We start from the raw sequence: 72089 nt of genomic DNA, 5'->3' as shown, positions 1-72089 counted from the left end.
TAACAAATTGCTCAGGTTTTCCTAATTTTTAAGAATTTTTGGAGTTATAGAAGTATTCTAGAGTTATAGATTACTACAAACTGTTCTGTTTTTGACAGATTCTGTTTTCGATGCATAGTTTGTTTGTTTTCTAGTTTCTATGGCTTGTATTGCTTAATATAAATTGTAGAAATGGTATGGTATAGTAGGCATCATGTGAGAAAAGTTATGAACCTTGTCTTGACAGTACCTAAGTGGTGATTTGCTTTCTTATACTAACGGAGCTTACGAGTTTTCTGTTAAGTTTTCTGTTGTGAAGTTTTCAAGTTTTGGGTAAAGATTTGATGGACTATGGAATAAGGAGTGGCAAGAACCTAAGCTTGGGGATGCCCAACGCACCCCAAGGTAATATTCAAGGACAAACAAGAGCCTAAGCTTGGGGATGCCCTGGAAGGCATCCCCTCTTTCGTCTTCGTTTATCGGTAACCTTACTTGGAGCTATTTTTTTATTCACCACATGATATGTGTTTTGCTTGGAGCATCATTTTATTTTATTAGGATTTGCTTGCTGTTATTTAGAGTAATATTTTGCATCTTTTACTTCAATAAAAAGGTCAAGTATAGCCTTTACCATGCTTATTTTGCAAGTCCCTATGTTGCTGTTTTAAAAACAGAAAGTTTGTTGTTATGTTTTGAATATTTGTGAATAGTCAGAATATGATAAAATCTTGAAATTTTTACACAATGAGTAACAACAAATTATCTAAAGTGTGGTAATTCTTCAGAATTTTTGGAGTTAAAGAAGTATGATTCCTCTTGCATTCTTTACAGACTGTCCTGTTTAGACAGATTGATGTTATGTTTGCATATGTTTGCCTGTTTAATGATTCTATTTGAGGATAGGAGTGTTAAATATGCAGAGGCAATTAGTAGGCAATGTTAAATAATAAATTTTAGTGATTTGCTACAGTAGAGAATGATAAGGTTTAGCATGGATTTATACTAACTTATCTCACGAGTTCTTGTTGAGTTTTGTGTGGATGAAGTTTTTAAGATTTAGAGAAACCGTGGTATGAAAGGAATTAAGGAGACACAAAAGATCAAGATTGGGGATGCCCAAGGCATCCCTAATTAATATTTCAAGAAATCTCAAGCATGTAAGCTTGAGGATGCCCTGGTAGGCATCCCACCTTTCTTCTTCAACAATTATTGGTCAGTTTTGGTTGAGCCTAAGTTTTTGCTTCTTCACATGATATGTGCTATCCTTGCAATGTCATTTTATTTTGTTTTTCTTGCTGTTTGAATAAAGTACTTAAGATCTGAAATTTTATTTATGAGAAGGAGTCTTCACATGGTTACATAATTATTCAACTACTCATTATGCTTCGCTTACATCTTTTGGAGTAGTTTGTCGTTTGCTCTAGTGCTTCACTTATATCTTTTTAGAGCACGACGGTGGTTTTATTTTGAAGAAATAGATGAACTCTAATGATTCACTTATATTATTTTAAGAGTCTTTTAGAACAGCATGGTAATTTGCTTTGGTTATGAATTTAGTCCTAATATGATAGGCATCCTCCAAGAGGGATATAATAAAAACTTTCATATAAAGTGCGTTGAATACTATGAGAAGTTTGATGCTTGATGATTGTTTTGAAACACGAGGATGGTGATATTAGAGTCATGCTAGTAAATTAATTGTGAATTTGAGAAATACTTGTGTTGAGGTTTGCAAGTCTCATAGAATGCACGTATGGTAACCGTTGTGTAACAAATTTGAAGCATGAGGTATTTCTTTGATTGTCTACCTTATGAGTGGCGGTCGGGGACGAGCGATGGTATTTTCCTACCAATCTATCCCCCTAGGAGCATGCGCCTAGTGCTTGGTTTTTGATGACTTGCAGATATTTGCAATAAGTATGTGAGTTCTTTATGACTAATGTTGAGTCCATGGATTATACGCACTCTCACTCTTCCACCATTGCTAGCCTCTCTAGTACCGCGCAACTTCGCCGGTACCATAAACCCACCATTTACCTTCCTCAAAACAGCCACCATACCTACCTATCATGGCATTTCCATAGCCATTCCGAGATATATTGCCATGCAACCTTCCACCGTTCCGTTTATTATGACACGCTCCATCATTGTCATGTTGCTTTGCATGATCATGCAGTTGACATCGTATTTGTGGCAAAGCCACCATTCATAATTCTTTCATACATGTCACTCTTGATTCATTGCACATCCCGGTACACCGCCAGAGGCACGCATATAGAGTCATATTTTTGTTCTAAGTATTGAGTTGTAATATTTGAGTTGTAAATAAATAGAAGTGTGGTGATCATCATTATTAGAGCATTGTCCCATGTGAGGAAACAAAAAAAGAGAGAAAAGGAGGTCAAAGAAGCAAACAAAATAGAGAGAGAGAGAGATAAAGAGAGAAGGACAATGCTACTATCCTTTTACCACACTTGTGCTTCAAAGTAGCACCATGATCTTCATGATAGAGAGTCTCCTATGTTCTCACTTTCATATACTAGTGGGAAATTTTTATTATACAACTTGGCTTGTATATTCCAACGATGGGCTTCCTCAAATGCCCTAGGTCTTTCTGAGCAAGCAAGTTGGATGCACACCCACTTAGTTTCTTTTGTTGGGCTTTCATACATTTATAGCTCTAGTGCATCCGTTGCATGGCAATCCCTACTCACTCACATTGATATCTATTGATGGGCATCTCCATAGCGCACCGATACGCCTAGTTGATGTGAGACCATCTTCCTCCTTTTTGTCTTCTTCACAACCACCGCTCTATTACACCTATAGTGCTATGTCCATGGCTCACGCTCATGTATTGCGTGAAAGTTGAAAAAGTTTGAGAATGCTAAAATATGAAACAATTGTTTGGCTTGTCATCGGGGTTGTGCATGATTTGAATACTTTGTGTGACGAAGATGGAGCATAACCAAACTATATGATTTTGTAGGGATGAACCTTCTTTGGCCATATTATTTTGGGAAGACATGATTACTTTATTAGTACGCTTGAAGTATTTATTTTTATGTCAATATTAAACTTTTGTCTTGAATCTTGCGGATCTGAACATTCATGCGACAATAAACAAAATTACATTGATAATTATGTTAGGTAGCATTCCACATCAAAAATTCTTTTTTTATCATTTATCTACTCGAGGACGAGCAGGAATTAAGCTTGGGGATGCTTGATACGTCTCCAACGTATCTATAATTTTTTATTGTTCCATGCTACTATATTATCAATCTTTGATGTTTTATATGATATTTTAAATGATTTTTGGGACTAACCGATTAACCTAGAGCCCAGTGCTAGTTTCTATTTTTTTTCCTTGTTTTTGAGTTTTACAGAAAAGGAATACCAAACGGAGTCCAATTGAATTGCCAATTTTTGATGATTTTTTATGGACCAAAAGATGCCCCCGGAGTAAAAGAGTTGGGCCAGAAGAGTCCCGAGCCATCCACGAGGGTGGGGGGCGCGCCCTACCCCCTGGGCGCGTCCCCCTATCTCGTGGATGACTCGGAGACCCCCCTGATGTGAGACCTACGACAAAAATTCCTATAAATACAGAAACCCCCGAAAAGAAACCAAAATCGGGAGTTCCGCCACCGCAAGCCTCTGTAGCCACCAAAAACTAATCGGGACCCTATTCCGTCACCCTGCCAGAGGGAGGATCCATCATCGATGGCCATCTTCATCATCCCGGTGCTCTCCATGACGAGGAGGGAGTAATTCACCCTTGGGGCTGAGGGTATGTACCAGTAGCTATGTGTTTGATCTCTCTCTCTCTTGTTCTTGATATGGCACGATCTTGATGTACCGCGAGCTTTGCTATTATAGTTGGATCTTATGATGTTTCTCCCCCTCTATCTCCTTGTGATGAATTGAGTTTTCCCTCTAAAGTTATCTTATCAAATTGAGTCTTTAAGGATTTGAGAACACTTGATGTACGTCTTGCATGTGCTTATCTGTGGTGACAATGGTTCACGTGATCCACTTGATGTATGTTTTGGTGATCAACTTGCGAGTCTGTGACCTTGTGAACTTATGCATAGGGGTTGGCACACGTTTTCGTCTTGACTCTCCGGTAGAAACTTTGGGGCACTCTTTGAAGTTCTTTGTGTTGGTTGAATAGATGAATCTGAGATTGTGTTATGCATATCGTATAATCATACCCACAGATACTTGAGGTGACATTGGAGTATCTAGGTGACATTAGGGTTTTGGTTGATTTGTGTCTTAAGGTGTTATTCTAGTACGAACTCTAGGATAGATCGAATGGAAAGAATAGCTTCGTGTTATTTTACTACGGACTCTCGAATAGATCGATCAGAACGGATAACTTTGAGGTGGTTTCGTACCCTACAATAATCTCTTCGTTTGTTCTCCGCTATTAGTGACTTTGGAGTGACTCTTTGTTGCATGTTAAGGGATAGTTATATGATCCAATTATGTTATTATTGTTGAGAGAACTTGCACTAGTGAAAGTATGAACCCTAGGCCTTGTTTCAACGCATTGCAATACCATTTTCGCTCACTTTTATCACTAGTTACCTTGCTGTTTTTATATTTTCAGATTACAAAAACCTATATCTATCATCCATATTGCACTTGTATCACCATCTCCTCGCCGAACTAGTGCACCTATACAATTTACCGTTGTACTGGGTGTGTTGGGGACACAAGAGACTCTTTGTTATTTGGTTGCGGGGTTGCTTGAGAGAGACCATCTTCATCCTACGCCTCCCACGGATTGATAAACCTTAGGTCATCCGCTTGAGGGAAATTTGCTACTGTCCTACAAACCTCTGCACTTGGAGGCCCAACAACGGCCACAAGAAGAAGGTTGTGTAGTAGACATCATGGGGCAGGTCGAGGTCCCAGCTGGAGACATGTTCCAGACGGGCCCCTTCATCGACTCCGGTGAGCACACCACGCCCCGCGTGTTCCTCGAGCTCGGCACATCGATGGCCGACGACATCTACTCGCTCATCGCCCTCTTTGGCGCGTTGCGCATCTCCGACGCGCCCACGGCCGATGAGTACCCCAGCGGGGTGCTCGACGTCTCCGATTGGCCTGTCCCCCTCGGCGATGACATCTCCGCCGAGGTGGCGGATCTCTGTGTCCGGGTCGAGGTGTTCGCCATCGGCTCCGGCTCCACTTCATGTAGCGCTTCGAAGAAGGCTGCTGCCGCCAGGGCCGCAGCGGAGTGCGCCAGCACGCCCGACCAGTTGCGCGCCACGATGCAGGAACTCAGCGTTCCCATCACCATCGACATCAATGCCACCAACGCCGCAGAGGCCCTGGCCCAGCTCGAGGAGGGTCGTAAGCGCCTGCTGGACAAGGCCGCGACGCTCGTTGCTATGCAGCGCCGGTTGGAGTCCGCCCAGCGGGAGCGCGACGCTGCGTACAGCTTCACGCCGGTCACGGCCGAGCCCATCCGGGTGACCGAGGTACGGAACCGCGGCGCCGCCATCGGCCGCACCCTAGGCTCGGTCTCAGCCATCTACGACACCCCCGTCAAGAACATGCGTGCTGCGCAGGCGACAATTGTCGGCCTGAAACAGCTGCTGTGCGAGGAGCTGCAGGAGCGTCTACAGCGCATGAACGAGCTCCTCGGTGCCATGAACATGCAGCAGGACCGCCTTGACCGTCCCACAGAATCTGACTCATGCCCCACCAAGGACCCCGAACGGCCGAACACGGCGTCCTCCCCGCCGCCCATGGAAGCTCATTCCGGCCGTACCCGAACCCAGTGCAATCGTGCCCTAACAACTAGAGATGGTTGGGCGACGAGTTGGCTCCTGAAGACCAGCGCCAACCAGACCCTCCAGCGCGATCCAGCCGACGTGCCCGTCCGGCTTCATCTGACCCGGCTCCTTGCAGCACGGTCGCAAGCTGGCTGGGCCACGCGCCATCGACAACACCGACGCTCGCCACCGCATCGAGCAGCTCTCCATCTCCCTCGAGCTCGAGGAGGACAACACCGTCGGACCGGCTTGTTTCGGCACGCACATCCATGGTGAGCCCTTCCACAAAGGGTTCACGTTGCCCGGTGATACCCCCAAGTACAACGGCACCGTCAAGCCGGAGGACTGGCTCATCGACTACACCACCGCCATCGGCATCGCGGGCAGTAATCGCCATCTTGCTGTGTGCTACGCCCGCTCATGCTCCAAGGGTCGGCCCGCATGTGGTTGAATAGTCTGCCGGCCGGCAGCATCAACGCATGGGTCGACTTCGAGCAAGCCTTCATCCTCAACTTCACCGGCACCTACAAGCATCCCGGTCGTCCCAGCCAGCTCGCCATGTGCATGCAGGGACCGAACGAGACCGGTCACGAGTACCTTGCGCCCTGGACCGAGATCCGGAACAACCGCGGGGGTGTCCATGAAGTCCAGGCCATCCAGTACTTTGTGACCGGCTGCCGGGATGGCACCCTCCTCAAGCACAAGCTTCTACGCTCCGAGCCGACCACCATGTCCACGCTCATGGTCACGGCGGACAAATACGCCATAGCTGATGCCGCCATGAAGATCCAAGTAGTGCTAAATGAAGCCGGCATGGCGTTGCCGGCTCCACCCGCAGGGCCGACCAGCAGGCCCACCGCTACAATAACCGCCTCATCACGGCTGCCGAGCAGGCGCCCGCAATCGAGCCGGCCGGCAAGCCGGAAAGACGCCATGGCAACCCGCCATGAGCATCGAGGAGATGCTCGACGCTTCCTACAAGCACCACATCGGTGCAAGGCTGTCCACGCACACGCTCTGGCAGTGCGCCATCACCAAGTGCATCATGGAGCGGCGACATCCCGCCGCCTCCGGCTCCAACTCCGGGTGCGGGGCAGCCGACTCCGCCTCCTCCACCCCCGCCCCCAGCGAATCGCGTGATGCATGATGAAGTCTACCCCAACCAGAATGCAAGCTACGTCGTCTTCACTAGCCTTGGCGACAAGAGCAACGAGTGCCTGCTCCGGCAGGAGGTAAACATCGTCGTCCTGGCCAAGCCGAAGTACATGCACTGGTCGAAACACCCGGTCAACTGGACCTGGGATGACCACCCGGCCGTCATGCCGAACCCGGGTGGCTACGCCCTCGTCCTTGATCCCACCATAGTCGCCACCAGGCGCACCTGCAAGTTCTCATGAATCCTCATTGACGGCGGCGGCAGCATCAACATCCTCTACCGCAACACCATGACCAAGCTCGGCCTCGAGGCCAAGGACCTGGAGCCATCCCAAACAGTGTTCCACGGCATCGTGTCGGGTCTCTCCTGCTCCCCCATCGGTCGGATTCAGCTCAACGTCCTCTTCGGCACAAGCAACCATTTCCGACGCGAGTGGATCTTGTTTGAGGTGGTGGACTTGTCCAGCACGTACCACACACTGCTGGGCCGGCCTGCGCTCGCCAAGTTCATGGAGGTCCCCCACTACGCCTACCTGAAGATGAAGATGTCGGGTCCCAAGGGCCTCATCACTGTCATTGGCGACTACAGGAAATATCTAGAGTGCTCTCAAGCCATTGCCAGGTTGGCCGAGTCGCTGGTCATAGCCGAGGAGCGGCGCCAGCTCGATCGGATCATCGCACTAGCCAATGAGACGCCGGCTGTGCCGTTTTCAGCCAAGGAGTCAGCCGGCGAGGCCTTGTTCCAACCATCCATGAAGACCAAGAGGGTCAAGCTGAACCTGGAAGACCCGAGTTGCAGCAAGTACGTCATCATGGGCACCCGCCTCGACGACAAATAGGAAGGCGAGAATCAGGATATCTTTGCATGGTCCTCAAAGGACATGCCGGGAATTTCGAGGGAGTACTCCGAGCACAAACTCCACGTCTGCAAGGACGCCAAGCCTGTCCGTCAACCATTATGTCGCTTTTTAGAAGAGAAGAGAAGAACTATCGGTGAAGAGGTCGCGAAGCTACTCGCGGCCGGTTTCATCATGGAAGTCTTTCAGCCCGAGTGGCTGGCCAACCCAGTCCTTGTCCTGAAGAAGAATAACACCTGTCGCATGTGCATAGACTACACCAGCCTGAACAAGGCCTGCCCCAAGGATCCTTTCGCCCTCCCACGGATAGATCAAGTCATCGACTCCACCGCCGGATGCGAGTTCCTATCCTTCCTGGATTCTTACTCCGGCTATCATCAGATCAAGTTGAACTCGGCCGACGCCCTGAAGACGTCCTTCATCACACCCTTTAGTGTGTACTACTACATCATCATGTCGTTCGGCTTGAAGAATGTTGGCGCCACCTTCCAACGCTGCATGTAGAAATGCCTGCTGACGCAACTCGGCCACAATATCCATGTCTATGTGGACGACATCATGGTGAAGACCAAGCAGCACCTCACGCTCCTTAACGACCTGAAGGAGACCTTTGCCAATCTGCGCGAGTACCAGATCAAGCTCAACCCGGAGAAGTGTGTTTTTGGCGTGCCGGCCGGGAAGCTGCTCGGTTTCCTCATCTTAGAGCGTGGCATTGAGGCGAACCCGGAGAAGATCAGGGCCATCGAGCGCATGCGCAAGCCAACCCGTCTGCAGGATGTCTAGAAGTTCACCAGTTGCTTGGCCTCGGTTAGCCGGTTTCTCAGCCGGCTGGGCGAGAAGGCCTTGCCCCTGTATCAGCTGATGAAGAAGATGTCGCCATTCGAATGGAATGACCAGGCGGATGAAGCGTTCCGGGATCTTAAGTGCATGCTCTCCACCGCACCTGTCCTGGCCGTGCCGGCTGACAAGGAGCCGTTGTTGTTATACATCGTCGCCACCTCACGGTTGGTCAGCATGTGCTGGTGGTCAAGCGGCCAGAGAAGGCAAGATTTAGTCTGTCCAGCGCCCGGTCTACTACTTGAGCGATGTGCTTTCCGCCTCCAAACAGAACTACCCGCACTACCAGAAGATGTGTTACGGTGTGTACTTTACCGCCAACAAGCTGAAGCAGTACTTTCAAGAGCATGTCATCACCGTGGTCAGCACGGCTCCCATCGGTGAGATCATGGGCTGCCGGGATGCCTCTGGTCGGGTTGCCAAGTGGGCCATCGAGCTAAATGGCCACATCATCCTCTACGAGCCCCGCACCACAATCAGGTCCCAGGCCCTGGACGACTTCCTCGTCGACTGGACGGAGACCCAGTACCTACCACCTCCACCGGATTCAATGCATTGGCACATGCACTTTGATGGCTCCAAGATGCGCTTCGGCTTGGGAGCCGGCATCATGTTGTCTTCCTCGAAGGGCGACCGGCTACGGTACGCGCTCCAGATCCACTTCGACGGCTCCAACAACGGCGCCGAGTACGGAGCCATTGTGCACGGACTCTAGCTTGCCAAAGAACTCGGCGTCCCACGCATTCTGTGCTATGGCAACTCGGATCTGGTGGTCAATAGTGTTCCGGCGAGTGGGATGCCCGGGATGCCAACATGGCCAGCTACCGTTTCCGAGTCCAGCAACTCTCCGGCACCTTCGACGGCCGTGACTTCCTCCACATCCCGCGCGTAGAAAATGAAGCCGCAGACACGCTAGCCAAGATTGGCTCATCCCGGCAGGCCGTACCATCTGGCGTCTCCCTCGAGTACTTGCGCAAGCCATCTGTCAAGCCGTCTCCGAATTACGAGTCCATCTTCATCCCGGACGACCCCGCGGCGCCCCTCCCCAACCCGGACCCAGGGGCTGCCGTCGCCAACCTGGTCCCGGGGGCTGCGGAACCCGGCCCGGGGACTGCTGATTCTAGCCCGGGGGCTGCTGAACCCGACCCAGAGGGCCGCCGTGCTCAACCCGGCCGCCATTGTCCTTAACCCGAGGGCTGCCGCCTTCGGCTCGGGGGCTGCCGCCCCTGAACCCGTCTTGGTGGCCGTATTCACCATGGTGATGGCTCCGTCATGGGCCCAACCAACCCTAGCCTTCCTGGAGAGTGGTGCGCTCCCCATGGACGAGACCGAGGCACGACAAATGCAACGTCGGGCGTCTACCTACAGCATCATCAACAACGAGCTCGTCAAGCGCAGCGTGACGGGCGTGTTCCAATGATGCAGCGAGCAAGACAAGGGCGTGGAGATCCTCCTCGACATACATTAGGGCGAGTACGGGCACGACGCCGCCTCTAGGCCCCTGGTGGCCAAGGCTTTTCGCCATGGTTTCTACTGGCCCACGGCCCTCAAAGATGTTGAGTCATTCATCCTCAAGTGCGAGGGTTGCCAACGCTTCAGCAAGCGCATCCACCAGCCGACTTCAGCCCTGCAAACCATCCCGATCACCTGGCCCCTCGCGGTTTGGGGGCTCAACATGGTGGGACCCTTCAAGACCGCTTGGGGCGGCATGACGCACTTGGTGGTGGCAGTCGACAAGTTCACCAAGTGGATCGAGGCGTGGCCGATCAAGAAGCTGGACGGGCCAATGGCCGCTCGGTTCATCAAAGACATCGCGGTGCGCTACGGCGTCCCGCACAACATCATCACGGACAATGGCACCAACTTTACCAAGGGCGCTCTGGCGCAATATTGCTCCATCTCCAGCATCCAGCTTGACCTGGCCTCCGTAGCCCATCCTCAGTCCAACGGCCAGGTCCAGCGGTCCAACGATGTCATCCTATCCAGCATCAAACCACGGCTCGTCGAGCCCCTCATTTGTTCACCTGGTAGCTGGCTTGACGAACTGTCGGCCGTCCTCTGGAGTCTCCAAACAATGTCAAACTGGTCGAACAGGTTCACCCTGTTCTTCCTCATCTACGGAGCAGAAGCCGTCATCCTGACCAACATCGAATTCGACTCACCATGAGTCGCATTGTATACAGAAGCCCAAGCCAATGAAGCCCGCGAAGATGGCGTCGACCTACACGAAGAAGCATGCCTTTTGGCCCTCAGCCGATCCGCCATCTATCAGCAAGGCATGAGGCATTACCACAGCAAAAGATCAAGCCCCTCGCATTCCACGAAGGAGACCTCGTCCTCCGGCTTGTCCAGCAGCAAGCCGGCCAACACAAGTTGGCCTCCCCATGGGAGGGCCCCTTCATCGTCAGCAAGGCCTTTTGTGACCGCAACACCCACTACCTCATCGACGCTTGCAAGCCAAACAAGCGCAAGAGAGATACCGCCGGAGAAGAGACAAGTTAGCCCTGGAACGCAGAGCTCCTCCACCCGTTTTACAGTTAGCTATATGCACGCATGTATCGCTGCCTTTTGTAATTTTATGAAAGACAATGGGACCCCCGAACGGCACTCGGGGGCTACCTTTTCCTACCAAGCTATTGTGTTTTACACTTCCTTGTGAAATTTTCTTAAGAATTTCCGCCGCCGGGTTGGCCCGTCCAACCTGGGGGCTCCGGGCTGGACGGCTTGACCGCCACCCGCTGTCCTCCTTGGCACATCCCGGCATGCTTAAGTTGCCAAGGCCTTCCACATCTCCCTACGCCACAGTTCGGCTTCGGCTGTCTATCGGCAGGAACTATGGGCCAAAGCACCTGCACGCCGGGAAATACTAAGTTGGATTCGCCGGATCGGCCAACCCGGCCTCACCGCACTAAGTTGCTACACGACCGGCTGCTCGCCAGCCGGCCCAGTGGGTGTTCCGCTCGCGCTCAACGTTTGAAGGGCCTAAGTACTACAAGGACCAAACTCCTTGTCACAGACCGGAACCCGGCTATTCGACTCGCGGGGGGGGGGGGGAGGCCCAAAGAAGGGGCAAGCAAGAAAAAAGGTTTAGAGAACAAAGAGCAAAGGCGTAAACACTCGCAAGAATATTTACATTACTGAAATATGGGCCCAAGGCGAGAGTTCATTACATTCACTGGTACACCCCAGTGGGTGGGTGGACCTGCTACTTAACAAAATTATGAAAAAAGATAAGCAGGACGGCTTCAGATGGCTCTCGCGTCGGGTCGCGCAACCGTCGGCTCCTCCTCAGTAGCCTCCGGGTTCATCGAGGTGCCGGTATCGGCCAACTCGGCGTCCTCGTCCGCAAATGGGACTGACTCTTCGGAGCTGCCCAACGGGTCGTCAAGCAGCAAGTCGAAGTTGTCAGGCGGCACCACACCGCCGTCTTTAGTCTGCTCTACCTGGAACTCATCATGCAACGTAAATGAGGCCAGGTAGCTGGCCCGTGTGGCGATCCGGCCCGCCTCCGCTTGCAGCTGGGCTCCGCGCCGACTCATTGGGCTGCCATCTGATCCAGCGCCAGATCGGGATACCAGGACATGACAAACCTTAGTGCCAGGTCGGCACCGGCACGGGCGGCAGAAACACGCCATGCGTGAAGCCGCGTCGCCCCGGCTTCCAACCACCGCGCCAGCCGTGTGAAGCTGTTGGGCGCAACGGCACCAGGGCTTCGGCACCAGGGCCGCCGTCATCCCCATGTCGGCTTCGGATACCTGCGCCATCTGCTCGGCCAGGACCTGCAACCGGGCCTCGGCGTCATGCATGATCTCCAAGAAACTCCGGGCAAGGTTCGGGTCAAGCCCAGCACCCGCGTTCGCCTGGGGCAACCGGTGAACACGCATGGCCTCCTCCGCCGTCTCCTGCGTCTTCGGGAAGTGCTTTGTCAAGAAGAGAAACAAGACAGCTAGCAACAAAAATAAACCAGCTGGCTCTCAACCCCGCGAAATCAGCAAAGGAACACTTACTGGCGAAGGCCTCATCCAAGTGATGCGCTTTTTCTCGAGCAACGTACCATGCCGCTCCAAGTCCCCGACACGGTTGCGCGCTTCGAGTGCCTTCTCCAGCTCGGCGCGCTTGTCGACAGCCGCCTTCAGCTCGTCGTCCTTAGCGGCGGCCGCCTTCTCATTCTCCACCTTGAGGTGGAGGAGCTCCGCCTGGTGGGCCTCCACCGCCTTGGTGGCCTCTGCCTTCAAGCGCTCCACCTCCGCCTGGAGCTGGCTCTTGTCATCGGCAATAGTGGCCCACCTACTCCGCTGATCAGGGCCAGCATGGCTATAGTGCATCCCTTGTCCTGCTGACACAAGCCGACGGCGACCAGGTGACGCGCCACTGTAGCCGAGCCAGCCCAACCACTCCATGACGCACGACAAGATGGGGAATAGTGCCCCTGGCGCACGGGGCCTGCGCCCGAAGAACCCAGCGTACCCTGGTACCCGGCGGGCCCTAGCGCCGGCTTCCCAGACGCTGACATCTCAGCCCCATGGCCATGCAGCTCTACCATTGTAACCCTGGGGGGTTGACCTATAAATCCCCCCAGGAGCCCTCCATGTACATGGGCGAACACGGGAGAGAGAAAGATCCAGTAGAACACACACACAAGGAGAAGGAGCGGCCTATGCTTTGGCCCGTCTTCCTTCCTCCACGAAACAGCTCTAGAAGCAAGCTTATAACATCCGCATATAAACCATACTCGGCAGGACTAGGGATATTATCTCCCCGGAGAGCCTCGAACCTGGGTATGTCTTGCGTCCCCCGCTCGCTCATGCGGACCTTGCCTTGAAGCCCACCGGTGCCCTCAAGCCTGTCCCTCTTTTTAGCCATCCTTTGGCATCTGCCGTGCGCCCACCACAACAGTTGTGGTAAATATTTATATTATTTTCTGTAAACTTGATCAAAGTTTATGAAGTTCGACTTCAGTCAACTCTAATATGCAGAATAAATAAAAATGGAGGGAGTAATTTGGATTTTATTTGGTGAGAGTAGAGAGAGGATACACAAAGTTTGGAGCCTAGTCAAGGCCGGTTGCAGACAAAGAGGAAGCGGCGAGACACGATGTCCAGTACCACGTCAAACCACACTATGCTGCTCTGTTTTCATGCGGCCGGCCGTCGGTGCGATGCGGCCGCGCGGGCACGGTAAAGAAAAATCGCTTTCTGCTGCTGTGCTCGTTCTAGAAGGCCATATTTGAACGCCTTAGTGATGCTAGAACCGGCTCTTGTTTTCCGTGTTTAGTCTTTTGAGACGAATAGACCAAAGCAGCTTTGCCTTTGCGTTTGCGTTGCGCCGTGGTGATGAGTGCGGTCGCATGGCAGTGAGTGAGTGGCGCACCCACTCTAGCGGCAGGCAAATGGCACCACCCAACGAAACCGCGCTTTTGGCCGTCGCTTGGCACACGCATCAGGTCTCTCCGTCGCTTCCAGAATTCCGTCGACTCCTTTTGGGGCACGCACGCGCGTCGCACCCCAAATGGAACGCACGCTTGCTTCTTTCCAGCCCAGCCCAGGCCCATGTTCCACAGGCCACAAATACAAGCCGTTGCATGTACAACCATGCCGCAGATGACCTGTGTAAGAGGCATCTCGGGTGCCTTTTTTTCTACTACCTATGTACGAAAATAAAATAAATTTTGGCAGTTTAGGGGCTGTTCGGTAATCCTCCCACTGTGAAATCTCAGGATCTGCCAAGCACCTCCTTCCCCATTCCGCGAATTTGAACTGCCGCTCCTCCAGCTCCGGAGCGGAGTTGTGGAGAGGAGGGAATCCAAATGGGGCCTTTAATTTAAGCTGAAAAAACGTCCTACATTTTTTTGCAAAGGGATTATATTTCTAGAGAGAGAATTAAGGCATAACCTATTTGAAGTACTCCTAGATTTTGCATTTTTATAAACCCGCTTTGAGAATTCATAGAATAATGAGAGGGAAACGACTAGTTGGGGGTTATACCCCTTGTGGGATGTCCCAACAGACAGTTTTCTGAGCACAGGACGCTCTGATGGTATCCCGACGACTAGGGGGTCTCTCACCACGTCGATGGTGGGTCAGAATATAAAGATGTGCCTAAACAATTGCTACAGTCAAATATGCAATCATATATGATGAACGCAAAGCAAGTGACCAAAGTAAACCGCAAATAGGAGTAGGGTTAGTGATAACTGAAGACGTCGATGTATTCCAATGTACAAGCTAATCACCATTTGCAGGACAGGTGTCATCACAAGTTGATTCGTAAGACCTCCTGCCGCGTCTCGAACCTCCAAGAGACTGTTCTTAGAGATGCTCTTACTAACTTTCACAAGATACAAGGAACGCGAGTGGCTCCAACCAGAAACAAAACCATCGACAGTACCACCAAACATAATAATACTCCAATTGCACAGGGGAAGCACTAGATGAAAGACTGACCTTTTTCTTCTCATGAGCTAAAAATCAAGAGTTCAAAGCTGCTACTTAAAAAGTGCATGCTGCATGTACAACTACTTTGCTATACAAATGTGCATCTCAAAAAGAGAAACCACAAGATCAGGAATCAAGATCAGCCAAAACTTCTCATAGAAATATTGACTAAAGTAGGCACTAGCATTTCTGAGTTTTGCATCCCTCATGGTAGAATTATCCATCACTGGTGATGGAGGCAATGGAACTGCAAAATTTACAGCACACATCACGCATGCATGCACTCCCCTGTGCAAATGCATCAACACCCAAAAACATGTACACACGGGCATGCACATATGGCACACACGCTGATGCGAGGAAGGACTGTACGCCTTGGCCTTTTCTTTGGGGGGGGGGGGGGGGGGGGGGGGGGGGGGGGGGGGGGGTCTTGTTCTGAACTTGATCTCTGCATTAACCCGCTTGGCCCAGAGAAGAATTCTGCTCATTGGTGCAAAACCCCTTTTTTTGTACTAATTTAAATTCTCCCTCGGCAGAGTCAGAACACTTTCAGTTACATGTACTGGGCCAGCCATTGCTTGCACATATCAAGAACCGGCAATGCATTTGCATGTAATGCCTGTGAAAGGAGAATATGTTAGTCAGAAAAGAGAACAAAACAAATTGCAGATAAGGGGGGCACAGGGCACCGGTTTCACTTCCCTTGATGCATTTATGCATCAGTTATATGTGTGAGATGTCTTCAAAATCAGTCCCTCAAATTTGAGGTAACACCTGCTAAGTGTCATAACTTTCCAAGTATACTATTCGACTTGAAGACAGGTCCAAATCAATACTTCTAAACAGCAGCCAACCGATAGGCCTCGCCTCACTTGCCAATGACTGAGATTTAACAAATCGATGCACTTTTGGAAGTGACTAATGGTACCATTATTAATGTTAATGGACCAAATAACTACATAAGTACTCCCTCCGTTCCAAAATAAGTGTTGTGGTTTTAGTTCAAATTTGATGTACTTATTTTGGAACGGAGGGAGTAACACTGAAAAGTTCAGGGACCAAAACATATCTGACCCAAACATAACATAAAGGAACCAAATCAGTACATTTTTGTTTATTTACTAGAACTAATTTTGGTGCGCATTACATGGCCCCTTGTTGTAATGGATGCAGGTAAAAAGGAAAACACATAAATTCATTTGATCATTAAGTGCCAACCATATGTAGATCTGTGGAAGATGGCTGACCTGATGGGCAACATATTGAACATCAGCTACACTTCCACTTCGTGAGGCTATCTGGAATGCACTTTTTAGACGGCCGCAAACAACGCAAGCAAGTACTTTCCTGTAGAAATTAGGAAAAATTCAGAAAGGTGAGAAAGAGGGTGCGGCAAAATGACTCCCTGAAGCATGTGCTCCTGGGACAAACAGTAAATTCTCACCAAATACTTAGAAGTTCATGCATGTACATGTTAAAGTTTCTATCTGATGGTGGTTTTCATGGGGAAAAAGAGCAACATTTTGGCCAATGAGCAAATTATCTTAATTCAGTGCTCTAATAAAGCAAAAATTTCAAGCACTAAAACTTCATTTTTAATACATGACACAAAGCTGATCTTTTTCCATGAAAATGTATGGACACATGTAAATTTTTCCAAACTTTTTGACATTTGCTAAATCTATTTTTCACCCAGGAAGGCGTGCTCTCAGGTGCCTGCCTTCGTATTATCTGGAAACAACTTCCAAGTATAAAGTTAACAAACACATGATGCATAATCATGTGCTTCCATGTCTGAGGTAACACTTAAAGGTGCCCACTGTGCTGCTTGGTGGCAGTGTCTAACAATTCTGGGAATGCAGGTTCAGTGTACAAACTAGCTACAATGACTTTTGGGGATGATTACAGTGGAATAAGTATAATGTGAAGGCATGATATAAAAGTGATCGCACCTATGAACTTCGATCGCTCCTTTTTTCTTTGCATATAAACATATCACTTCTGTAACTATAGAAGTTTCAGTTTGCTGACATGATCCTAAGTTTACAGTGCAAGAAATCCAAACTAAAGAATGTTGTTTGAACCTCCCTTACTGTATCAATTAACTGCCCTACTTGAGGAGCAAATTACATGATAATGCCCAAGAAAGCAAGAAAAGGTAACCAATCACTGATAAGCAATGCATTCACAGTTTAACACTTAAATATAATTTAAAAAAAACACCACGTCACAGGTACCATAAAGAAATTTATAGCACTTTAGCAAGAAAGGCTGAAGTAAAGAGTTATCTTCCACATGAAATGCAGTGGCACAATTGAGTAGTTCTTTTGCTATGAATAAGCGATACCTGTGATTGCTGATTAGCATGTCAATAAGTCGATCTGGCCTTTCTTTATGCTTGTTAGCATAAACATTTATAGCAGCACCCAGAACCTATTAAAAAAAGTGAACAAAAAGATCAGCAGAGCGTTTCACCAAGATCATTCCCATACAGTAATCAACCAAACAAGGATCTTATGTTGAGGCTGCCTTTGGTTTACAGGAATTTCATAGGAATCTTGTAGGATAGGATTGTTGTAAGAAAAAAATCCTTTGAAGGCCTTTGGTTTACAGGAATTGAATTCTATTCCCGTATGGGATTTGTTCCTTTCCTTCAGATTTCACAGGATCAGAAACATTAGGTCCGAGCTGATGGAAAATTTCCTATGGCGAACGACATGCGCGCGGATAACTGTTCCCTGCTTTTTTCGCTCACTCGCGTACAGACAAGGATGGGAAAAGAAATAAAAAAGTTGAATCAAATCTGTGTCCAGTCCTCCCTCGCACAGAACGGCACAGCTCGCCGGGAGCGACGCCGGCGGGCGAGGGACGCGGCCACATCCAGTAGACGGGCAACGACCACCGGCAAGCTGGAAAGCATCTACCGTCGACCGGCAAGCCTACAGTCTCCAGCAGCGCCCTCCGTCTGCTGCAAATTTCTTCAGGTTTGACTCCATCTTGCCTTCTCTCCCTCGATCCATCATAGTATGCTATTGTGTATTTAGACTCCATGCACTAGCAGCCAATTTGTATTTTAATTGCCTGCACTAGCCCGTGTGATGAGTTGATGATTGCCTGCACTAGTTGCTCAGTTCATACTCCAGTTACATGACAATATACTATGCTGGCAGGGTCTATATTTGCACTTTGTATATACTCCCTCCGTAAAGAAATATAAGAGCGTTTCACATTATTAACCATAAAGCAAATGACATTATTTCTTTATGTTTCCTATGTGTGTTCCTTGGGCTTTGCTCCTGGAGGAAGTCGCCTCTAGGGACATTGTGTTGTGTGTTATTTGTGGCTTTCCTTGAGCTATTGTACGTCGGGTGTGCCCTTCTTGGGGCTTGTAATGACTCTTCTATGCAATGAAAAGCAAAGCTTTTGTGTTTTCTCAAAAAAAAAAGATACAGCATATCCATTTTTCTACTGCAAAAGAAAATATGGAGCATCATCTACACATTTTGTACTGTGATACTTGAATTTCCTGAATGCCCGATGAAACATGCGGGAACATAGAAATATAACTGGATATACAATGACATTTATAGAGTACTAGCAATAACTCAGACATGACAAAAAATCAGTTTGGTTTCATGCCTGGGAGGTCGACCATGGAAGCCATTTTCTTGGTACGACAACTTATGGAGAGATACAGGGAGCAAAACAAGGACTTGCATATGGTGTTCATTGACTTGGAGAAGGCCTATGATAAGATACCGCTGAATGTCATGTGATGGGCCTTGGAGAAACACAAAGTCCCAGCAAAGTACATCACCCTCATCAAGGACATGTACGATAATGTTGTGACAAGTGTTCGAACAAGTGATGTCGACACTGACGACTTCCCGATTAAGGTAGGACTGCATCAAGGGTCAGCTTTGGGCCCTTATCTTTTTGCCTTGGTGATGGATGAGGTCACAAGGGATATACAAGGAGATATCCCATCGTGTATTCTCTTTGCGGATGATGTGGTGCTAGTTGACGATAGTCGGACAGGGGTAAATAGGAAGTTAGAGTTATGAAGACAAACCTTGGAATCGAAAGGGTTTAGGCTTAGTAGAACTAAAACCGAGTACATGATGTGCGGTTTCAGTACTAGTAGGTGTGAGGAGGAGGAGGTTAGCCTTGATGGGCAGGTCGTGCCTCAGAAGGACACCTTTTGATATTTGGGGTCAATGCTGCAGGGGGATGGGGGTATTGATGAAGATGTGAACCATCGAATCAAAGCCGGATGGATGAAGTGGCGCCAAGCTTCTGGCATTCTCTGTGATAAGAGAGTGCCACAAAAGCTAAAAGGCAAGTTCTACAGGACGGCAGTTCAACCCGCAATGTTGTATGGCGCTGAGTGTTGGCCGACTAAAAGGCGACATGTTCAACAGTTAGGTGTGGCGGAGATGCGTATGTTGAGATGGATGTGTGGCCACACGAGGAAGGATCGAGTCCGGAATGATGATATACGAGATGGAGCTGGGGTAGCACCAATTGAAGAGAAGCTTGTCCAACATCGTCTGAGATGGTTTGGGCATATTCAGCGCAGGCCTCCAGAAGCTCCAGTGCATAGCGGACGGGTAAAACGTGCGGAGAATGTCAAGAAAGGTCGGGGTAGACCGAATTTGACATGGGAGGAGTCCGTTAAGAGAGACCTGAAGGATTGGAGTATCACCAAAGAACTAGCTATGGACAGGGGTGCGTGGAAGCTTGCTATCCATGTGCAAGAGCCATGAGTTGGTAGCGAGATCTTATGGGTTTCACCTCTAGCCTACCCAACTTGTTTGGGACTAAAGGCTTTGTTGTTGTTGTTGTTGTTGTAGCAATAATTCGGATATGTGACTCTTTGGAAGTTGTGAACTCCAGACACAAATAATGTCATATGACATCGTGTATATCTACATAGGCTACACATTAGTTCCGCATCTGATGAGGTAATTAACAACAAAGCAGAACTCAAACTTCCAAAAGATCCTCCCATGAACAATACAATCTACTACAAGAATATATTATTATTTCTGAGATTGATACCCTATAACTATAAGCAGAGCTGAAGGCTGCACACAAAAAAACAGTACACATCACCTGATCCCATTCATCATCTTCTATGGTTCCTCTAATGTTTTTCAAGAACTCCGTTAACTGGCCACCTTTTTTCCTCTCTGCGAGGGATGCTGCTACACCGGCATAAACATCCACAACTGAAAAGAATTGGTCTGTCAGTAACTCTGAGTATATAGATGCCTACTTCCAAACATTGTTCCCAAATAAGCATCAATTTTAACATTAATTCTGCAAAATTAAGAGTATAAACTAGATGATACCCCGTGTGTTGCGGTGAGAATTTGTTGCAATATATTTCATTAAGATTTGGTTATATCAAACATTTGGATTAATAATATATGAAAAAAACTAAAGATACATATTATATATTGGATTGGATTATTGTATAGTTGAAAAAAAATATTGAATATAGGTAGTACTCCCTCCGTTCCGAATTACTTGTCTTGGATTTGTCTAGATACGGATGTATCTAGACTCATTTTAGTGCTACATACCTCCGTATCTAGACAAATCTAAGACAAGTAATTCGGAACGGAGGGAGTATAACATAATGGAATTTTTTTCCCATGCATACTGGGTGGGCCTTTGAAGAGGTGATATGTGTGCATGTTGAAATAAAAATAATTAGTGGGGGTCAACTAATAATGAAAAATAGTTCTCATGCATGTTGTGGTGGGCCTTTGATGAGGTGGCATGTGTTGCATGTTGAGATAATAGAGATAGTGGGGATGAGCTATTTAGGTATATAGGTTGTGGAATATAAGTAACCTGGAAGATCAAACTCATGAAGCATTCTAAAAGCTAAATCAAAATGTTTTTCAGCCAGAGTTTCAACAACCATGCACCTTCGCCTGCAAATAATATGAGCTTATGTTAAACAAATAAGCACACCAGGCAATAAAAGATGGACTAGTCAAAGTACTGGTGCATAAGGAAAAGCGAAGATCGGTAATGATACCGATCATAAAGATAATAAATTTAAGAGTTATCCCTGCAAGTGTCAGCAAAACTTTCATCTGAATACAACAAGATGGTTATTTATAGTAGATAATTCTTCATTGGCACTTAAAACAGCTTACTTACTTACTTACTTACGAAGCCTTTTATCCCAAACAAGTTGGGGTAGGCTAGATATGAAACCCTTTCACGAGGACTTCCCAGGAGGTCACCCATCCTAGTACTACTCTCGCCCAAATGGGTTACATACCCAAAAGACTGGCTAGTTTTTACGTTGGCTCGCCAAGCCTATCACAACCCTTAGATATGAAACCCTTTCACGAGGACTTCCTAGGAGGTCACCCATCCTAGTACTATTCTCGCTCAAATGGGTTTCATACCTATGGGACTGGCTAGTTTTTACGTTGGCTCGCCAAGCCTATCACAACCCTCCTCCTTTACCCGGGCTTGGGACCGGCTATGCCTAGAAGACATAGGCGGAGTTTGGCACTTAAAACAGCTCAATAAAGGAAATTTAAAGCTAAATCATGATGCGAAAATGTGAACTGGACATGACCATGCAATAATAGGAATCGTCCAGGAGGGGTGTATCTTTCAGATAACATGTGTAGGAGTGTACCCTCCTTCAAGAGCAGTTAAAAAATATTTAACCTTAAAAAGCAAAGCAGTAGCACAAACCTCAGAGTTTCAGGATCAGTTGGATTTCCAAACAGGGAGGTCTTCCACTGAGGCCCATCTACACTGTTGAGGGCCTTCACAACATCCATCTATGTTTTCAACATATGCAACTCGATTAGCATACCTAGGTCTAAAACTGGGCACCAAATGAGTGCAGAGCTAGAAAAAACTACATGCGCGTCGGTGGGTCCCAGAGAAACAGTCTCAAACATGCACAAAAAAATTTATAGAAGGGAAATAAGCCATGTTCGCCCAGTAATTTATCTTCCTTGACAATTTCCTCACCTGATAGGAAACTCTGGTAGAAAATTTCATTATCATCTCTCGAGTTAGTTTTTCCGATGCACTCTTATTGCGAGCAGTCCGTGATACCAATTTTGTAGCCTCAATTGTTCTATCTCGTACAGATAAGGCTTCCTCAAAATGTGTCTGCACTCATAAGAAGCTGAGTATAAGAAACACACCAAACCATTATTGATTAATTATTATGACGCCACTGTTCAAAATTACAATGTAAGTATGCATAGCCAGGTCCAAAATAACCCAAAAACTTTCTATTTTTATAAGTATTTTTTTAATGATTAGACTTGCTTAAATAACATCCACAGTAGTCAAATGTAACACTGTTGGCACTAAAGATGAGGCAAATCAAACTGCATGTATGTCATGGGAATATTTCATTGAAAGTTAGTTGATGCAAGTTGTGCAAAGATATCCAGGAACAATTATTTTTCTAGAGAGCATGGGATTTTTTTACAATGTTTTCTACTATTTAGATTCCTTATGCAGCAGTGCAGACCACATTTAGTCTCCCTGAGATTTACTCTATGAAAAGTAGTTTTGCATAATGTTACTAAATCAGTGCATTAGAAAGCAGCTTTGCTGTCAAATGACTGCAACAGTACAGGGTTCCACCATTCACCTGTAAGTTTACATTTCTATGTGCGGCCTAAGAATATTGCACAAAAAGAAAAACTGCATGTTGTACAAAATCTAGAACTGACTGCTAACGTTTCTAGACCCTCATATGACTAAAGCTGCTGGCTCGGATTGTTACGACAAGATACATAACCCTAGGTCCAAGAAGTGCTTCTTCAAGGTGGCACACTGGAGGTTGAACTATGCATTAAATTAAAGAGTCTAATTTGAGCATAACACTTAAGTACCAAGTTTTTGTTATAGAAAAGAGTCACAAGTAGTATAACTGGATGGTGTCATACTAGTTGACACTTACACCCCATTATTCAAAACCACTTTATGAGTTTCCGTATAATGCTACACAAATTAGTGGATGCAAGCCATGCTATATCATCTGCAGTGTGCCCCTGCAAAGGTTTACAAAAAAATAAGACCTCTTGTGACCTGTACGAAAAAGACAAATTCGTAGCTATATAATCAGCCCTAAAATTTTATCTACTTTTTACTAGGTCACAAATGGTAAAACTATTTGATGCTCTTTTTGTAAGTGCAAGTGCTTTAGCATGACCTGTATCCATGATTTCTTTTTCAGATTTTGCGAGAACAGGCAACTAGTTGCCAAATTTACTCTCTGTGTAACTGAGTTACTTTTACAGGAATGCTGATTTACAGGGATCCTGTTCAGCTAAGTGGGCTGGATATTATACATGCCCAAAGTCCTAATACGAACAAGAAAAACAAGCCAAACCGGTCAACTCAAGTTGATTGTTTTTGGTACTGTATGGAGAAATGTGTATTTTTATGCTTCCACTCTTTTTGGTAAAAAGGAGGAAAAAATTAGTAACAGACAAACTAGCCAGAAAAAAATAACCACTCCAGAGACTCCTGATCAGACCTAGCCCACTACCAAACTGGCGTAGTGCCTCCGAACCTGCTCCTCCACATGCTACACCAACAGCCTAGTTATCTAACCACAGCATTAGCAGCCAAGGTCTGTTCCTTCTGCTGTCCCCTCTGTGACACCGCCTCCGCTTCTCTAGAAGCTCTGCGCCAGACACCTCCCCTCGACATCCCCGTCACGCCCCCGCTTCCGCATCTCTAGAAGCTCTGCGCTAGGTGGCTCCTCTCAATATCCCCGTCATGCCCCCGCAGGCTCCTCTCGCCTTCCAGCCACCTGCACGTGCTGCTCCTCCCTTTGCTGTCTCCAGTGCACATGCTTCTGCTAGCAGGACATCCCCTTCCCACGCCATCGCCATCAACTCCATACGCTCCGCCTCGCTTCACAGACGATATCCGTATGAGGCTTATCACAACGCTGCACGTGTCCTATGTCAGGTGTTTAATGGAATGATGTGCATGATGTGGTCCTATGAAATCTTTGCTGCTCGCTTTGTACTACTTTCAAGTTAGCTGCTTAGCTGGTTCTGTCGACAGTTGGTTAGTTGTTTGTCTGCGGTTCCAAGCTGGTTGCTGTTCTGTTATAGGCCGAGTATATGAGTGTTTGAGTTGTATATATGTTACCCGTGTAGTATCCCCCTACTGTATAAGGTGATTTCTGCATATTTACCACATGGTATCAGAGCCTTAAAACAATGTAGTACCAATGACCCCCTTTCGTCTTTCCAGGCGAAGGGAGCTGGACCCCAAACAGCTCAATGGGGATATTACATGGCTAACATATATCAACAACACTGAGTTTGGAGAGGTAAAAGCCATGTTGTGCCCTAGTTTGGTAAATGGGGATATTGCACTGTTAACATATCTAGACATGTTTTAGTGTTAGATACATCTCTATCTAGACAAATCTAAGACAAGTAGTTTGGGACGGAGGGAGTACAACTCTAACAATGAGGACTGGAACCATAGATCAAAATTTTCGTTGTCAACTGCCCCTGATAGCTAATGGTGAGCATTTAATTAAAATCTACTGGTCAAGCACTGGCAATACATATCGTAGTGTCTATTCTGTGTCTATTCTCAGTTTGCAATAGCACGCGACCCACCAATAAACTTGTCATAATTTTTTTTTAATATCAAGGATGTCTGACAATACAATGGTAGGTAAAAGCAGAACAAGATAAAAGTTAATCCGTAATAAAAAAACGCCAGAATTAAGGGGGAAAATCACATTGAATATGTGTGCAGAAGTACATAATGTTAGCAGAATCATTTTGAAGTGGCAACAATTACAAAAAAAATATTGGAGGTACTTCATTTTATAGCATACAAATTCGTCCAAAAATATGATCAGCTGTAAGCTACAAACAGAACAAGAGTTAAGTGAACAATATTGTAGTTAGTGTGTTTAATTTTTATTTTATTTGTGCGGGTCAAATATGATCATAGTTTTGGTTGAAATTTTACAGGTTCATGGGTTATACTATGTGGCAGACCTACACTTCTTTCATAATTTCATAAAATTTTGCTTCTCGCCTCAATTTAGCTTAGTGAATTGAGCCCATCCTTTATTTTCATCCTGGATTCGCCACTGGTGCACTCGATAATTGATGATTCGGTGGTGCTCAAGAAGCCTATTTCTTCGAGAAACCATGATTCAGTGGTTCGTGACTGTTCTCGAGAATTATTTCCTAGTTATCTCACTTGGTTCAGTTGGCACAGCACTAGGCTGGTTGCTGTGTACCATGTATGTGATAGCAGTGTTCTATGTTTAATTCATGACTTCATGTAAATATGTACTCATGTCAAGTGACCTTTTCTAGAGTGGAGATTAGAAGTTGTTGCAATATTAAATTTGGTAAATATGGCAGTTATAGAAACCGTAAGCGAACACTTTGATATTTATCGAGACTGAACTATATTGTCAAAGTGCCATATGTAACGGAGCTGCATAGAGACCAACTAATGAATTATAAGTTTGTAACACATTGATAATGAAAATCATAATACCTTGGCATGTCCCAAATGCTTCAGAGATTCCTCTTGGGACATTGAATTCATGAATAACTGAATACAGCAAAGGCCAGAAGCCACATGGTCACCTTTTAGAACCTGATACACCATGTTTCAATGTAAAAATTAATTAGCGCGAAAGCAGTGGACTCCAAAGGAAGTGACGCAAAGGAAAAATTGATGATAGTACCAGAAAATTGTAAAGATAATTATAGTGCCGATGCATTTCACAGTAGTTACAAATGCGGGTGAGAACAGTGTTCATGTACTGAATCACAGTTGTGTCATGATATGTCGTGGATTGAGTTATTGCTAATATTGTATCCTCCAATACAGACATAGCACCATATCCAAGACATAGATCACACAGGTCATCAATTGTCCCATAATCAGTTGTTAAAGGATCACTCCGAGGAACTGAAGACAAAGATGTTTCCCCTTCTGCGGTTGGTTCACTGGATGGAAAGAATAGAGAGCATGCTTCTGCATAATGGCCATGCCTGAACATGAAAGCCAGCATTTGTGGGCGAGCATACTGCAAGTATCCGAAAGAAACCATTAATCACAAATTCAAAAGGACTTGGCAAACCATACAATCTAGTGGCTGAAATAAATTCAGAAGGACTTGGGCAAACCAAAACCTGAACAGGGTTTGTGGCTTTAATTGCCACTGTAAGAAATGGTCATCACAGTGATTACAAGTACGCAGAGTCTAGAAAGTGTAAAGAAAACTCTAGGGTAAACCTTGTATGCCAAAGTTTGAGCTAATAAAGAAAAATAGGAACACCTTTGAAGGAGGACAAATCTTACTTCCTGCAAGTAATGAATACACTCTGCATATCGGACGCTATCAAGATTGCTGCGAGGACCATCTTCAAGGTATGAGCTAGCAGACGAAAATTGGTTATCTAGAGAATCTCTGGATTGCCTGGACCTCTCAGATCGTGGGAATGTGGATGGCATATATAGAACATTAAGATAAGAATCAGCAGAAAGGGAATCATCGAAGATGGTTGCTGCACTTTTTGCTACATGTTCATACCTGCAATGCCAGTTTGATAGCAGTTACTTAAGAAGAGGAAAACCACATATCTCTTGATTGAAATTAATAATGCCAGGGAACTGGTAAATAAGTTTTCAGTTCAGGGGCACTACTACCAACCAGTTCTTAACCTCAAGCACTAATACCAGAACTAGAGAAAGAAACAAGTCTACCAAAAAAAGGTTAACTGCTGAGTTAATAAATACGAAATATACATCATAAATATGATGATTCATTGACCAGAATAACTTGGGCAATTTTACTTTGCTCCGTGCAAAGAACATTTTGTTAGAAGTTTCAAAAGATGAAACACAATTGATGTTAATCCCTTACATAGAGCGGACAGAAGAAACATCAACAGGAGGACCTCCTTCAATTGTGTTAATGATATCAAGGACAACAGGAGGCGCATCACCTTTGAACTGTTGAAGAGCTTGCCTGGAAAAGAAATGCAATAAAAATGAAGATTTGTACAACAGAAAGTATCACCATGGTTAACAAGTTCAAGGATGGAGTCATTGACCAAGCTAAGATAAAGCGGAGACTCAGAGTGCCCAAGGTCAGCTATTGCAACCTCATATCTGACAGTCTGGATGTAAGCAATACCAATTCCTACAAAATTTTCCCATGCTCCATCTGTAGGCAACAATTTTAGACTGCTTATCGCTGTGACAAATTGACGACAATCAACCTATTTCACCATATTTCTAACGAATAATGATAAAAGGACGATTGCAGAAAATAAACGTGCAATTTTATGCAAGAAATTTTACTTTAACCATTAGGTTTCCCATATCCTTAGACAGCTATACTAAGAGAGCATACCACTACATCTGCAACCCTATACACATTTAGCAACCAGTGCGAGATCACTACACATTTAGCAACCAGTTCATCATCCTCTGATGTCTTCTTTTTCCTGAAGGCAGTGTTTTTTTTATCTGTTTGTTTCCTTGATTTCTTTTGTATTTGTAACTAAATCTTCAATTTCTTCTGCAGGCAGGCGCTTATAAGAGAAAGTGAGAAACAACAAGGAAGAGTTTTCTCTTACTTAAATTTCACACGGGCTTGAGCGTAGTGTTCCATTCGAACTAGAGCATGGCCCCAAGCAACCCACACTGGAAAAGCATCAATCTGAAATTGATCACGTCATTAAATTACCTTATCACTGTCATGGAAAAATATGAAGTATAGACAGAAACAAGTTGTAACATTCACCTTGCACTTCTTAGAAGTATATACACCCATGCTGTATCGCTCATCACTGACCAGCCTGTCACGTAGACTAGTTGAAGACTCTTTGCCAGCAATATCATCAAGTGATGCAATAATACCTGATCCCAGCAGGCTTTGAAGAAGCTCAGCACGCCCTAGCCACATATCTGCTTGAGCAAGGAGATCAGACAGCTCATCTTGATGTTGGACCCCAGTGCTTGAACTGCCAGCGTCCACAGAAACAGCATCAGCATCTCTACTTCTTTCAGAGCCACTTGACAAATCACTACTCCCGGTGAGCTTTTTTAGTAGATTTTTTGCATAAGAGATTGCCTGATGAAATGTCATTGATGTTAATCTACCAAGTTATGATACTCAAAATTACCATGCTGCTAGTTCTTTTTCATACCTGCACATAAGTTTCCGTTGCATGATAAGCCCGGGCAACATTGTCCATAGATGCATTGAGAGGCAACTGTAGGGAGCTTAGTACAACCTTCATCTGAGTAACACATAGTTCAAGTGCACCTTTTCCGGCTACTGACTCATCGGTGCACAGTGAAAGCAATGCCTAGAATTTGGTTCACAAAGAATTACACAAATAGATGACAAAAAATTGACACTATCACTTACGTACACTTCAGAAGTTGCTTCATATTGACACTTCATTCTTTTTTTCAATAATACTAGTAAGATGCCCGTGCTGCGCTACGGAACCACGAGAAATGAGACACAATATAATTTAATCTAGCTATATATCAAATTAATTCACTTTAATAACTCTGATTATATATTGACCATGGCCCGAAGGCTTATTGGTGTAATTGTATTACATGAAAGGTGATATGTACCGTCTACAGACATGACAAACCTTGGTACTCTAGAGTCTGGAGATATTGGACTAAAAAAGGTCTGCTTGAGCTCATGGGCTTAAATGAGTTTTGTTATGAACAGGTCGACAAATGGAACATACAAGGGTTTTTTTCAAAGCAATGTGGCAGCAAATGGACTCACATAAATACTGGAGAATAAATATAAGGCAGGTTTCTTTTTCGAAACACATGTTGTCTATTAAAAAAGGATGCGTTTCTCATGTTCTAGAAGAGTCCTACTATTACTATATAAAAATGGATGAATTTCTCATGTTGAAGGAGAAGAGTCCTATAATATACAAGTTATATATTTTTTTAGCGGCGAAAATTTGGGCAACCCACTTGGTCAACATGTGATGATAGTCTGGTAAAAAAATTATTCACATCGAAAGTATCTTCCAATTGTAAACCTTGTACCGTAAGTTCTATGATGACTGTTTTGAAAATTGTTCCTTGGAACATATACAGTTATTTCTGTAAAACCTCGAGTGGTGCAGCATAAAAAAAAAAGATTTTTCATGTCCGCTTTGAAATCTGAATTTCCCAACCCAATTTCTGATCACATGTGTACTAACCGTTGGCAGGAAGCCCTAATTTCTCAGTTCTGTAGATAAAACCATACTGTCTAGAACACACCGAACGCAACAAAACTAGTTTTTTGAGCTCTCAAGCAACCAGGAAAGACCTATATGTGTCTGTGCTGCATGCATTAGGTAGAGAACGTCCAAGAAATTCAAACATCGTGCAAGGAAGAGTCACGTGCATACATATTCCACTGCAGCAACAAACTGCAATTGATTAAGCTATAATCTAATGGGTTCAGGAACCAATTAGGCGAATGGGTGTGATTAGACAAGGTATACTTTGTGAAGATGTAAAGGAAGCAGGGAAGAGAAAACTGAAGATGCGGTGCTGCACCTAGATTGCAGCAAACATAGAGGGGCGCCCGACCCTCATGAGGAAGGGAGCAGTTCTTGCGCGAGTGCGTCCAACGAGTGTGGGCAAGTAGATTAGCAAGGGGTACTGCCTCCACGCTATGCTCGTGGCGAGTGGGCGCATTGGTCGGGCGTACTACACCTCGGCATTGTTCCGATGACAGCGAGCAAGCGTTGGCAGTGGAGACTGAGCGTGACGGGAAGCCGATGACAAGAACGATACATAAATGAGGGGAATAATCGGCTGAACAAGATTAGAAAGTACTAATAGTGACAGTGCAGATGGATATGGATCGGGAAAGTATGTGGCAGAAGAAAGGAGATTGGGGAAGGCCATGCGGTGCAGACATGCAGCAGCAGGACAGAGAGGATGAGTGAAGGGGGTGTTTTTTAATACAGTATTTTTTAATCCGCCTACCTGCCTGCTAGGTCTCTATGCATGGTCCACTTGACAGAGCTGAGAGGAAGAGGTGGGACATAGAAGTGAACGGACGGCCACCAACTGTAAACTTTATAAGTAGGAAAGAGAATTAATCTAAAATCAAGTTCAATTTAGCAGTATTTCCAACTTAACCGCTAAAAAAATGGCACATCAGGAAATAATGTTAGGTAAATAATTCAAAGCTACCAACTAGCTGCCCTTGATGCATAATACGGAAAAGGGGGGACTGCGGATAAGCCAGAATAATGCAGGATAAGAACTTATAAATCAGTAGCATTCGAAGAAAGATAAGCCTGATAAGCAAACACACCTTGAATAGTGCGATATCTGGAGAGGATTCATATCTATGACATGAACGAGTTGTGTTATCCCTATCAGGCTCTCCGGTAAGCACCCACTCCTCAGGAGCAGAAACAAAAGGAAGTCTATCTTGTCCTTCGGAAGGGTAAACAGGTGTCTGCTCCTCCTGTACACCAGGCATCGCTTCCCAAGAGGATCTATCACCTGAGCCTGAACTCTTTCTTTTCCGAGGGATATCTTTCGGGGGGGTTTTGGTGCCACTGTCGCGGGGCACCCATGAGAATGCTTTACGTGCCTCTCTCTGAAAGTTGCCAAAACTCTGCACAAAATTTGTTTTAGCTGGTATGGCAGCCTTTTTTTGTTTTTCTCTTGCCGCAGAGATGGTTTGTCGAGGTTCCCTAAGAGTAGAATCAATATTGACAGAGATTGCTTTCTTAGCGTAAGCAATGATTAACTTGTCATCCCTCAGGGATGGAAATTCTTTCAAAACCTGAAGTCATAAAGAAGAAATCTTCCATTAGCACAGTAGGTTGACATGTTCCTAGTATAGCAGCAGGCCAGCAGCTCCAAGGAGAGAATCATTTCTGTTGTCCCAAAAAGTTCCAAGGATGAGAGTTGACATGCAAAAAATTAGTTGAAACGGAATACCAGAGATGCAGACTCGAGTTGCTTCATCATCAATAGTACTTCCAGAATCAACTGAGGATGTTCATGCAGAGAAGAGCAACGCTGTTGTGATGGCAATGGCAATAAGGAAAGAACACGAAGACCCAGCGCCCATGAATTAAGTCGAGCAATCTCAGCATCTGACAAATTCCCAACTGTACGTTTGAGAAAAAAATGCACCTGAAACAATTAATCAGTATTATTTTAATCCTTGTCAGAAAAGTTTAGTACAATTAACTCTTGTCAGATTTGGCAACATACGAGAAGCTGCTTTGAGCGCAAGTCAGGTAATAACTTCATGGCACCAATGGCAACAGGAAGAGCATCATTGGAATCTCCTAAGGTCGATAGAAATCGTGATGCCGCAGCTGGGCCTCCACCATTAAGTGGATCAGTGGTAAGAAGTTTGACAAGCTGGCGGCCTTGCAGTTCCCTCCGCAAATCAATTGACAGAGAGGCACTTTCGGCGACCTGTAAAGCAGCAGATACAGCTCCTTTGGCGGCAAGCCTAAGTGCTAACCCCTCTGGATCATCTTCACAATCAACTTCGACCTAGTAATTTGAATGTCAGTCAAGTTTAAACATGGAAAACTTTGATACAAAAAACGACACATACTTTTAAGGAACAATTCTGAAGCCTATGTTGTCACAAAATTTAAAATAGTGGGACGGAAGATCAAAATCATATGACATTCATTGATTGGCTTACCTCTTGCCATCTGGTGTAATGGTCATCAGCACTCATAATATGACCATACCGCTGCAGAGATTGCTTCATGTGTAGCACCTGTTACAAAATGACACGGAAAATTATAAAAAAATGATGGATACATAGAAGGACCTAGGTATCAATATAATTAAGAATAATAGGCGCCCTAAATTTGAGTTGAAGATGGCCAGGAATGAGTGGTGGGATTGTACAATAACAAACAAGAAATGCTAGACCAGGTCGTAAAAGCTAAGTTTTGAGAAACTGAACCTGTTGCGTCAAACTAAACAGGTTGTGTCATAGAATGACACGATCACAGTCAAGCACATATTGTTACGTTTTAAAGTTAGATAGCAAGACAAACCAACAAGAGCTACTTAGTGTTGGCTTGGACAGGAATATCTGTTAGGTGATATGCATAAATGAGATCACAGTTTTTTTAGACTAAGTAAAGCCATGACTTGACCAGGCACACAACAACATATGTCCATATGACCTTTCAAGATAATGTGTGAACTTGAAATGTAAATAAATGCAAATCAAGCTACCTTACTCCGCATAGGATCATTCTCAGGTAAGTGGCAGATGCACATAGTTAGAACATTGGTTGCAGCGTCAAGGTTCCAACTGTGCAGGTACCTAGAAATGAAAGTATGCACTCAGTAACTCAATATGCCTATCTGGAGAACAAAAATATAGCAACGGTGTGGAATTCAAAATGGACATCTATCAAATATACTAAAACTGAAAGAATGCCTTCACTACACAAAATCAAAAGGTTTATTGTACTAATAAGGCTGGAACGAAAATGACATGACGTACTGAAGAGCAAGCTGAGCTGCAAGTTTTTTATCCCTCAGTCTCAAACAATACTGCCAAGTATTGCTCCCCAAGTTACGGGAACCATATGGGCGGAATTGTCCTGTGCCTAGACTTCTTTCTTCCCTTTGATCAATGAGCAATCGAAGTAATTTATCAGACGCTCCATTGCGCAAACAACGGTCGGATACAGCAAGAGCATCAGTTAGTTTTCCTTCATTAATTAGCCTACAGAGACAAAGCAAGTTTAATTGTCACATAGAAATTATCACAACAAGCAATGGCCAAGTGCAAGTGAGAAACTCTCATTGTGTGTAGAGCAAAAGGCGTGGCCAAGAAAAACTTGTAAAATCCTGCTACCTCTCAACGGCTTTCTCATATGGTCCTTCGTTCTCCCAGTCAAAAGAAATAAATGCTGTTGGCTCTAGTTTAGCATCATCATATTTAGGGGATTCTAGTGTACTTGAAGCGGCATTTCCATTTATGACGACATCTTCAAGCTCTGATTCAGCATCACTGTCAGGTTCACGAGCTCGCTTAATAGAAATTTTTCCTTTTGATTGATGCACGGCGACTTCATTTTCAGTTTTAACTGCCACGGCAGACTCAGATACCCGGTGAAGGTTAGACTGCATCTGTATCCACCGGTTCAAAGTTGGATATCTGCAAGTAACTTAGATACTTACAAAGTGAAGTTGATTGGGACATGATGGCATAAAATGACTATTCATTACCTCTCTGATTGTTCAAGAGCGAATTCATAGAATGACCTCTCAACTTCAGTGGTTTGCATTGCATCCTTCACATAAGTAGGAGATGATTCACTGTCACCAGATAGTATGCTACTTCCAAACACACATGCCAGAACTGCTCTTACTGATGATAATTGGGCTAAATGCTTCACTAAATTTAACTGAAGAGGATACAGCGGATCCCGGCGAGAAGACAACAATGAATCATGTGGACTCCATCCTTGATCAGGGGGGAGGGACTTTGGAACTGTTGAACTGTTTTCAGAAATAATATTGGAAACTGTGGTTAAAATAGGAATGCAAGCCCATCCTTGTCCTGTTCGTGGAGGAAGAACTGGTGGCACACAAGCTGATATTATTTCATGCACAAAATCCACACCCATTGTGTCAGCTACCTTCGCAGCTGCGTCAGTGCTTCCATGCTCAAAAACTAAACGAGTTAAAAGCTGCATGGCAAACGAACATTATATTAGTCCAAAATAATTCTCGAACCACTTTGGACTACAATAACAGCAAGACAAAAGAAATTGAATGTAAACAATATTCCATCGTAGTTTCACATTAAAAAATGAATAAGGACACTGAACAGTAATTACCCTGTGTTTCTTAAAAGGCGTTTACTTCATACAAATGACGTTGCACTTTATGTCTTCACCAATATAATGTGTCAGTTAGTCTTTTCTCATTCTTTTTAGGCAATATTTTTAAGGATGTTGAATTAGAAGAGTATACGGCATGATAATTGATATGTATTGTGGTTTGATGCATAGAATTTCAGGTTGGACTCGAAATCATCAAGAATGGAGATCATCCAGGAGGACTGCATGTATGTATATTAAGATAGAAAAGGTTTTACAAAGCCAACGAAACGTGGTCTGTAGCGAGCTCGCCTCCGATACCCCCCCCCCCTGATACGTATCCATGGAGTATCCATGAATAAATGATTTAAAACAATCCCGATACTTTGCCAATACGTTTTGGGCACGGCCCAGCCCATTTAAGAGCCCACTCAGCCCAGTAAAGAGGGTATCAAACCATTCAATGCGCTATCTCCATCCTCTCATTCATCTCTATACCAGAACAATTAATTAGGCCCAGCCCTTCTATCATCGGCCTTGTTGAACTAATTACTTTCGTCTTTGTGCCACCTCAAAGAAGACATTTGATCTTATAATGCCGGATGAAGCAAGTTACAGCATTGGTTCTTTCGTGATTCCCCCGATGACCCCCATCCATTCCCTCCCAGTTTCTTTCCTCCCTCCCAAGCTCACACCAGGCGGCGCCTCACCCAGCACCAGCGGCGGCGGCGGCTACCTGGCGACGAGCTCCTCCTCCTCACCAATGCCCCCTCCCTGCCCAGCCAAGCTCATCTCCTATTCTTTCTCCTCCGAAGATCTCATATTCATCTCCTCCAGATGGCTCCTCCTGCTGAACCTCGTGCTGTACCTGCGAATCTAAGGGCACCATTGTGGAGCCATGTCACGATTATAGAGAAATCACCTGGAGGGGAACACTAAATGGAAATGTAACTAGTGTGGTCATGTTGCTTTGAGTAGCTACTCTATTGTTTCTGCTCATTTGCTGAAGGCAGAGAGCCATGGAATCCATGCATGTACAAAGGTCACAATTGACATTCTGAATGCACTTATATACTTTATTTTTGAATTAAAAAATAGTAAAACATATCCCCGTATTGGCATTTTTTTCAAAATGGCGAATTTACGTATCCGTATCGGCCCGATACCGATACTTGTATCCGTATCGGTGCTTAGCGCGTGACTGAATAAACATGAAAAAATCAAAGATCTAAAGGTGATACAACGCAACAACCACTGCCATGTGAAGGCCTGAAGCTCCTTCGCTCCAACCATACTCCACATTATGAATGTTGCCTTGCACTGATTGGTGAGGGTCTCTACGCAGTATTAATGTTGTTGAAGAAATTCACATTGAATAGAGCTGACCATTGCCAAGCTAGACTAACGTGGGTTGCAAATATTTTACTACATAAGAGAATCTCTAAACATTCCCCTATATAGGTTAGAGGATAGATTCTGTTTTCCTCCTCTAACTGGCACCTAACCGATCCCTTATAACGGTTAGAGGAGGGTAATTTATCCGCCGTGGCCTCCCCGAGGAGTAAAGATACTCGTCCGCCCACCCGTGGAGTAAAATATTTTTGCCTCCATTCTCGCCCACCGCTCTGCCCTGCTCGGCCGCATCCACTCCAGCGCCGCCCTCCTTGCCTCCGTCGGCCACCGCCGACACCCCGCAGCACTGTCGACCTTCCGCTGATCTTTTTTTCTTTATTTTTTGTCCTTTCCATCGTCTCCGACCACGGAGACGCGCCTCCTCGTTGTCCCTAGCCCGGCGGTGCTCCTCCCGTAGTCGGAGCCGGCGAAGCCACAGTGGAGGAGGTTGTGTGCGATCTTGTCCCTGGCCTTGGCAGCGGCATCCACGGTCACGGCCACCTACCGGACACACCGGAGCTGGCCTTGACGGCGGCGGCTGCGACGGATTCACAGTCCGGCCACCGGAGGAAGCGGGGCATGAGGATGGAGCGGATGGCCCCTCCGGGTACCCCAGGCTGCTCCACCACTCGGGCGGCTCGGCGTCCACCCGGGGAGCACAAGCAGCGCGTGCGGCAGTGAGCAACAACACGATGAGGCGGGCAACGTGCGATGTGTGTGATGCGTTCGGCAGCGGACTAGGACTCATGACTCCAGCGTGGTCACCATCGTCGCCGCTCGCCGCGAAGGCGCATAACAACTGTTTGACGAAATGTATGAGCCAAATGTAAGTTTTACTAATCTAAGTTTAGGGGGGCGGTTAGAAACGACACTTTTTTAGAAGAGCAAATGTACTCCTCTAAAGGATACTCGGCCGTTTATTTCTCTAAATTATAGGGGATCGATTAGAGATGCTCTAAGCTCATAGACAAAATCCCACGAATACCTACAGGTGATAACTAATATTTATTTATTATTTGTTCAGCCATGAGGTCCCACGTTCACAGCGGCCAAAGATATATCAAAATACTAGAAGCCATGGGAACTTATTCATCCACTTATGGCTCCCCCATGCTGTAAAAAAAATCTTAAACTGCCCCTAAGTAGTACGTGGACTTATGAATTTGACCACTAAATTCTTATGTATGGCCCCCCTCAATGCTTTAGATGTTTCACTGCCCCCCCTCAAATAAAATTCCTAGCTCTGTCCCTGGTTGAGACCTTGGGTGCAAATCCCCACTCTTGAAGTTAAATATAGGTAGTTCTTCCTGCCAATCCTCCCCTTTTCAATAATATGGGAATATATCTAAATAGCTAGCCCCCACTACTAGGAATTCTCTTGCTTCTTCTTAAGCCACATCACTCAAATTAATTTAGCCATTGGATGTACTAGATGAGTCCACAATAGGCATCCGATCATTAAGAGCTGTTGGACCAATCGCATGTACTAACTGCAACCTAAATAGTGTTTAATCAAAAAATTGACACATGCATGCACCTGATACTCTAGTAATATATGAAAGGAAAGTGACGCATACATGCACATTTTCTTTTGTTTTCGTCGAATTTTGAACTTATATATAGAGATATACATTTATTAGTAAAATATTGATTAAAAAATTATCTTGCTACAGGAGAAACCGTAAAGACAATACCTAGGTTAATTAGTTCAGCGCAGTTTTTATTTTATACAAACTCCCGCAGCAATGCGCGGGGCATTCGACTAGTGTAAGTGAATTATAGGGTAACTGAATTAATAAACATGTAGGTGGAGGAATCTTCTATATCTAAATAGCTAGCCTCCACTAGCCTATTTCTCTGAACATGCAAGTATGCCACCTCATCATTCAACATGCATGGAGAATGGTCCACCACAACATGCAATCATGCATAATAAAAAGCCACCTCAACATGCAAACATGCATGAGAATTTACATTCTATTATGTTATTTACATTATACAACAATCAAACACCACAAATCATATATTTTTCCCAGCTTTAGTACTCATATTATTATTCTAAATATTTGTGTTTCATACAACGAATTCTAACTGAATATATTGCAAAACGTTCCCGCAACAACGTGCGAGGTATCACCTAGTTTCTTAATAAGTACTCCCTCCGTCCCGAATTAGTTGTCTTAGATTTGTCTAGATACGAATGTATCAAGACACATTTTAGTGTTAGATACACCCGTATCTAGACAATCTAAGACAACTAATTTGGGAAGGAGGTGTTAGTTATTTGTTTTAGGTGATTACAAATACAACCAGCATTCCGTCTCCAGTTATTAGTAGTAAATGTCATTCTAAAGAGGACAATCTGCTATGGTCTTTCATGTAATTTTTGGAAGAAGTAAAAGAGAAGGACAAACGGTACATTTTTTACCCAGCGTGTGAAGGAGCTTACATCTTTTGGTCGTTCGTACACCAATGAGAAGTAGTTGAAATCATGAGTCGTGTCAGTTCCATCAACTATGTCACCAATGGTTGCAATATATATTATGAAGTTTGATAAGTATGTCGACGGCTTGGTAGATACATGACCCAAGTATCTGTTTGTAGAACCTTTGTGGTCTGAACTGCTTTCAGGAACACTTGAAGCTGTTGGGTCAGTCTTAGATGCTTGCTTCAGGATTCTAAGTCCATGACCAAGGACTGTACCTTTTTCAGATATCAAAGCATCTTTTTTTTCTGACTTGGTACCGTCTTTCGAGTAAGTTTTATCCGAATCTTCATCAACAATAGCTCTTGCAACATTGTGAAGTTTACCTGAAATAGAAAAGTTCAGAAATGCCTCTAGAACATAATCGCAACAACAATTACAGTTCAACTGAATAAAGTAGGCATTACCATTCAAGAACTGACGCTTTCCTCTGAAGGCATCATCAATCATCTGATGCAGGAGTCCAAGTGGACGTTGCTTTTGTCCAACTCTGCTAGATTCAGTTGACAAAGAGGCACTCACTTCGGTAAAGACTACTTGAAGATATGGACGACCTTCCTAGATGACACCAAAAAGTATGCATTAGGTATTAAAAAAATAACTACATAGTCAAGTCACTTTGTTAAACATGGGACAGTAGGGCATCATAATCACAGATATCTTTCTTTGGTATGATAATTAAAATCAAAGCCATAAAAATAATCAAATACTGTTTTATAAAGAAAAGGGTACGGCATTAGATTATGCTACTGAACATGTAATGAACTGAGAGAGGCCTTTGGTACATCCTCCAATGCTGAAATTGCACGTTAAGACTCGCAAACATCTTGCTCAAGTAAATAAACAAATGGTACACAAGAGGAAGAAAATCAATAATGAAAATGAACCATGCATGATTTACTGATAGGCACAAGAAAATAAAAAACTCACCAGATCTAAAATGCCACTCAGGCGCTGAAGGATGCGCTTTATCACTAATATGATAGCAACTTCTTGAATCTGATCCCAATAAGTTGGACCTATTTTTGGGGAGGTTCCTGGAAATATTTCAGATAACAAACTTGTAGCCTGTACATGAGAAGAAGAAAACGTCAGGTTATACACTTTCTTTACAAGATTGACAGTCTACACACACTATGGCACTATGCTAAAAGCAATATGGTTACCTAACTGATCTTGGCTAGCTTGTGCAACTAGAATTGACATAGATGGCATAAGATAGCATACACACTTTCTTGTAGCAAAAACAGATGCCAAATTAAACAAGACAAAACACAGAGATAGGCAAAGTACGTTCTGGTTAGTCACCAGATACCCAGGTCTGGGAATGGCGTCATGAGGCGTGGGTGGTGGGTAGCTAGGAATGTGGACCAGACGGGTAGTGTTCTTACGGGCACTAGTACAGAATGCAGGACGAGACTCAATCCGTGTTTATGACCCAATCAATCACTAAGAAATCCAAAAAATTCAAATTTGGAAGATTGCAACATAATCATACAAGGCAAAAATGAATGGAGAGCCTATCATTCCACCAAAAATAGTTACAGGAAGCTCTCCAAAAATTTATCAGTAAAAACCATCTTTTTGTTAAGGAGTATTAGTATTGGTCTAGGAGTCCTTATTAGTCTATATATATATGCCCCTTGGGCCTTCAATAAAGTTAAGTTGCTTTCCTAACACTTTTCACCAGAAATTGTATAACAGCAGGAGTGAACATATACACAATGAACTACTCCCTCCGTTCACAAATATAAGATGTTCTAACTTTTTCTGAATCGGATGTATGTAGACATGTTTTAGTGAGTTTGTTCACTCATTTCAATCCGTATGTAGTCCATATTGATATATCCAAAACATCTTATATTTGTGAACGGAGGGAGTAGATACTGTACCAAAAGTGAGTGCCCGAGATGTAGAAATGCATGACAGCCAACGCTTACCTCATCAAGAAGAAATCTACACATATCCCCTGACCTAGCAGAAGTTGCAGCAACATCAATGCAAAGCAGAATCTGACAGTTCAGATTTATTGTCAGGTCAAATACTACAAATACCTATCATTAACAACATCAAATGCAGATCATGATTTAAAATCCTGACCGTAGTTAAAGGACCAAGCTGAGCACGGAATGACAAAATATCTGATTCGCGTGCAACATTTGGGTTGTCTGTGGCCCGATTTAGAGCATCCTCAACCTGGGCATAAAACACGGAAATAAGAAACATACAGTTTGGCACAACCTTAAATATTTTGTAACATCAAACGACATTTAATTGTTCTGAAGAAAGCAAAAAAGAAGTGGGGGTACTGCACAGAACCCATTTGTCATTTTTCCTTCGATCCTGCCACAATCAAGTATTCACCTGAGGTAGATTGATAGCAGATCACAAGATTGTATATCTGCCTATCGAAAAATTCTAATATAAGTTCATTGCAAAATGGTTTGATATGCACTCTGTCCAGTCAAAGAATAAAGTGACATCCTAGAATTGCAGTCAAACATTCTCAATTCCTTTACATCTCTTTCCCTCTGCTACTTCTTCTGTGACTGGCACTTATAAGTTATAATCATAAATTTCTGCCACTACCGCACTTCCAATCATTCCCCTTCCATCTCTCCTTCCCTCTACTGAGAGAGAGGGGGGGAGAGGAAGAGCCTATATAAGTGTAAAATTCTATGTGCTACATGTGCATGGACAAAAAAGGGGACCACATCACTTCATCTCAACCAATAAAGAAACAAAAAAAAGGCAAGAAAAGGCATACCAATGCTCTTCTGTATGCACCAGCTACCCATTCGGCTAATTCAAGAGAAGCTTTATCCTCAGCAGGCAAAGAAAATCGTTGTACAGCTTCCTCTCCTATACCATAATTTGCCCTTTGCATGCACCTGTCAAAAATTCCAATGAACTTCACAACCATGTGACACACACACACACACACACACACACACACACACACACACACACAGGGAGAGAGAACTACAGAAGTTCCACAAGAAGCACAGAGAATAAACAGTGATATTTAACACCATGTGACCTCAATATAGTGAACAAATATGTGAGGTAATTATACTGGGTAATGCGCAAAGAGCCCACATTAAAGCCTGATCTTAGGATGCATAAAGTGAATAAAGTAAAATACAGCAAGAAACCAATGTACAGAACAGAAAACTCACACGTTCAACAATTTGGAAGGAGCGGCACGTAAAACGACTAATGCCTCCTTCCAACTCCATTGTCGTCCAGACAGAGGTGGGAGGCGTTGTAGAACAGATAGACGCCAATCCATGTCTTCAATGGAATGGCTGGCATGTTTGAGTCTCCACTCTAATGCTTGCCTGCCAGCAGGTGACAGACCAGTACTTGGCAACTGGTCCATATCAGGGCCTTTAAATAGGACATTATGTCGAAGTATGTCAAGCAGAAGTCCAACAAAAGATATCACCATGTTCTTCCCTTCAGATTCAGTATTACTATCACAATAATCATGATTGACAGAACACTCTGGGGGGGCAGCTTGCGGCAACTTGATAGTGTCGTCCATATGTAATAATGATAATACAATGCTGACCATGAAAATCTGCAAAGGAAAGTAGCCCAATGAAGCTCAACTGTTCAACAGACGACTTCTCTGAAGCTTTCAAGACTAGCATTCTAGCATGACTCCTCAAAATATCAATATGACAAAGCAGAGCCAAACCTTTCGTGGAGTGCTTTCGATAGCCTCCATAAAATTTTGCATCTCCTTCAAATATGACAAAGCTATGTGATAATGGTGCTCATTCCCATCACCTGCACACTTCTCCATCTCCCCTAAAGAAAGGGCAACTGACTGTAGAGCATATCGCATGTGCATCAGCTCGATGTCATGCATCCTGCCATAGGTACAAGAAGCCCACATGAAATAAACTGCTCACAAGAACAATAGTGTCAATTCATCAGTGAACAATCCCGTGAGTTTTCTTGTCTCTCTCTCCCTCTGCGTGTGTGCTTTTTTGTTGGGGGGCGGGGGTGGGGGGGGATGTTATACGGCATTTACCAAAGTAGCAGAAGGCACCTCAGGAATGCTCAGGTCAAAAACTAAAGAAGAGGAAATCTTTATGCTTGCAGGAAACATGAAGCATAATGATAGAAGTAAAGAAGATGATATTTACGATGTTAATACAGCATAGCAGTTAAAAATGTGATGTCATAAATGGTTGTGAAGGACACTTTCATATCGTCGAGTAGTGCAACACACTTCAAATCCTGAAGCTTGACTGGGGCTAGCGAGATGAGCGGCTTTAGCTGCAGGAGGTTATTTTTTTCCTGTTGAGTATACAGTGTGTTTTTGTTCTACTTTTTCAAACTTATTATCGGTCACTCCCCTCGTGCGTGTAAGACCTTTTTTCATAACCTAATATATTTACATGCAGCACTCCTGCACTGTCTCAAAAAAAAGTTGGTTGTGAACCTTTTCGAAGCTGCAGTTGTTGAAGAAAGTGGCTGCATACCAACAAGCTCAATTGCATCTTGAAACTTTATTCCTGGGACCACGTCAAACAGCACCTGCAAGTAAAAAAATAAATCAGAAGAGCATCAAACTATCAACTAGGAAACCAAATGTTTTGCAACCAACATGGGAGACCAAAATGTACACGAGGCAATCATAGAAGGTGTGAAGGACTGATAAACATATGGCCACATGTAGAATCATAAAAAATGAGATCACAAATTCAGATAAGAGAACTCACTCTCATGGGAGTCTGAACAGCTAACCGCTCAAGTATCATGTTCTCAACAAAAGGGTCTAATGTTTCTGCATTAACAACTGAATCTTGCTCTTGTTGGGAGAACAACAATGAATTCCTCAAATTCCAAGGGTGCCCAGAATTCACACTGGAAACGAAGGATGCAAGATCCAGATGAAAGCACAACAGGTCACATAGGTACTCCTCACAGGATGTCTGCCAATAGAAAACTCGTAATCCTTCACATATTTTTGCTAACAATATCATAGAGGCAAGATGATTCAAGAGAAAAGGAAGTACCTCGTCCGTCTGTGCACGGTAATGTGAATATTCTTGTAGACGCAGAGCTTGGGATTTGCTTGTCCAGAACAACTGCATTAACTTTCTCCGCAGTTCTGTCTTACCCTTCAGAATATCCCAACCCAATACAGCAACTAATGGCTGAAGAAGGGGAAATAAAGAAACAACCTGCAGAAAGCAACTTGCCAGAAGTTAATGCGGCAGAAAACTAGCAGAATCAGTTCTGCAGTGCTCATAGCAGATCCACAAATAAATAAATGGCAGTATCCCACTGAAAACTAGCATACATTAACAGCTTCTTGAAGCTGTTCTCTCTTAATTAATGATAGAGCAGTTTCCATGATAACTTCAAGGACATGCTTTCCAGAAAGTCGAGAATAGTGGAATAGATCTTTCTTGCAGGATACTATAGCTTCGGTCAAAATGGTCCTGTCATCTGAATCAGCATCCCTCTCCAACCACAATGTTTCCAGAAACTTCTTGAAAGGAAGAGGCATCCAATGAGCATCAGAGATACTGTGGTCTTCAAATTCTTCAGAAAGAATGTCATCCAGAATGATCTGGTATCAGTAGCCAAAAAAAAAGATATTAGCATCAGCCATCTAAAACCAAGTATGTATAATCATTCCAAAAGCTAAATACTGGCAATATGCTAGAGCATCCGCATCAGATGATCCTGGGTAGAATCTAAAGGGGAGATAGATAAGGTAGCATCAGCGCCACAAATGCGAGGGTAGAGGCTAAATTATTATTACAGAGAGAGCTGATGTGTCCATCTTAGCACCTAAATTAGGTGATAAGAGATGTGGATGTTCTTAGGTACAATGGAGAAGGAAGTAACACAGGAAGGTACAGCTGGCCACCGGCATTAATTTATTGTTCAACTAAAGCACAGAATAATGATGAAGGAATAAAGCTCGGAATCTGGGACTCAGAGTGTTCAATGATCTTGAATTTCTGTGAGCTACAATAGTAAATCAAATTTCCCTTCTTGTAGATGATCACATGTCATCAACGGGTAATGGAACTCTGATAAAAAATGAACAGGCAACCAAATTCGTGGTAACCTACTTCAATGGAAGAACCATACCAGTAAGAATGAAAATTTTGCATTTACCTGAATTAGTTGAACAAGCTGGGGACTGCTTGACTGAAGTGCTTCTCCATAAATTTTAATGATTCTATTACGCGATTCAAACCATTTTCCAAAATAATTTGATGATTTTTCCCAACCCTTTTTCACAACATCACCTAGGACAACCCTGCACAAAGAAATTATATTAAAAAATATTGAACATTTGATCATATCCAAATCTATCACCACACACTTGAACATGTTAATCTGAAATGACAAACGCAAATATGGTGATGCAACATTAAAATTTGACAACATTGCTTTGGATAACACCTGGTGGTTAGCAGTTCACTAGTCACTGTAAGAGTATATCATCTTACTTTCCTGGTCTATATTTACTGTGCCCATTGAACTATTATCATGATGAGTGATGGTAAACAAGCATGTCTAAAATTTGTAATTTGCAAATTCCAGTACCAACATAGATAACCACAAGAGTACAGGGGCTCACTGTTTTCATCGAGACATTGATATGGAATGGGACTACGAAAGATCATCCATGACATACACATGGACCTTAACTCAAGGCTGTAATTTAGCTCGAATGTTTCACGGATTCTTAATGGGCAATCACACAAATACAGATTGTACCTAAAGCTACAATCAACCGCACCATGCCAGCTTGAGATGTCCGTTAAATTCTTAGCTTGCAACTTTATCGAACATATGTCGAGATGTTCCACAGGAAATGATGACCGGATTCGTATTTGGAAATTAACAAAAGGTGCTGCAATAGAGCTTACTTATAACTGTCCTCCTCTACGCCATTCTCCAAACAGAGGAACCGTATATGCCCAGTAGCACTTTCGACGTCACCAGCCATGACAAGCGCCTTCATGGCATCCAAGTGGGCGAGCTGCACGCTACGTCGCAACCACAGGAGCACATTTACACCAAAACCCGAGTCCAGTCCGATCTGCCTCGAAACGCCCGCACACAGGGCGTCAAACAGCTCGGCATTGTCGAGGACGACCCCCCACAACCCCCTCAGATCCTCCTCGGTGACCGGGACCTCCTCGACAGGTTCCCCATAGCCGTCGACCTCGCGTTTCAGCCTCGCCACCCCCAAATCCAGCAGCTTCACGAGCGTTCCCCGAGCATCGACGCCGGTGGCAGGGTCATCAGCTATGGGCTGGAGAAGAATGAGAAACTCAGCCTTGAGGCGGAGCGACTCGGGGTTGGGAGTGGAAGGGAGGGCAGCGAGCTCAAGCGCGACGAGCCAGGCGAGGTGGGAGGAGGAGGGGCAGGCGGGCAGCGCCGACCAGAGCACGCCAGGGACGCGGCCCCCCGAGGCGACCACCGCGCGGAGGAAGTCTGCAGCGAGATCGGGATCGCTGCGGCGGCGGAGGCTGAGTAGAGCCGCGCGCATGGGCTCGAATTGAGCGAGGAAGAGGTGGTTCGCGGCCACGCGGGCGAGGAGGCCGGCCTCCCGCTCCGACGCCGCCATGGCGAATTTTGGGTGCGGGTTCTGGGAGTAGGAATCACGAGGTGGCGATGAGCATGGTGCTGCGGGCGGGAACTGGAGCGCGGTGCGGGCGAGAGCGGAGAGTTCTGTTTGGAGAAGGGTTTGCTGATGTCTCGCGGTTTGGGGGAGGACGGAGGAAGGAGAAGACGAAGACAAACAACGTAGGCCTTCTTTGGATTGGAGGATTTTCACAGGATTTTCGTGGGATATCAATCCTCAGGATTGTTTCCTATGAAACGCATTTGGATCAAAGGATTAGGCCATTAAAATTCTTTAGGATTGGGTCTTCAAGGTGCTGATTCCAAAGGAATTTACACATAAGGTCCGACCTCTGGAAAAAATCCACAGGATTGGCTATGTCATGGCAATCAAATCCTCCATTTTTCCTATTCCTTTGTTTTGCAAATCATGTGATCCAAAGAAGCCCGTAAGGGGAAAATAAAGCCTGGATTATTCACTCACCCCCGTTCGGACTAGACGCTGGATGAACGGATGGATGCGAGTGGAACTGATATTTTTAGAGTATCTACACCCGGACTAAACAAATCAGATGATCGATTCGAGCAACTCCAACGCGCCAACGTTTATAGGGACGAAACGTTTTTCCCTCACGATGACTAGCGATTGCAAGGCGATCTAGGGCTTGACCACGGCAGTGGCCGCCTGTCCAACCTCTTCCTCGTGGGGGTCATGGGCCTCTCTTGACCGAAACTGCGAGCTTGATGTCCTGATGAGAGAAGAAGAGTAGGTTTCAGCCTGGTCGTTGTTTTTGTGGTCTGCTACCTGGCGGCTTTGAAGTTCAGTCGCCTACACAGTTTCTCTTCCCGGCGCGCGTCTCGCGAAGCTAGTAGTCTGTCCCGGCATAACTCCTTTGCCCAGCTAGGTGTTGTGATCGGTTTTTGTCCTTCCGTATCATTCCGATTACAGTAGGTTTTCTTGTGTTTGTTCATCTACTGAATCAACTAGTTCGAGAGTTGATCGGACGCTATGAAAATTCTAAGCTATAATTGTCGCGACCTTTCCAGGGCGGCGACAGCCCGGGCTCTGCTCAATATTCAGAAGAAAAGTGGTCCGGATGTGTTGTTCCTATCCAATACGCATCTTGATGAGTGGCTGGCAAAATGCCTGCGTCGTCGTCTCAAAATGGATTTGAAAGAGGTGGTGCGCAGTTGTAACGCCCTCGATGCGGCTATATCTCCTACGTGTCGAAGCACGACTTAGAGGCATAACCGCATTGAAAGCAATGTCGCAAGTGAGGTAATCTTCACACAACCCATGTAATACATAAGGGAAAAAGATACATAGTTGGCTTACAATCGCCACTTCACACAATTACATGAATAAAGCATTACATCAACCAGATACAATCAAGGTCCGACTACGGAACCCAAAATAAAAGAAGACTACCCCAAATGCTACACAGGTCCCCGATCATCCCGACTGGGCTCCACTACTGATCAACTAGAACGAAACAACACAAAGGACAAGATCTTCATCGAACTCCTCCTTGAGCTTGGTTGCGTCACCTGCTCGGGAACATCGGCACCTGCAAACTGGTTTTGGAAGTATCTGTGAGTCACGGGGACTCAGCAATCTCACACCCTCGCGATCAAGACTATTTAAGCTTATATGTAAGGCAAGGTATATATGTGGAGCTGCTGCAAGCGACTAGCATATATGGTGGCTAACATACGCAAAAGAGAGCGAGAAGAGAAGGCAAAGCACGTTCGAGAAATCTATGATCAAGAAGTGATCCTAAAACAACCTACGTCAAGCATAACTCCAATACCGTGTTCACTTTCCGGACTCCGCCGGAAAGAGACCATCACGGTTACACACGCGGTTGATGCATTTTAATTAAGGTCAACTTCAGGTTTTCTACAGCCGGACGTTAACAAATTCCCATCTGCCCATAACCGCGGGCACGGCTTTCAAAAGTTCAAATCCCTGCAGGGGTGTCCCAATTTAGCCCATAACAAGCTCTCACGGTCAACGAAGGATATTCCTTCTAGCGGGAAGACCCGATCAGACTCGATATCCCGGTTACAAGACATTTCGACAAGGTAAAACTAAACCAGTAACACCGCCCGAATGTGCCAACAAATCCCGATAGGAGCTGCACATATCTCTTTCTCAGGGCACACTCAGATTGTCCAAGGTACGGGTAGGCCAGCCCAGAGTTGCCCCTGGTGGCCACCGGCAGCTGACAGGTTGGACCAACACTCAGAGGAGCACTGGCCCGGGGGGGTAAAATAATGATGACCCTCAGGAGCGCGACTCCCAAGGAAAAAAGAAAAAGGCTAGGTGGCGAATGGTAAAACCAATGTTGGCCATTGCTGGAAGAGTTTTATTCAAGGCGAACTGTTAAGGGGTTCCCATTATACCCAACCGCGTAAGGAACGCAAAATCCGGGAACATAACACCGATATGACGGAAACTAGGGCGGCAAGAGTGGAACAAAACACCAGGCATAAGGCCGAGCCTTCCACCCTTTACCAAGTATATAGATGCATTAATTAAATAAGATATATTGTGATATCCCAACAAGTGAACATGTTTCAACAAGGAACAACATCTCCATATTCCAACAAGGAACAAACTTCAATCTTCACCTGCAACTAACAACGCTATAAGAGGGGCTGAGCAAAGCAGTAACATAGCCAATCAACGGTTTGCTAGGACAAGGTGGATTAGAAGCTTGGTTCAACAATATGGGAGGCATGATAAGGAAGTGGTAGGTATCGCAGCATAGGCATAGCAAAAGAGCGAGCAACTAGCAAGCAAAGATAGAAGTGATTTCGAGGGTATGGTCATCTTGCCTGAGATCCCGCAAGGAAGAAGAACGAGTCCATGAAGAAGACAAACGGACGTAGTCGAACAGATCCTCACAACACGACGTTATCGGAACTAACCCAAAGAAGCAACACCGGAAAGAAGCAAACAACATAGTAAACAACCAACACATAAGCATGGCACGATGCGCAAACAAGTATGATGCATGTTCGGTTTAAATATGCATGGCATGGCAAAGGGCACAAAATAAACTACAAGTTAAGTGGAGCTCAATATGCAACAAGTTGCATATTGACGGAACACCACATCAATTATTTAGTTCACTCTCGGTTAGGTACTCAACAATATTAAATGTTGGTTAACATGGCAAGAGGTGAAGCATAACAAAACTACACCATTTAAACAATTTAAATGGGGCCGGATATAACAAACAACAAATTCGGTAAATCCCCATATGCATTAGCAATTTAATGCAACAACAATTTTAAGCATTTTAATTGTTGTTATCCTGATGCAGATGACATGTGCAAGTTTATGCAATTCTTATGAATATGTTGATATGAGCATATTAAGAAGCATTTGTCATCGTGGCGGAAAAGAAAAGGGGTGCCACGACACGATAACAATAACGGTTCCACGACAACGTTCCGGTTCCTCGATTGAGATACCGATGCAAAGGAGAAGTGTGCGGATGCATGCAAAAGATGGTGGGGCGCCCCCGGATACCGGGTGTCCCACGAGTTGGCGACAAGGAAACGAGTGCCAAAACGGACACGGTGCAAACACGAGCATCTCAGACATCACACATGCATTAGTTCACGGGCGGTCGTCTCGGCTGTTATACCTTCGGAGCGTGCAAAGGGGACGGTTCTCGTTCGTAGAGGGAAGTAGGCATTCTCGCGACGGCGGTAGTGGAAGTAGTCGATCTCGCATGCTCTAGGGTCGACGGTAGAGGTTCTCGCGATCTCGGCGACGGTAGTGGTACATGTTTATCGGTAGTCGAAAATGACGATCCGAAGAGGGTACTTGGCAACATGCACGTCGTCGTTAGTTGTACACAAACATAGTCGGACTTGACGGGTTCGAGGTCTCCGGGCGTAGTGGTACATGTTCGTTTTTCGGACAGGTACTTGGCGTTCTTCGGTCATAGGTACTTGACGTTTTGCTACCCGGGTCTTCGGCGATGGTCGTTGTACACCTGACATTGGGGTACTTGTCGGTCCATGAAGTCGATCTCAGAGGTCTTGTCGGATCCACAGCGACGGTTGTTGTTCACTCGACGGCCTTCGGCGACGGTAGTCGTACACGGTTTGTAGAGGTACTTGACGTCTTCGGACTTATCGGTCTCGATTCTTGCGACGGTAGATGAACTTGACGTATCCGAGGGTACTTGACGAATGTCGTGGTACTTGTCGGTCCGGGTCTTCGTATTTGGGGCTTGGGATTGCTTCCAGGGTTCCATGCATCCACGGCAACATATCGCGGGTGAAAAGAGGCATTGACTTGGCGCGATTCTGGCCAAGGTCTCGGCAACTTGTGTAGGAGCTCAATGGAATGGCCGAGCTTGGCTCGTACGACGCATAAGCGGACGCTCAGGAGGAGAGCAAGCCGCAGGTGTGACAGGGACGAGACGGATCTGGGCAACAGGCACGATGGCGCTGGGAACTAGGCGGATGCAAGCAGGTCCGGACGGCGTCAGCAGCAGAGTTGGCCGGAGAGAGAGCCTCGTGCAAGAGTTCGTCGGCATGGGGAGGAGGCTGGCGGAGAACGGCGAGGTGAAGACACAGGAAGGCGGGGCCGCGGGCATCCATGGCGGTCTCCTGCCTCGTGGTCACCGGCGGCGGCGCCGGTACTCAAACGACGAGGCGAGGTGAAGGAGCACGGGGAGGCGGCTCCATGGTCTTGTTATTTGACGAACCGGCCGTAGTTGAGGCAGAGGAGCAGCGGGGCGAAGGAGAGGCCGCTGGTGAAGGTCGGGGCCGGAGCTCCTGCTAGCAGCGAGGTCGAGGCGGGTTGGTGCTCTGCGAGGAGAAGCAAGAGGAGAGGCAGCGCGGGAGGCAGGCACTCCGGCGTGGACGAGCGCTGGTCGGAGAGAGAGGGGGCGCTGGGAGGACGGTGCTGTTGGGGAGGAAGGCGAGGCGACGGAACAGGCGAGCGGTGCAGCGCGAGGAAGGAGAGGTGAGGAGCGGGCGCCATGGCCAGAGAGAGAGGTAGCAGGGGAGAGGAGATCAGCGCACGTGGGGAGGAGATGGGATCGGGATCCCTGGTGCGATGCGTGTTTGTGGCGGCATAGGGAGAACGAGGGAGAAGGAGATGGGATCGGGCGATGCTCTCTGGCGGCGTGAGCAGGGAGACGAGAGGAGAGAGGAGTCGGGCTCCCTGGTGCTAGGTTAAAGAAGAGGTGGGCCGGTCTAGTGGGCTGCAGATGGGCCAGCCAGCTGGGCTCTTTCTCTCTGCCTCATATATCTTCTCTTATCTCCCCAAATCAGGAAAAAAATCAAAGAAAAGGAGAATAAAGGAAGTGTTAGGGATAGAATTTGCGCGGGGGGTTAATTTCCCCGGACTCATAAAAATGAGCTTGTTCCGAGAAAATAGGAAAGAGCACACGTGTGAAGTTTGAATTCGAACTCATTTGAATTTAATTCAAATGAGTATGAGAAGGAAGTCGGTATTCGATAGGTCCAAAAATGTTGGGAATTTAGGTAGAGCTCCGGAAACTGACGAAAGAAATAACAAGACAAGTTTGGGGACCAAACTTGAAGCGGAAAAGGGCATGTGATAAATTGCAAGTGTGTTATAGGTGATTCCGAAAATGGAATATTTAATATAGCTCCCTAATATCAGGAGGATATGTTATAAAGAGAATCACCATGTGAATTCCCTCGGTTTAAATGGATCGAAGATCCATACGGTTTATTTAGTTGAGTTAAGAAAAATAAATGACATGATGGCATGATGACATGATGCAATGCACATGATGCAATGACGAATGCAATGAACCAAACAAAACACATGACAAAACCCGGAAACCACGGAAGGCATCTGAAGCTCCGGTCTTGGGGCGTCACAACACTCCACCACTACGAAAGGATCTCGTCCCGAGATCTAGAATGGCACCGGAGGGACAACGGAAGAGAAAGGTAAAACTAAGTTGCTTCTTTGACAAACGAGTGAGACCAAAGAACCTTGAAAGGTTAAGCCATTTTCGAGAATAGAATAAATGGAGATGAACGAAGTTGAAGACACTCCGTTAAAAAAAGGAACAAGGAAGAACAAATTCGAACAACACTCCGGTTGGAAATGGAGGTACAGAATATGAGCTTTGCAAAATGAAAGCACTTGGATGAGACTCCGGTTAGAAGAGGAATAGTAGAGACAACACTCCGGTTAAAACAAGATAGAGAAGGAATAAGACTGATATAATTTGGACAACACTTCGACGGAGAAGGGATGCAAAATTTGATAAGATGAGAGAGCTCGAAAGAAAACACGACACTCCGGTTGAATGGATAAGCAAAGAAAAGAACACTATCATGACAAAACAAGAAGATGGGTAGAAGAGAGCAACATCACAATGCCTCCGGAACGAAAGAATAGAAGATAGGTAATTGAGAGAAAAAAATGGAGAAGAAAATGCCAAGTTCTGTCACAAAAGAGCTTGACAAGGCATCTTTTAGGAGAAGGGTCAAACAGAATTGTTGGAAAACCAACAACAAAAAGAGTAAGCTGGTAGTGGGCTTAGGAAAAAAAACTTCTCAAAACTATGAGGTGAAACTCTGCCACTAACGGAACAATAGATTGACTTGTTATCAAGAAGGAGACGATAAACTTACTCACCGGAAGGATAAAAGAACTTGGGTTAATTATAAGCACCATAATAGCAACAATCCTTAGGGGATGCTTTAGGTGAAATATAACCCAAGATAAATCCAACGAAGAGGTTGATGGATTTAAAATATCTCACTCTTAACAACATGTGAATCATGAAGCATGAACTCAAATTATCAAGAATGACATAATACCACCTCCAATGATATGGAAGAAAGAATTGCACTCCGGATTGCAAGATGAAGAAACTTAAGCTCCTTAGAAAAGAATCTTGATGAACGCTTCGAGAAGGAAATAAATCCTTGATGAACCATCATGTAGAACCTCCATGAAGAACTCCGGTAACAAAAGGATAACGAAAAGAAAGAGAAGTTGGAAACACAAGGTGAAACCTTGTAATGATTTAGATGGATCTCCGTGGTGATATAATTGCGAGAGGTAGGAACTCCGGGAAAAAGATAAGATGAACAATTGAGATCAAGATGAACCTCCGGAATAGGGAATTGAGTTCACTCAATGAAACAAGAATAAGAATTAAATTATGCTTATCCTTCATCAATTAAATTGATGAAAAACAACAGATTTGGCATATTACTTATTCTCATAGAAAAGATTAAGAGAGAGATAGCATAAGCTTGAGAATGTCTTCCATGAACCACCGTTAGGATTTGGAAGAACGAATGAATTGATACGATGAACGAAGGAAGACAAAATCTTGGAAGAACCACCGTAAGAATTGAGAATGAACGAAAATACATGAGAGAGTTTAGATACAATAGAACAAAGAGATCATGAACTGATTAGAGAATATACTTGAATGATGCACCGGTTAGATTTGGAGAATGAGAGCTGAAAGCTGGAATGAATAATCCTGAATTGATGGCCTTCAGATAAACAAACTGAAAAGACTCCTGAATTACTCCGGATGGGTGAAAAGAATTCTCATAATCAAAACAATTATGAGGGGATGGCAACAAGCTAGAATCATGAATCTTGAAGAGAATGGAGCAGGATTGAGATAAAATCTTCTTCGGTCTTTAAATTTTGAATTACGACGAGAAATACCACCATGAATTGTTTAGACACTCCGGAAGAATCAAAACAAAGAGGTTGAGCCAATGATGAAAAGAATTTGAAAGATCTTGGAGAAACCCTCTGACTGATGAAAATTCATTCTTACGTCACACTTCGAAAAGAAATTTGGATAGCTCCAGAAAAATATGAAGAGTCAGGTAAGATCCTGGAAAAAGACATGTGGGTTAGGGCCCACTGAAAAGATACACCATTGAAAAGATTACTTGAAAAGGAGAATGCACCGGTTGAATTAAATGGTTTGAATGAGAGAACATCCTCGAAAGATCTTGAACGAATGCAGAGTGGAAACATGAATCTTCGAGATATCTTGAGCACTCTGGAACAATTGAATAGCGAGAAATGACTGAATATGAGGTGCACCGGCATGAGAAGGTATTTGCAACGAGGAAAGGATATAATTGGCAAAGCTTGAATTTAATTCATCAGATAAAAGAGAACGAAGAATGATGAACTAGAAGCTCCGTTAGCATCTTCCTGAGAATCACCGGATAAGAACATTGATGGAAAAGAATGGAGATACTTCATATGAATAAAAGGATACTTGATTAAGAATTCTGAGTCCTTGAAGAAAACAAGGGAGGGTGGGTGGGAAAAACAAAGGCAACTTGGAACGGATGAAACAAACAACGTTGAGAGGACTTGAGTTAATCTTGCGGATGTTGAAAAAGATCGGATCCACTTGAAGAGACACACACTGGTTGAAAAGGATTGGCATGACAATCTTGATTATCATGAAGGATTAGTATTCACATAGAACCATGAGAACACCACTTAGATAAGGGATGGAATCAACATTTGACTTTGAAGCAACTCGAATACCACAACTCAAAACAAAACAAAGGATTGGCTTGCAGAATAAGCCGGAACAAACATGTGATAGATATTTCGTCCGAAGTTTTCATGGTGGGGCCTACACGGGCTCGATCGTACAGCACCATCATGTACAAGGCAGTGCACATGACATACGAAGCATCCCCGAGTCGGCATAGCCAAGGACTCTTTAAGACACAACGAGACCACTGTAAAACCAACCGTGGATAGGCGGACCACTAGACGTCGAACCCCAATTTCATATCATACATCTGTCAGAAAGATATCCTAAGAGCTACTTGAATTCCCACTTATAAACTCCCGAAACTTTCCGGTTATGCAATCAGGTGTTGGGGATACAGGGGAAGCATAATATCTCACCCAAAACTAGCAAATCCTACATCTAGCTGTATCCATCCTTCAACACATAACCAAGAAACCTTCGGAAATCGTCTACCTCAACCTTCGAAAAGTATCCGTTATACGAGTTATGGCAATACTCCCGAACTTCCGCCCCAGTACTGGGTGGCGTCGAGGTTATCTCACCAACAACTGCATAAAAGAGATTTTCGATGTCGGCAAAACTAAACTCAGGTATTCCAGAACTGCAACGATAAAATTGTGACGACAACACCTCGGAGCTCAACTCCCCGGGACACTGCCACAACCCCTAAATGTCAGGAGGCACCAAGAACAATGTTCTCGTCACAAATCGATCGGAACGATTCCAAGATACCCGCGTGATCCTAAATTTTTTTAGTGAAATTTGAGAAGAGAAGAGTCAAAACTCTACGTCAGGATGCCTTACCAGAGCGATGAAGGGACTGGGGAGTAAAAATAATTTCTAAACTCTCCGATATATATAATCCTAAATGACTCAAAACATTTTTCTAGACTCAATAACGCCAGCTAATTCGATCAAGCAGTGGGGGCTCCTAAGGTCGGGGAAGGCTCTGATTACCAACTTGTAACGCCCTCGATGCATCTATATCTCCTACGTGTCGAAGCACGACTTAGAGGCATAACCGCATTGAAAGCAATGTCGCAAGTGAGGTAATCTTCACACAACCCATGTAATACATAAGGGAAAAAGATACATAGTTGGCTTACAATCGCCACTTCACACAATTACATGAATAAAGCATTACATCAACCAGATACAATCAAGGTCCGACTACGGAACCCAAAATAAAAGAAGACTACCCCAAATGCTACACAGATACCCGATCGTCCCGACTGGGCTCCACTACTGATCAACTAGAACGAAACAACACAAAGGACAAGATCTTCATCGAACTCCTCCTCGAGTTTGGTTGCGTCACCTGCTCGGGAACATCGGCACCTGCAAACTGGTTTTGGAAGTATTTGTGAGTCACGGGGACTCAGCAATCTCACACCCTCGCGATCAAGACTATTTAAGCTTATAGGTAAGGCAAGGTATATATGTGGAGCTGCTGCAAGCGACTAGCATATATGGTGGCTAACATACGCAAAAGAGAGCGAGAAGAGAAGGCAAAGCACGTTGGAGAAATCTATGATCAAGAAGTGATCCTAAAACAACCTACGTCAAGCATAACTCCAACACCATGTTCACTTCCCAGACTCTGCCGGAAAGAGACCATCACGGTTAAACACGCGGTTGATGCATTTTAATTAAGGTCAACTTCAGGTTTTCTACAACCGGACGCTAACAAATTCTCGTCTGCCCATAACCGCGGGCACGGCTTTCAAAAGTTCAAATCCCTGCAGGGGTGTCCCAACTTAGCCCATAACAAGCTCTCACGGTCAACGAAGGATATTCCTTCTAGCGGGAAGACCCGATCAGACTCGGAATCCCGGCTACAAGACATTTCGACAAGGTAAAACTAAACCAGTAACACCGCCCGAATGTGCCGACAAATCCCGATAGGAGCTGCACATATCTCTTTCTCAGGGCACACTCAGATTGTCCAAGGTACGGGTAGGACAGCCCAGAGTTGCCCTTGGTGGCCACCGGCAGCTGACAGGTTGGACCAACACTCAGAGGAGCACTGGCCCGGGGGGGGGATAAAATAATGATGACCCTTAGGAGCGCGACTCCCAAGGGAAAAGAAAAGGCTAGGTGGCGAATGGTAAAACCAATGTTGGGCATTGCTGGAAGAGTTTTATTCAAGGCGAACTGTCAAGGGGTTCCCATTACACCCAACCGCGTAAGGAACGCAAAATCCAGGAACATAACACCGATATGACGGAAACTAGGGCGGCAAGAGTGGAACAAAACACCAGGCATAAGGCCGAGCCTTCCACCCTTTACCAAGTATATAGATGCATTAATTAAATAAGAGATATTGTGATATCCCAACAAGTAAACATGTTCCAACAAGGAACAACATCTCCATGTTCCAACAAGGAACAAACTTCAATCTTCACCTGCAACTAACAACGCTATAAGAGGGGCTGAGCAAAGCAGTAACATAGCCAATCAATGGTTTGCTAGGACAAGGTGGGTTAGAGGCTTGGTTCAACAATATGGGAGGCATGATAAGCAAGTGGTAGGTATCGCAGCATAGGCATAGCAAAAGAGCGAGCAACTAGCAAGCAAAGATAGAAGTGATTTCGAGGGTATGGTCATCTTGCATGAGATCCCGCAAGGAAGAAGAACGAGTCCATGAAGAAGACAAACGGACGTAGTCGAACAGATCCTCACAACACAACATTATCGGAACTAACCCGAAGAAGCAACACCGGAAAGAAGCAAACAACATAGTAAACAACCAACACATAAGCATGGCACGATGCGCAAACAAGTATGATGCATGTCCGGTTTAAATATGCATGGCATGGCAAAGGGCACAAACAAAACTACAAGTTAAGTGGAGCTCAATATGCAACGAGTTGCATATTGACGGAACACCACATCAATTATTTAGTTCACTCTCGGTTAGGTACTCAACAATATTAAATGTTGGTTAACATGGCAAGAGGTGAAGCATAACAAAATTATACCATTTAAACAATTTAAAAGGGTCCGGATATAACAAACAACAAATCCGGTAAATCCCCATATGCATTATCAATTTAATGCAACAACAATTTTAAGCATTTTAATTGTTGTTATCATGATGCAGATGACATGTGCAAGTTTATGCAATTCTTATGAATATGTTGATATGAGCATATTAAGAAGCATTTGTCATCGTGGCGGAAAAGAAAAGGGGTGCCACGACACGATAACAATAACGGTGCCATGACAATGTTCCGGTTCCTCGATTGAGATACCGATGCAAAGGAGAAGTGTACGGATGCGTGCAAAAGATGGTGGGGCGCCCCCGGATACCGGGTGTCCCACGAGTTGGCGACAAGGAAACGAGTGCCAAAACGGACACAGTGCAAACACGAGCATCTCAGGCATCACACATGCATTAGTTCACGGGCGGTCGTCTCGGCTGTTATACCTTCAGAGCGTGCAAAGGGGACGATTCTCGTTCGTAGAGGGAAGTAGGCATTCTCGCGACGGCGGCAGTGGAAGTAGTCGATCTCGCATGCTCTAGGGTCGATGGTAGAGGTTTTCGCGATCTCGGCGACGGTAGTGGTACATGTTTATCGGTAGTCGAAAATGACGATCCGGAGAGGGTACTTGGCAACATGCACGTCGTCGGTAGTTGTACACAAACGTAGTCGGACTTGACGGGTTCGAGGTCTCCGGACATAGTGGTACATGTTCGTTTTTCGGACAGGTACTTGGCGTTCTTCGGTCATAGGTACTTGACGTTTTGCTACCCGGGTCTTCGGCGATGGTCGTTGTACACCTGACGTTGGGGTACTTGCCGGTCCATGAAGTCGATCTCAGAGGTCTTGTCGGATCCACAACGATGGTTGTTGTTCACTCGATGGCCTTCGGCGACGGTAGTCGTACACGGTTTGTAGAGGTACTTGACGTCTTCGGACTTATCGGTCTCGATTCTTGCGACGGTAGATGAACTTGACGTATCCGAGGGTACTTGACGAATGCCGTGGTACTTGTTGGTCCGGGTCTTCGTATTTGGGGCTTGGGATTGCTTCCACGGTTCCATGCATCCACGGCAACATATCGCGGGTGAAAAGAGGCATTGACTTGGCGCGATTCTGGCCAAGGTCTCGGCAGCTTGTGTAGGAGCTCGATGGAATGGCCGAGCTTGGCTCATACGACGCATAAGCGGACGCTCAGGAGGAGAGCAAGCCGCAGGTGTGACAAGGACGAGACAGATCTGGGCAACAGGAACGATGGCGCTGGGAACTAGGCAGATGCAAGCAGGTCCGGACGGCGTCAGCAGCAGAGTTGGCCGGAGAGAGAGCCTCGTGCAAGAGTTCGTCAGCACGGGGAGGAGGCTGGCGGAGAACGGCGAGGTGAAGACACAGGAAGGCGGGGCCGCGGGCATCCATGGCGGTCTCCTGCCTCATGGTCGCCGGTGGCGGCGCTGGTACTCAAACGACGAGGCGATGTGAAGGAACACGGGGAGGCGGCTCCATGGTCTTGTTATTTGACGAACCGGCCAGAGTTGAGGCAGAGGAGCAGCGGGGCGAAGGAGAGGCCGCTGGTGAAGGTCGGGGCCGGAGCTCCTGCTGGCAGCGAGGTCGAGGTGGGTTGGTGCTCTGCGAGGAGAAGCAAGAGGAGAGGCAGCGCGGGAGGCAGGCACTCCGGCGTGGACGAGCGCTGGTCGGAGAGAGAGGGGGCGTTGGGAGGACGGTGCTGTTGGGGACGAAGGCGAGGCGACGGAATGGGCGAGCAGTGCAGCGCGAGGAAGGAGAGGTGAGGAGCGGGCGCCATGGCCCGAGAGAGAGGTAGCAGGGGAGAGGAGAGCAGCGCGCGTGGGGAGGAGATGGGATCGGGATCCCTGGTGCGATGCGTGTTTGTGGCGGCACAGGGAGAACGAGGGAGAAGGAGATGGGATCGGGCGATGCTCTCTGGCGGCGCGAGCAGGGAGACGAGGGGAGAGAGGAGTCGGGCTCCCTGGTGCTAGGTTAAAGAGGAGGTGGGCCGGTCTAGTGGGCTGCAGATGGGCCAGCCAGCTGGGCTCTTTCTCTCTCCCTCATATATCTTCTCTTATCTCCCCAAATCAGGATAACAAATCAAAGAAAAGGAGAATAAAGGAAGTGTTAGGGATAGAATTTGCGCGGGAGGTTAATTTCCCCGGACTCATAAAAATGAGCTTGTTTCGAGAAAATAGGAAAGAGCACACATGTGAAGTTTGAATTCAAACTCATTTGAATTTAATTCAAATGAGTATGAGAAGGAAGTCGGTATTCGATAGGTCCAAAAATGTTGGGAATTTAGGTAGAGCTCCGGAAACTGACGAAAGAAATAACAAGACAAGTTTGGGGACCAAACTTGAAGCGGAAAAGGGCATGTGATAAATTGCAAGTGTGTTATAGGTGATTCCGAAAATGGAATATTTAATATAGCTCCCTAATATCAGGAGGATATGTTATAAAGAGAATCACCATGTGAATTCCCTCGGTTTAAATGGATCGAAGATCCATACGGTTTATTTAGTTGAGTTAAGAAAAAGAAATGACATGATGGCATGATGACATGATGCAATGCACATGATGCAATGACGAATGCAATGAACCAAACAAAACACACGACAAAACCCGGAAACCACGGAAGGCATCTGAAGCTCCGGTCTTGGGGCGTCACAACACTCCACCACTACGAAAGGATCTCGTCCCGAGATCTAGAATGGCACCGGAGGGACAACGGAAGAGAAAGGTAAAACTAAGTTGCTTCTTTGACAAACGAGTGAGACCAAAGAACCTTGAAAGGTTAAGCCATTTCCGAGAATAGAATAAACGGAGATGAACGAAGTTGGAGACACTCCGTTAAAAAAAGGAACAAGGAAGAACAAATTCGAACAACACTCCGGTTGGAAATGGAGGTACAGAATATGAGCTTTGCAAAATGAAAGCACTTGGATGAGACTCCGGTTAGAAGAGGAATAGTAGAGACAACACTCCGGTTAAAACAAGATAGAGAAGGAATAAGACTGATATAATTTGGACGACACTTCGACTGAGAAGGGATGGAAAATTTGATAAGATGAGATAGCTCGAAAGAAAACACGACACTCCGGTTGAATGGATAAGCAGTGACGGCCGAAGTGGAGGTCTAGTACTACTATGGAAGAAAGAAGTGGATATCTCATTGCGGTACAAAGCAGATAACTTCATTTATGTAAATGTTGGCACTGGACAAGATAATGTCTGGCGTTTTACCGGGATGTATGGCGAATCTCGGTGGCAGGACAAACACTTAACATGGCAGCAATTGAGAGACCTGCATGCTATTGCTGATATGCCATGGTTGGTTATGGGTGATCTCAATGAGATTCTTTATCCTTTTGAGAAAGAACGGGGCAGTCTACGTCCTAGTCATTTTATGCAAGCATTTAGAAAAGTCCTGACTGATTGTAGTTTGGATGATTGTGGATATGTTAGAGAAAAATTTACATGGCACTGTGGACGTATCCGAGAATGACTAGACCAAGCTCTGTCAAATGAGGAGTGGAACCAAAAATTTGGGAATGTGGTTCTGAAAAATATGGACTACAGCAAGCCAGATCATAGACCAATACTTATGAACACAGAACCAAAATCAATCGACAAACAGAATGGGCCTATTGTGCTTAGATTTGAAGCAAAAGTGGCTTAAGGAGGCCCACTTCAGACAGGTTGTTCTAGATGCTTGGGACTAAGCGGGAGCCCGCAGTTCAAACACAGGCCTAGCGGGAAAACTGGCATTGGTGCATGATCAACTGCATAAATGGGATCATTCTGTGCTTCAGAATACAAAGAAAAGAATCTGTTCTGCCCAACAGGAGCTAGAAACAGCAACAAGTGGTCCTATGAGTGATGAAAATTCAACAAGGGAAAAGAGAGTTAGCTCGAGAGATTGAGTGGCTGCTGGAACAGGAAGAAATCCACTATGCCCAATGAAACAGACTAGATTGGTTGCGGCTTGGTGATAAAAACACTTCATAATTCCAGAATTTTGCGTCCCCTAGGCGCAAAAGAAATTTTATTAAAAGGCTAAGAGGAGATCATGGTGTTTAGATGGAAGGGAGCACATCTCTGAACCATCATGTGTCTCATTATTTTGCGGGACTATTTGCTACATAAGTGGATGAGCTAACCCTTTACTGTTAGATAAGGTAAAACCAAAGGTGTCAGAGGTTATGAATGAAAATCTGATGAGACCGTACACACCTGAGGAGGTTAAAAAGACGTTGTTTTCTATTGTAGATATGAAGGCACCGGGTTTAGATGGACTCCACGCATTTTTTTTAAAAAGTGCTGGAATATATTAGGGGACTCATTGACAGAGGAAGTTCTGAATGCAATAAAGAATAAGGTGATCCCAGATGGATGGAATGATACAGTGATTGTACTCATACCCAAGATTGAAAATCCAGAATTGATCACTTAATACAGACCTATTAGCATCTGCAATGTTCTTTACAAGGTAATATCTAAGATGATCGCTTCTCACCTAAAACACATGATGAGATTATATCCCTAGTTCAGAGTGCTTTCGTTCCTGGTAGACTAATTATTAACAATATCTTACTGGTGTATGAGAGTCTACATACTATAAAAATTAAGAAAGGGGTAAATGGGGCTACCGCGCGGTGAAACTGGATATGCACAAAGCTTATGATAGGGTGGAATGGGAATTTTTAAGCAGTATGATGAGTAAACTGGGTTTCCATAATGAGTTTGTCAATTTGCTCACGGCATGCGTTCAATCAGTCAAATACAAGGTCAGATTCAACAACCAAGAAACAGACTCATTTATTCCTAGAAGGGGTCTTCGGCAGGGCGACCCCCTTTCACCATATTTATTCTTGATTTGCGCAGAAGGATTATCTAGTCTTCTGGCTCATAAAGAGGAGGTTCGTGGCATTGAAGGAGTTAGGGTTTGCAGAAATGCACCATCAGTATCACATTTACTTTTTGCTGATGATTCCTTGATCCTTGTGAAAGCTGATATGACTAATGCAACCTCGCTGAGACAGGTACTAGATCAATGTTGTGCAAACTCGGGACAATTGGTGAGTGAAGCTAAATGTAGCATCTATTTTAGCCCAAATATCGATGTCGCCACAAAAGCAGAAATTTGTACGGAGCTCAATATTATGTCTGAAGCTTTATCAGATAAATATAAGGGACTTTCTACCATAGTGGGGGTGGATAGAAGCGATAGTTTTGTTCACCTCCTAGAGAGAATCATAAACAGGTTGAAGAGTTGGAAAGAAAAAATCTTGTCCATAGGAGGGAAAGAAATTTTATTGAAGGCGGTGATACAATCAATTCTTGTATTCGCTATGTCTGTTTTCAATATCCCCAAGAAGCTATGCAAGGACATGACAAATGCAATGATAGAATTTTGGTGGGGTGATACAGATGAAGTTCGACGAATGCATTAATTGGCCTGGTGGCGGATGTGTATTCCTAAGAGGGATGGAGGTATGGGTTTACGTGCCCTCCACTTTTTTAACCTTGCTAGCTGGCAAAACAATCTTGGAGACTTATCACAAATACGGATACTCTATGTGCTCAAGTTCTGAAAGCTAAGTACTACTGAGGGAGTCCTGGATTAGGGGGTGTTCGGATAGCCGGACTATACCTTCAGTCGGACTCATGTACTATGAAGATACAAGATTGAAGACTCCGTCCCACGTCCGGAAGGGACTTTCCTTGGCGTGGAAGGCAAGCTTGGCGATACGGATATGAAGATCTCCTACCATTGTAACCGACTCTATGTAACCCTAACCCTATCCGGTGTCTATATAAACCGGAGGGTTTTAGTCCGTAGGATGACATACACATCAACAATCAAACCATAGGCTAGCTTCCAGGGTTTAGCCTCCTCGATCTCGTGGTAGATCTACTCTTGTACTACCCGTATCATCAATATTAATCAAGCAGGGCGTAGGGTTTTACCTCCATCGAGAGGGCCCGAACCTGGGTAAAACTTCGTGTCCCTTGTCTCCTGTTACCATCCGGCCTAGACGCACAGTTCGGGACCCCCTACCCGAGATCCGCCGGTTTTGACACCGACATTGGTGCTTTCGTTGAGAGTTCCTCTGTGTCGTCGCCATCAGGAAGGATGCCTCACCCCGTCTTTAAAGACGACACCGTTGCTAAGGGAGCTTTGGCTGTTGGCCAAACCCTCCGGTTAGGTGGCTTTCTTATGACCGCCTGTTCGGCTTCTGCGCCGACAATGACCTCTCGAGCCATCGAAAACAATCTTAATGTCAACTCGGAACTCCCCGAGCAGTTAGATCCAATAGAGCTTTCCTCCATAAACGAGCTCTTGGATCGCTTCACCGCCCTGGGAGTCGCTACGGATTACGACCAGATTGGGCCTAAAACTGATCTGAGAGAGATTAACTCTCCCCAAGTCACCCATCACGTTGTCGTGGTAGAGGGACGGTGCGGCAACCCTTCATCTATCTTAAGGACTCGCTACGTCCGGATCCCTGATCCCTCCAAGCCGGATACCCGCGGAGGGGAGGATATCACTCAAGACCTGAACTTAGAGTCAGCCGACGGGCTGGATTCATTAGACAACATCCAGGAATCCAAATTGTCGAGTTCAGAAATTCCTCGGCCTCTGAGCCTTAGATGGGGTGAGGCTTCGGATTTAATTCCACCCACCCACCCCAACATAAGCGATCTATCCAAAATCAAGCAAGAACCCGATGAAACAGTACATCATTACTGGGCCAGATTCCTCCTGGTTAAGAACAGGCTAAGGGACTTCCGCGAGGAAGACGCAATCTCAATCTTCTGCAATAATTGCACGGAAAAGGGAATACTCAACGCCATAAGTCATCCTGATATTACACGCTTCGCTGACTTGGCATCCATTGTACGAAAGTACTGTGCGATGGAAAGCGCCTGGAAAACCGAAATAAAATTTTGGGACAATCCGGCCCTGAATACAACCCAGTCTGAAATAAAAGGGTGCATCATCACCAGTCACCCGGGTCAAGCACTAAAAAGCAAAAACCCTCTATAGGGCATGGAACCGTACTGGAAGGGTGGCTTAATGGACCCTGTAAAATTCACAGTACAGAGGACGCCACACCAACTCACAGCCTCAGAGCATATTGGATACTCCGGCAGGTGGCCAAAATTGGCGAAAATCTCCTAATTCCGGAGGCCACAGAAAGCCACCCCAGAGACACCAATACGGTATTAACAGTCTTCGAGACTTTCGCATCAAATAATATGCGAAAAAGGACACTCCGCAGCCTTGCCGAAGTCTACCAAGTAGCAACAATAAACCCATGGAGTGACACGGCTATTACCTTTAACGCCAGTGATGAACCTAAATTCCGAACAGCCCGAGCACCAGCCGCATTGGTCCTCAGTCTAATAGTGGACGGCTTTCGTCTTACCAAGGTACTCATGGACGGCGGCAGTGGATTGAACCTCATTTACGAGGAGACCCTTCAAAAAATGGAAATAGACTGGAACCGCATTGAGCGAAGCAGCACAACCTTTAGAGGAATAATCCCCAGTCGGGAAGCGCGCTGTATAGGAAAAAAACACTAGATGTGGTGTTCGGCACGCCGGATAATTACAGGTCCGAAGAGATCACGTTCCAGGTGGCTCCGTTCAGCAGCGGTTATCACGCTCTGCTAGGGCGGGAAGCGTTTACAATCTTCCAAGCAATACCCCATTATGGGTACATGAAGCTCAAGATGCCCGGGCCTAACGGGATCATCACTCTCGCTAGTGATCCGGACATAGCACTCCGCGCCGAAAACAAGACAGCCGTAGTGGCCCTCGAGGCACTATTCGAAGCCCTAGCGGCTGAGGAGCTGACTGCGCTGCGCTCTACGGTGAATAGGGACGATGTGGTACTCGACAAAAGATCAAAGTCCACCTCCTTTAAATCGGCGGATGAAATAGTCAAATTCCAAGTCCATCCAACGGACCCCAATAAAACAGCTTCCATCGGGGCACAGTTAAACCCTGATGTCGACGCTGCATTGCGAGAGTTCCTACGAGAGAACTGGGACATTTTCGCCTAGCACCCTTCAAACATGCCAGGAATCCTATGCAGGCTGGCCGAGCACAGCTTAAATATCCAAACAGGATTCAAACCTATCAAACAGGCTCTTCAGTGTTTTTCCGAACCTAAGAGACAGGCCATGGGAGAGGAGCTAGCAAAGCTATTGGAGGCCGGATTCATCAGAGATATAAAACATCCGGACTGGCTCGCAAACCTGGTGATGGTACCAAAGAAGGACAAATCCTGGCGCCTGTGTGTTGATTTCAAAGACCTTAACAAGGCTTGCCCAAAGGATCCCTTCCCCCTCCCCTGCATCGACCAAATTATCGACGCTACCGCAGGACACGATTCGTTGTGTTTCCTCGACGCATATTCTGGCTACCATCAAATCAAGATGGCAGAACCAGACCAAGCCGCAACGGCATTTATCACACCATACGGGCCATTCTGCTTCAACACGATGCCCTTCGAGCTCAAAAATGCCAGCACAACATATCAGCGCATGATTCAGACATGTCTGGCAAGCCAGATCGGCAAAACAGTGAAGGCATATGTAGATGATGTGGTCATCAAAATAAGACATGTTGAATCTCTAGTAGACGACTTGAGGCTCACATTTGATAACCTCCGAACATACGACATCAAGCTCAACCCAGAAAAATGCGTTTTCGGCGTTCCAGCCGGAAAGCTCTTGGGCTTCATTGTATCCGGTAGAGGAATTGAAGCAAATCCAGCCAAGATCTGAGCTCTGTCGCAACTGGATATCCCAAAGGACCTCAAACAAATACAAAAGTTAACCGGATGCGTGGTGGCTCTAAGCCGCTTTATCTCCCGCATGGGAGAGAAGGCCCTACCCCTTTACCACCTCCTTCGGCGCACCGAACACTTCAAATGGACGGATGCAGCCACGGCCGGACTCGACGAAATAAAATCGATACTGGCAACAAACCCAGTCCTGGCCGCGCCAAACATTGGCGAACCAATGCTATTATACATTGCAGCAACACATCAGGTTGTAAGCGCAGTGCTCGTCGTCGAACGAGAAGCGGACAGACACAAATTCCCCCTTCAAAAGCCGGTCTATTATGTGTCCACTGTCCTCACTCCCTGCAAATCATGGTACCCGCATTATCAAAAGATTGCGTACGCGGTATTCATGGCATCCCGGAAGCTACGCCACTACTTTCAAGAGTGTTCAATAACAGTAGCCTCGGAAGTACCACTTAACGATATTATAAACAACCGTGACGCAACGGGCCGGATTGCGAAATGGGCCATCGAGCTCCTCCCGTTCAACATAACTTATAAGCCACGACGAGCCATCAAGTCACAAGTCTTGGCCGACTTCGTCGCAGAATGGATGGAGGCCGAACTCCCTAAAGAGTACGGCACATATTCAAATTGGATCATGCATTTCGACGGCTCCAAGATGTTGGCCGGACTGGGGGCTGGCGTCGTTTTGACGCCCCCCACAGGAGACACAGTTCAATACGTACTACAGATTATGTACACGGACTCCAACAATGCAGCCGAATATGAGGCCCTTTTACATGGTCTCCGAATGGCAGTATCCATGGGCATCCAACGCCTAGAGGTGCGCGGGGACTCGAACCTCACAATATCCCAAATAAATGGAGACTTTGATGCCAAGGATTCAAAAATGGCAGCTTACCGCAATGCCGTCCTAAAAATGTCAGCTCGGTTCGAGGGGCTAGAATTTCACCATATAGCACAGGAAAATAATCAGGCGGCAGATGTCCTAGCATGCATCGGCGCAAAACACGATGTAGTCCCCCCCAACATCTTCTTGGAAAGGTTGTTCAAGCCATCCGTAGCATGGGAAGGGGAGCCAAACAATAACAGCCCGGACCCAACCGCACTGCCCAACACCGACCATTCTGACACAATCGGAGGCTCTGCCAATGAAATAACACCTTCAGCCCATGTAATAATGGCCGTCATCGCCCCGTGGACAGAACCATTCCTCGCCTACCTTACTAGGCAGGAACTCCCCGAGGACCAAAATGAGGCACGCTGCATAGTGCGGCGATCCAAAGCCTACAGAGTCCATGAGGGAGAGCTTTATAAGAAAAGCACTACCGGAGTCCTTCAAAGGTGCATCTCCGAAGAGGAGGGGCGGAATCTCCTGGCTGAAATTCATGCCGGACTCGGCGGTCATCATGCTGCAGCCCGGTCCCTTGTAAGCAAGGCCTTTTGTACAGGCTTTTATTGGCCGACGGCCCGGGCAGACGCTCAGGACTTAGTCCAACGATGCACCAGTTGCCAGCTCTTTGCAAACCAAAGCCATATGCCACCCACCGCCCTCCAAACCATCCCCATTACTTGGCCCTTCGCGGTCTGGGGGCTTGACATGGTTGGAACCCTTAAAGGCGGAACCCACAAGCAAAAATACTTACTAGTCATGGTGGATAAGTTCACCAAATGGATAGAAGTCAAGCCTGTTAAGACGGCCGAATCTGGACCGGTGATAGACTTTATATCCGGGGTTGTACACCGTTACGGCGTCCACCACAGCATCATCACTAATAACAGCACGAACTTCACGGCCGATGAGGTAAAACTCTAGTGCAAAAACATGGGCATCAAGCTCGATTATGCTTCCGTCTATCACCCACAAACTAACGGCCAGGTCGAACGTGCAAATGGTCTTATCATGAGCGGCATCAAACCCAGATTAGTGCGGTCCCTCAAGGAATCTAACACGCACTGGGTAGAGGAGCTCGACTCCATACTCTGGGGGCTGCGGACCACGCCGAATTGCACCACCGGATACACACCATTCTTTATGGTGTACGGTGCAGAGGCAGTTTTGCCTTGTGACATAATTCATGACTCACCTCGAGTGCGCATGTACGAAGAAAGAGAAGCCGAGCTCGATCGGCAGGACAGCTTGGACGCATTGTAGGAGGAGCATGACGTGGCAAAAGCCCGTTCCGCATTTTATCAACAGCAGGCTCGAAGATACCAAAGCAGAGAAGTACGGGCCAAAAATTACAACGTTGGCGAATTAGTTCTATGACTACCGGACAAGAAAAAGGACAAACCCAAGCCCAAGTGGGAAGGTCCCTTCATAATTGACCAAGTCCTGACTGGTGGAGCGTACCGCCTGCGGGATGCATCGGATAACCGACTCGAGCCAAACCCATGGAACGCAGCCCGTCTCCGAAGATTCTATGCCTAGCACCGGACTCTGTGTTCGTCTCCTTCCTCTGTCCATTTTTTATATTTTCTGTCTTACATTTCTCTTCTCTCTCTCTCTCTCTCTCTCTCTCTCTCTCTCTCTCTCTCTCTCTCTTATAGCCTGTAAAGGCTCATAAAGTGACGCGCTACCCGCGCTCACTAAACCTGGGGGCTTCTTTAAACAGAAGCTTATTCATACGGGCTTCATGCCCAACACATGTGTCGCACTTCCGCATGTACCTTTTATTCACCATTATATGCATCGATATGACTTAAGTTTTGGCCAAGCTGGGTTGCCTGGCTCCTGTGCTTACCCCTACGTTCCCGATTGTTCGGCTAGGTGGTAAAGGGAGCACCTCTGCGATTGTTACTGCCGGGTCAGCCGGACGTGTACCTCAGACTGGGTGAAGCCAAAAGCTAGCATTCTTAAGGGAATATTCGGTCGGTGAACTAAACATGATCTTCTTTTATTTTTATCTATACGCCCCAGATGTTTTTCCTGCGTTTCTTTTCACGGCATGGACATGCACCTTAGGGCATGCCTCCCAGGGAAAGGAACCCCTAACGGAACTATTCTCCCTCGAAGATATTTCTTACTAACCATGTAATATAACATACCTAGTCGGGCACTTGTCTGTTCACGCCCTAATGACCCCTACTCCTGGTCTCCATGCATTCCCCGGTTCCTATATAACCGCATGGGAATTCGGACACACTCCGGACCGTCAGGTCCCGAGGCTGAAGCGAAAAGGTCGACCATGACAAATGATCTACAATCCGGCTAGAAGGCATTATAAATGTCAATTAAATTACATAGTCATTTTGACTGGTTGTATTCCTCTTCAATACCATCTAACAGGCTATCTAATTTACAGTCCTGCTGGGAATACTTTGCGGCCAACTCTACTTGGCCGTATACTAAGCTTACAGGGATCTCCTTCCCATCAGGCCCTACAGGACCGACCTCGGCCATGTGGTTGGGGTCAGCCTTTGCGTACCGCGTCTTCACCATGGCCCAGGCCTCCCTAGCGCCTTGATGGCATGCTGATATCTTCCATAATCGGAAGCGCCTCCGTGCTCCCTTTAGCTTCTCCGCAAGCTCTCCAAGACCTTCGGGCATGGAGACGGATGGCCACAGGGCCTGGGCGACGCCTCGCATCGCCATGCCGAACTCGACCGAGCAATTGCGAGAGCTCGGGAAGAAGGTCACCTGTAGAACCGGGCATCTCCTCTGCAGGACGACCTGTTAGCACACCTACATACATTGCTCTGTTAGTCGACTTCCCCGTCGAACTTTCTTTCAAAAGGTTCATTCAAGCACTTACTAAATATGCCGCGCCGAAGCCGCTGATTCTCCTTCACGGAGTCTGACAGCTGGGCACGAACATCTTTTAGCTCGACGCCCAGCTTGGTGTTGGCATCTTGGAGATTGTTCTTCTCCCCCATCACCTTTAGCAACACCCTCTCACCAGCCTTTAGCTGGCGTAGGAGGTGTTGCCTTTCTGGATTCAATCCGGCGCCATCTGCAATTTCATTTGTCAGATTCGCACCAAAGTTGTGCTTCGCAAAATACTTATCTTTCAAAGTGTATATTACCAGAGGGGGTCTCCTTAGGCCCCCCTACCGCGGCTAGTGCGGCCTCCAGTTGGGCTTTGCACTCTTCCAGCTCCTTGGACAGTAGGGAATTCTTTTCTGTAAGAACCTGCATATCAAATGATCCTTCAATCAGTCATTCTAACTGTTTCAAGTCTCGGGGGCTACTGCTATATACATATAATTACCAAAATTTTCTTACCCGTATGTCTTTTACATATTGCTCCGTGGCTCTGGCTAGACCATTTTGAGCGGCACGGAGGTGCGCATCTCCCGAGTTGAAGGCATCTAACACCCCTTGGGAGAAACAAGCGTCGCGAAGAATTGTCCGGCGACGCTGTGGTTCATGGCACTCTCCACCTCAGAGTTGGTGGCAGACAACCCGTCCACATCCTCCGTCGGAGGAGCGTCTGGCGCGCGCCTTGCGTTCGCCTCCGCCTCCGGACCAGGCTTTGGAGCCTGGCTGGTGGAGGTGCGATTGGCAGCCTCTTCGGGTATAGTCCGGCGAGGTCTCTTAGTCCTGAAGAGAGCACGAGTGTCAATGTGCCTCGAAGGTATAACACCTGGGATAAGGGGGCGTGCCATACCTTTGCGCTGACGCCTCGGTCCAGACTGTACTTCTTTTCGGCCCACGGGGCCCTATGGCCCCTCGTTGGCTTGTCGCCGCAGGTTCGGCCTTCCGCCTTAAAAACCTCCCCTGCAAAGTTCGGTTGCAATCGAGAAACTGAACGCGAGTGAGCGGACACCTATTCAGGGTACTGGGACTTTGATCTCAGGTACCTGGGGCGTCAGGATTAGCCCTGGGTAATCGGCCGTAATGGCCACCAAGGCATTGTCCTCGCTCGATTGATGGAACACTCCATCAATCAGCTCCATAGATATGTCTGGATCCTCTTGAGAGGCCGGGTCGAGGGACCGTCCTGGGTCCTCGGGTTGTGGAGGAGGGCTGCTTATTTCCTTAACAGCCCGGCGCAGTTCCTGCGTTAAAGTCGTCAGACTGAATATTTAACAATGGGAATACAAAACGGATGGACAAGTAAATACGGCCGCTTACCCAGCTCGGGGGATTGTGCATGGAGAATCCACCCTGAGGGTTGACGTAGAGAAATTCCTCCTCTTCTCCCTTATACAAAGTGGACAAGATCTTTAGTAGAGCGGCAGCTGAGTCCGTCCCCTTACGACCGTAGCGGGTGGCGTCGTCCTCCCCGTTGAAATCCCACATGGGGTGGCTTCTATACTGAAGCGGCTGCACCCCCCGCATAATGCATTCGACCATAACCCCGATCATGGTTAGTCCGGAACGGGCTAACAATCTTATTCGGCCCATCAGGTAAATGATGTCCCTGTCACTTTCCCTCTGGGGGCTCCGTGGGCGCCAGCTTAGGCTTTTCTTTAAGGGAGCACTATTGAATTCAGGGAGGCCGATCCAGACAGGATTCGGCAGCGGGACATCTTCTATATAGAACCATTCCGAGGGCCAGTCTTCGGACGCCTTCTTTGGGGTTCCGGACAGATATCCGGTCCGGGCGATGCGCCACACTTCGGCTCCGCCCACTTGATACATTGACCCCTTCTTGGAACGGGGCACGAGGCAAAATAGCTCCTTCCACAGTCCGAAATGAGCTTCAACACCCAAGAACAGCTCGCAGAGGGCTACAAAGCCCGCGATATGCAATATCGAGGCAGGCGTGAGATGATGTAGCTGGAGGCCGTAGAACTCCAGCAGCCCTCGGAGAAATGGGTGGATTGGAAATCCGAGCCCCCTTATTAAGTAAGGGACAAGGCATACCCGCTCTCCTTTGGAGGGATTAGGGGCATTCTCTGCTTGCTCTCCGCCATTGTAGACGGCAAGACCAGCTCGAACCGGGACCATATAGGCCTGGGGGAGAAATCCCTTGGTCTAGAGCGTCACTAGCTCGCTATGTGTAGGATCGAAAGTATGTCTAGAGGGGGTGATTAGACTACTTGACCAAATAAAAACTTAACCTTTTCCCAATTTTAGTTCTTGGCAGATTTTAGATATTTTAGGACAAGTCAAGCAATCATCACACAATTCAAGCAAGCATGCAAAGAGTATACTGGCAGCAGAAAGTAAAGCATGCAACTTGCAAGAATGTAAAGGGAAGGGTTTGGAGAATTCAAACGCAATTGGAGACACGGATGTTTTTCCCATGGTTCGGATAGGTGGTGCTATCCTACATCCACGTTGATGGAGACTTCAACCCACAAAGGGTAACGGTTGCGAGAGTCCACACAGGGCTCCACCCACGAAGGGTC

At 45.9% G+C, this 72089-nt stretch overlaps 1 protein-coding gene across 2 annotated transcripts; it reads right to left on the bottom strand.

Moving 5' to 3' along the window:
- Nucleotides 1–15044: 15044 nt before the first annotated feature.
- Nucleotides 15045–45605, bottom strand: LOC123061392 (uncharacterized). Of its 2 annotated transcripts, XM_044484477.1 has the most exons (36): nucleotides 44727–45604; nucleotides 43966–44110; nucleotides 43136–43408; nucleotides 42849–43016; nucleotides 42552–42764; nucleotides 42272–42366; nucleotides 41519–41693; nucleotides 40995–41398; nucleotides 40583–40706; nucleotides 39916–40011; nucleotides 39756–39827; nucleotides 38746–38883; nucleotides 38223–38373; nucleotides 37780–38141; nucleotides 33343–33806; nucleotides 32969–33271; nucleotides 32612–32836; nucleotides 32338–32428; nucleotides 31790–31867; nucleotides 31342–31632; nucleotides 31063–31260; nucleotides 30425–30904; nucleotides 28275–28436; nucleotides 27869–28198; nucleotides 27702–27784; nucleotides 26984–27088; nucleotides 26419–26650; nucleotides 25799–26143; nucleotides 25606–25707; nucleotides 22066–22209; nucleotides 21781–21869; nucleotides 20914–20996; nucleotides 20167–20282; nucleotides 17399–17484; nucleotides 16299–16398; nucleotides 15045–15670 (listed from the first exon to the last, which is right to left on the bottom strand). In XM_044484477.1, the coding sequence occupies exons 1-36, from the start codon at nucleotides 45428–45430 to the stop codon at nucleotides 15605–15607; spliced, it is 7293 nt and encodes a 2430-aa protein (XP_044340412.1). In that variant the 5' UTR covers nucleotides 45431–45604; the 3' UTR covers nucleotides 15045–15604. The 2 variants fall into 2 exon arrangements, with proteins under 2 accessions (XP_044340412.1, XP_044340411.1); XM_044484476.1 differs by having other exon boundaries at nucleotides 37780–38373; nucleotides 44727–45605.
- Between the last annotated feature and the right edge of the window lie 26484 nt (nucleotides 45606–72089).

Source organism: Triticum aestivum, chromosome 3A, assembly GCF_018294505.1.
Source record: "Triticum aestivum cultivar Chinese Spring chromosome 3A, IWGSC CS RefSeq v2.1, whole genome shotgun sequence".
Lineage (NCBI taxonomy): Eukaryota > Viridiplantae > Streptophyta > Magnoliopsida > Poales > Poaceae > Triticum > Triticum aestivum.
The sequence above is the reverse complement of the archived record's forward strand: the minus strand, read 5'-3'. Positions and strand labels throughout refer to the sequence as shown.

Coding starts and splice junctions, on each gene's coding strand:
- LOC123061392 (XM_044484476.1), bottom strand. CDS start 45,430: ATGGCGGCGTCGGAGCGGGAGGCCGGCCTCCTCGCCCGCGTGGCCGCG. Junction 44,111..44,726: donor GTAGAGGAGGACAGTTATAA/GTAAGCTCTATT, acceptor TTCTTTGTGCAG/GGTTGTCCTAGGTGATGTTG. Junction 27,089..27,701: donor CAAGCCCGTGTGAAATTTAA/GTAAGAGAAAAC, acceptor TTTCTTTTCCAG/GCAAGCTCTTCAACAGTTCA.